The 72089-nt window shown below is 42.4% G+C and overlaps 2 protein-coding genes across 2 annotated transcripts; one reads left to right on the top strand and one right to left on the bottom strand.

Moving 5' to 3' along the window:
* Window positions 1–14368: 14368 nt before the first annotated feature.
* Window positions 14369–22622, bottom strand: LOC133425031 (PI-PLC X domain-containing protein 1-like). The gene is made up of 7 exons (XM_061715681.1): window positions 22444–22622; window positions 22054–22190; window positions 20693–20818; window positions 19693–19848; window positions 17547–17659; window positions 16169–16239; window positions 14369–15299 (listed from the first exon to the last, which is right to left on the bottom strand). Exons 1-7 carry the CDS (start codon window positions 22544–22546, stop codon window positions 14989–14991), a joined length of 1017 nt encoding a protein of 338 aa, XP_061571665.1. The 5' UTR covers window positions 22547–22622; the 3' UTR covers window positions 14369–14988.
* Window positions 22419–66350, top strand: LOC133425032 (four and a half LIM domains protein 2-like). Its single transcript, XM_061715682.1, has 7 exons — window positions 22419–22593; window positions 52585–52734; window positions 54947–55124; window positions 59041–59215; window positions 60147–60316; window positions 62843–63029; window positions 65797–66350. The coding sequence occupies exons 3-7, from the start codon at window positions 54963–54965 to the stop codon at window positions 65946–65948; spliced, it is 846 nt and encodes a 281-aa protein (XP_061571666.1). The 5' UTR covers window positions 22419–22593; window positions 52585–52734; window positions 54947–54962; the 3' UTR covers window positions 65949–66350.
* Window positions 66351–72089: the final 5739 nt, after the last annotated feature.

Genomic DNA, 72089 nt, shown 5'->3' with positions numbered 1-72089 from the left:
GCCGGTACCCATCTACTGCGTCAGGAGTCCCACCGGCCAACATAGCCCGGTAGGACTCCTTCTTCAGTCTGACGGCATCCTGTACTTCCGGTGTCCACCACCGGGTTCTAGGATTGCTGCCACGACAGGCACCGGAGACCTTGCGTCCGCAGCTTCGAGCCGCCGCGTTGACAATGGAGGCAGAGAACATGGTCCACTCGGACTCGATGTCCCCCGCCTCCCCCGGGATCCGAGAGAAGCTCTCCCGGAGGTGGGAGTTGAAGATGTCCCTGACAGAGGGCTCAGCCAGACGTTCCCAACAGACCCTCACAATCCGTTTGGGTCTGCCCGGTCTGTCCAACCTCCTCCTCCGCCAGCGCATCCAACTCACCACCAGGTGGTGATCAGTTGACAGCTCAGCCCCTCTCTTCACCCGAGTGTCCAAGACATGCGGCCGAAGGTCAGATGAAACGACAACAAAGTCGATCATTGACCTCCGGCCTAGGGTGTCCTGGTGCCACGTGCACTGATGGACACCCTTATGCCTGAACATGGTGTTCGTGATGGACAAACTGTGACTCGCACAGAAGTCCCAACAACAAAACACCACTCGGGTTCAGATCGGGGAGGCCGTTCCTCCCAATCACGCCTCTCCAGGTATCACTGTCATTGCCCACGTGAGCGTTGAAGTCCCCCAGTAGAACAATGGAGTCCCCAGTTGGAGCACTATCAAGTACTCCTCCCAGGGACTCCAAGAAGGCCGGGTACTCCCCACTGCTGTTCGGCCCGTAGGCACAAACAACAGTGAGAGACCTATCCCCGACCCGAAGGCGCAGGGAAGCGACCCTCTCGTTCACCGGGGTGAACTCCTCTAAAACAAAGTAATAAAATAAATACAAATCCCAAAAATGTTTAACAGCATGAATTAGAGGGGGGGCCTTACTACCCCTTGTGCAGTCTCACAACAAAAACAAATATCACTGTAACACAGTGACATCAAAATTAGCCTACCGACCTCGATTCAGTTTGAGGAAAGCGCTTCGCTCTAAAATTACTCTTGCTCTATTTCGGCGGCCACGACTGAGGTCACCTGTAATGCTAAACACTCTCTCAGCAAATGCTTGAGATGCTGGCATGGCCAGAAGATCCAAGGCAATAGATTTTAGGATTGGATAGACAGAATCTCCCTGTGCAGCCCAAAATTCAAAGGCAGTGTCTTGGTTTATAGGCTGTGACAGCTGCTCCTTGAGTTGAGATGGTTTTTTTTGTGTGCGTTTTCCCCTCCAACTTTATTGTAAGCGCGCCACAAACGGCAAAGGTCGTGGTCGCAGCTTTTGGCCCAGAGCGGTATATTCTGTTTTAGCCTAAAGCTAGCAGACTCTACATATGATAAAGGTGCACATATAACTCGACCAGTTTAACATATCAACGTGCTGACTGAACATAAACACACAGAGAGGACCACACTGTCACCGAATGTAAACATGGTTAAACATGCTGCTAACTTACAAAAAAAGCCAAGTGTGCTGTTCATTTAGAAACATGGGGAACAGCAACACGTCTCAACTGCTATACTTTTGTCTACGTTTCAGAAAGTCACTAAAACATGGGTCAATATGACTTATTACACTTGCAGCCCGACCAAAACCCCGTCATGTACTACACAGACTGCGAGTAAAGCCTGAATTACGGTTCTGCGTTAAATCGACGCAGACCCTACGCCGTAGGCTCTGCGTCAGTATAACGCTGAACCATAAATCAGCCTTAACACACACACAAGCTACTAAACTTAATTCAGCCTGGGTTAGCAGCGCAACCAAGCTAATTTAGACTGAAGTCAGCAATTGATCATATGAAATTGATCACAAGCCGATTGTCGAGTAACATTGTATGTATATATGTTAACAGGACTTGGTGTAACTCAGCTTCAAAAAAATATCCGCGTGGCGAGTCTTTAGGTGCCGCTTGAGGTTGGTGGTGTTCTTTCCCCCGAGTTTGTGACCACATTTATTGTCGTCTACCTCCACGATACATTCAGTCTTTCTTTCTGCTTGGTTATATTTAAAATATTTCCCTAAATCGTTGCGTCGTTTCCGACCACCGAGCCCCGTGCCGCTGCCGCCGGCATCCATCTTACCGCAGCAACACGTGCGACTGCAGCCGTGCTGCGTTCAGGTGCTAATGGCGTGATGCCAGGTGTGCGTGACCAAACAAGGAGAGGTTGCAGCGCTGATATTTTTTTATTTTTCATGTCAAAGGCAGGCAGAAATGTCATGCATTTTGAACGTCTGACCCACTAACATTTTCGTCTAGTCTCGTCTGGTCAACGAAAACTAGAACACGTCCCGTCATGTTTTAGTCATCAAAGAGCCTCGTTAAGCTCGTCACCATCTCGTCACCGTCATGAAAAAAAGGGGCGTCAATGAAATAATTTCGTCATCGTCAGTGTTGTGCATGTGAACGCGTTCATTGAACACGTTCATTTCTGTGAGAATGTTGAACTGAACGCAACATATTTACACATAAAGAACTTGAACGTGAACTTGTTCATTCTGCAGATCATGAACTGGAATTTGAACTGTTCAGATTATGTGAGTTGCAGCTTCACTATTTAGGTCCAATTATTACGGAATAATTCTTCTTATTTCACCAGCGGGCGGCGCGCACATTTAAAATACTCGACGAGCCGTACGCGGCATGCGGACCGTATGGTTCGCGTCGCCGCGTACCTTACGCCGTAGTCTTCGCCGTCGATTCAACGCGGAACCATAAATCAGCCTTGACGGGTGAAGAGAGACGTTGCAGTCGCAGCGTCAGCGAGCCGTCAGATGATGATCCGCTTATCATTATCTGTGGGAATTTTTACACATCGTCTCCCAAAGAGCCTGACGGTAGGAAACTAACCTTTCTGTGCAAATTATGTCCACCTGCGCTGAGAAAACAAGTCAGAGCGTCTGCCTCGTCAACCTCAAATTTGAAACGTCATGTGGAGTTAAAGCATCAGTCCAGTGTGAGGAAATATCTGCGAGTCCTTAACAATCAAAAAAGTTCCCAGAAAGACCAAGAGGTCTGATTTCCCAGTAACAGGTAAATTGATAATGGACTGCAATGTTGGAGATTTACAGCCTCTGAATAAAGTTGAAACGCCACTAGGACAATACATGATTGTATTCAGCAGGGTCTCCAACCCTGTCCTGCATGTTTTACATGTTTCCTTGCATCATCACACCTGATTCTGATTAACGGCCGTCATCAGCTTGTCATCCAGGTCTGCACAAGTCTGTTAATGACAGTCATTTATATCAGGGTTCTGAGGGGAAATATCTAAAACATGCAGGACAGGGTCCTGAGGACCAGGGCTGAAGACCACTGGTATACGGTGAACACTTTTAGGATGGGGGGGGGGAGCGTTTCATTCGTACTTCATCACTCACTCACTCATCTTCTCCCGCTTTATCCGTTACCGGGTCGCGGGGGCAGCAGCCTCAGCAGGGATGCCCAGACTTCCCTCACCCCAGACACTTCCTCCAGCTCTTCCGGGGGGAGTCCGAGGCGTTCCCAGGCCAGCCGAGAGACATAGTCTCTCCAGCGTGTCCTGGGTCTTCCCCGGGGTCTCCTCCCGGTGGGACATGCCTGGAACACCTCCCTAGGGAGGCGTCCAGGAGGCATCCGGTACAGATGCCCAAGCCACCTCAGCTGACTCCTCTCAATGTGGAGGAGTAGCGGCCCGACTCCGAGGTCCTCCCGGGTGACCGAACTCCTCACCCTATCTCTAAGGGAGCGTCCAGCCACCCTGCGGAGGAAACTCATCTCGGCCGCTTGTATCCGCGATCTTGTCCTTTCGGTCACTACCCAAAGTTCATGACCATAGGTGAGGGTAGGGGCGTAGATTGACCGGTAAATCGAGAGCTTCGCCTTTCGACTCAGCTCCCTCTTTACCACGACGGTCCAGTACATCGACCGCATTACTGCGGACGCTGCACCGATCCGCCCGTCAATCTCACGCTCCATTGTTCCCTCACTCGTGAACAAGATCCCGAGATACTTGAACTCCTCCACCTGAGGCAGGACTTCTCCACCCACCCGGAGAAGGCATGCCACCCTTTTCCGGTCGAGAACCATGGCCTCGGTCTTGGAGGTGCTGATTCTCATCCCTGCCGCGTCGCACTCGGCCGCAAACCGCCCCAGCACATGCTGGAGGTCCCGGTCTGATGAAGCCAACAGGACAACATCATCTGCAAAAAGCAGAGATGAAATCCTGAGGTTCCCAAACCGGATCCCCTCCGGCCCCTGGCTGCGCCTAGAAATCCTGTCCATAAAAATTATGAACAGGACCGGTGACAAAGGGCAGCCCTGCCGGAGTCCAACATGCACCGGGAACAAGTCTGACTTACTGCCGGCAATGAGAACCAGACTCCTGCTTCGATCATACAGAGACCGGACAGCCCTTAGTAGAGGACCCCGGACTCCATACTCACTCAGCACCCCCCACAGAATGGCACGAGGGACACGGTCAAATGCCTTCTCCAGATCCACAAAACACATGTAGACTGGTTGGGCAAATTCCCATGAACCCTCGAGCATTCATTCAACTCTGCGCTCAAATGGCTATTCTCATTTCGAATAGTTTTGCTATAGGCATTTATTACTGTCACTGTACTTTCATGATTAAAAAATGATTTCTCATTCGTACTTCTCACCTAAAAATATTGAAATGAACTGAATTTGAACTAGTTCATGAGAAGTATGAACTTGCACAACACTGGTCATCGTCATCGTTGACAAAAACAACACTGGTTGGGTAAAATTGAGTTCACCAGTAAAGGCACCAAAACAAAAGAAGCCATAGTGGAAATGCCAACATGCATAGCTGTCTTCAGTAGGCCTTTCACACAAGTACGCCACGTACTACTACTCTGACCTTTACAAGATAAAGTCTCAGTAGTACGAGTCTCTAGCTGATGAAGGCCCGCAGATTCACCGCCAGGTTGGGCCTTGCAGATTTCCAAAGGTTTATCAATCTGCCTTTCAGGTACATTTATGTCCTCAGATACAGCGTCCAAGAATGTGTCACATCTTTGATTAAGGTGCTTAATTTCAGCAGCAAAATCCTCATTACTTTTGGACTGATTAAGGTGCTTAATTTCAGCAGCAAAATCCTCATTACTTTCGGACTGATTAAGGTACTTAATTTCAGCAGCAAAATCCTCATCACTTTTGGACTCTAGAGCTGTCATTTCCAAGGAGCTTGCAGTTCTTTGGAATTCAGATGCAGTGAGGTCAGGTTTGTCAAGTTGGTTATTTACTTCATTCCTATCAAAATGTGCTTTCATGAAATCTCTTAGTTGTTTGTTGGTTTCTTTCCTTTTTGCTCTAGAATCTAGATATAGTTGTTTGTACTTTTCACATTTTGCTCTTTCTTTCGACAGTTTCAAGTCATTCAATTCTGCGCTCAAATGGCTATTCTCATCTCGAAGAGTTTCGCTATATGCATTTATTACTGTCACTGTACTTTCATGATTAAAAAATGATTTCTCAAGTTGGTTATTTCCTTCATTCCTATATATATGTGTTTTGATGAAATCTCTTAGTTGTTTGATGGTTTTTTTGCTTTTTGCTCTAGAATCTAGATATAGTTGTTTGTACTTTTCACATTTTGCTCTTTCTTTCGACAGATTCAATTCATTCAACTCTGCGCTCAAATGGCTATTCTCATCTGGAAGAGTTTCGCTATATGCATTTATTACTGTCAGTTCCACATTATGAAGTGATTTCTCAAGTTGGTTATTTACTTCATTCCTATCTAAATGTTCTTTCCTGAAATCTCTTAGTTGTTTGTTGGTATCTTTCCTTTTTGCTCTAGAATCTAGATATAGTTGTTTGTACTTTTCACATTTTGCTCTTTCTTTCGACAGTTTCAATTCATTCAAGTCTGCGCTCAAATGGCTATTCTCATCTCGAAGAATTTCGCTATTGGCATTTATTACTGTCAGTTCCACATTATGAAGTGATTTCTCAAGTTGGTTATTTACTTCATTCCTATCTAAATGTTCTTTCCTGAAATCTCTTAGTTGTTTGTTGGTATCTTTCCTTTTTGCTGTAGAATCTAGATATAGTTGTTTGTACTTTTCACATTTTGCTCTTTCTTTCGACAGTTTCGATTCATTCAACTCTGCGCTCAAATGGCTATTCTCATCTCGAAGAGTTTCGCTATTGGCATTTATTACTGTCAGTTCCACATTATGAAGTGATTTCTCAAGTTGGTTATTTACTTCATTCCTATTTAAATGTTCTTTCCTGAAATCTCTTAGCTGTTTGTTGGTATCTTTCCTTTTTGCTCTAGAATCTAGATATAGTTGTTTGTACTTTTCACATTTTGCTCTTTCTTTCGACGGTTTCAATTCATTCAACTCTGCGCTCAAATGGCTATTCTCATCTCGAAGAGTTTCGCTATATGCATTTATTACTGTCAGTTCCACATTATGAAGTGATTTCTCAAGTTGGTTATTTACTTCATTCCTATCTAAATGTTCTTTCCTGAAATCTCTTAGTTGTTTGTTGGTATCTTTCCTTTTTGCGCTAGAATCTAGATATAGTTGTTTGTACTTTTCACATTTTGCTCTTTCTTTCGACAGTTTCAATTCATTCAACTCTGCGCTCAAATGGCTATTCTCAGGTCGAAGAGTTTCGCTATTGGCATTTATTACTGTCAGTTCCACATTATGAAGTGATTTCTCAAGTTGGTTATTTACTTCCTTCCTATCTAAATGTGCTTTAATGAAATCTCTTAGTTGTTTGATGGTTTTTTTGCTTTTTGCGCTAGAATCTAGATATAGTTGTTTGTACTTTTCACATTTTGCTCTTTCTTTCGACAGTTTCAATTCATTCAACTCTGTGCTCAAATGGCTATTCTCATCTGGAAGAGTTTTGCTATTGGCATTTATTACTGACACTGTACTTTCCACATTATTAAGTGATTTCTCAAGTTGGTTATTTACTTCATTCCTATCTAAATGTTCTTTCCTGAAATCTCTTAGTTGTTTGTTGATGTTTTTCCTTTTTGCTCTAGAATCTAGATATAGTTGTTTGTACTTTTCACATTTTGCTTTCAGATTTTCTTTTGCCAACTCCCTCTTAAGATTCATTTGTTCCATCTCTGAGTAGCAGAAGGCTTTTTTCCTGTGTTGATTTTGTCCGTTAATAATCCCTCCTGTCTATGGAATGATTACATCGGGACAGTAAAATATTTATATAGCTGTGCTCTGTTATGACGTCATATGGTTTAAGTGCGTCATAAAAAATGGAACGCCGCGCGTGTGTGAGGCTCCATCAGCTGCCGCGTTCCATTTATCTCGGAAATCGGAACTGGGAACTCGGAATGGCAGCCATCTTGGAATGGTAACTCGGGGGTGGTGAAGCTTCTCCCACTTTCCCAGTAGGAAATCCCACTTCGAGGGGCGTTCCAGTTGAAAATTCCGACTGGGGACTGGGAAATTCCGACTTCCGAGGACAAATGGAACGCGGCATTATTACTGGCTCACATTGTAAATGTTGATGAGTGACTGAGAGATAATTGTGTGCTAGTGAGTAAACCTTGTACATTTGGATTATGTTTCAGTGTCGAACCACTGTACCAAGCAGCTGATAGTTATTTCTGTAGTTTATTTATAGTGTAACGTCTCGTACAATCTCGCCGAGACGTTCCCCGCTTAGGGGCTATCTATTAAATAAATACACAGGTTACTGTGGGCCGTAACCAACGCCAAAAAGAAAAAAAGAAAACCGTTCACATCACTCTAGCTGCTCCTCCGTTCAATCACGTCCCTCACAGCCAGAGGTGTTCTGTCTAAAAGTGATTCCTGCCAGAATCTGATTTCTGGCCGCGGGAGCGCGCACAGCAGCCCAGCCCATGAGTGGATTGAACGGTCATAATATGCAGATATGTGGCAGATGAGAGTATTTAGTATTAAAACAAATTATTTCGTTTTTTAGAAAATATAATTTAATTCCTTTTCAGAGTATTGTAAAATATAAGTTTTTTTGTTATTTCTGTTAAGTTGCTCCGGTTATAACTGTGTAGAAAATACATTTAAAGTGTAAGTGTTTGTGGTAATTGTGCGTCAATCCAGTGGTAATACCTCAGGGCTCCAGTAGGGGGAATAGCGCTCCTCTTCCTCACTGAATAGCCTACAATCGAGTGAAGGCAAGAGCTGTGTCTGTCATCTGTACATCTTCCCTCACTACTTTTCCCTTATTTAAGGTAAATACTGTACACAAAACACTATAAACCCAGCGAAATGTTCTTGATTATTTTATTCTGTCATTGTTGTTTATTTTAAGTGAAGCAAGTGAATTGAGTTATTTTATATTGTTTAAGTTACTGGTTAACTCCGTCATCGTGGGAGGCTAAGCTAAATGCTACCATTGTTTCACCACATGACGTCTGACTGTTGTACCATTTTATTTCATTTGCGAGATTGTCTGTATGGTGTTTAAATGTTTAAAAGACATTAGTTCATTACTTAAAGGAGCTTGAGGCTCCTTTTAAGAAATGAGACTCTCTAGCGCCACCCTTCACCATGACGGCCGTTGGGGGTACTGCAGCCAACAGTGAAGCCGGCACGGGAGAACGAGGAGAACGTGCATGCAGCGTCATGTGACGTCACATCCACAGGACAGCACGGGAAATTCGGGACCGAATTGCAGCACATTTTGCAGCACACAGCCTGTTCAAGGCAAAGGAGAGATACACTAGAGGGCTCATTGGTTTGGTTTGGAACGCTTCATCTGACATTATTACTAGAAAACTTAAAATGTATACGGATTTTTTTCATAAATCCTGCCACAATCCGGCCTCAAGCTCCTTTAATAAGTTAGCTAATGTGTTAATTAGGATAAGTTAAAGATACATTTATTTCATTTGGGTTGTAATCCATGTTTTATATTGTTTGAGGGTGCAATTTGCATGAATAAGAAATGGATACAGATTAATTTGATTGTTGAGGCTTTAGTCCTGAAATTGAGTGTGTTCAGGGAATACCTGTGATTTTTGTTGTACTTCTCACTGAATACAATCGAGTGAAGGCAAGAGCTGTGTCTGTCATTTATACATCTTCCCTCACTACTTTTCCCTTATTTAAGGGCACAACAGATACACACACCTGTACGTCCACAATTATAGCAAAGGTGTGTGTCTTAGAAAGTGTAACGTTTGTTGTTACATAATTATCACAACTGAGCCCAAAAGAAGTGTAGTTTGTAGCGAAATCAGGCGTGACAATGACGTGATAGACATGTCTCTACTACAGTATGTGCTTGGTATGTCTGATGCCTTTGTTTAGCCCTGTCTTTGGAAGTTAGACTATAATCAATGTGATTTATGAGTACTACTGGTACTATAACTGGCACTACTGGTACCACAACAGTCTCCTTTGTTGTTTGTTTTAGCTTCAACACACTGCTCAAAAGCTCTGATGAACGTCCTGAATTGCATTGGATCTCCATCAAAAACAGGAATTTCTCTGTGTGGCAGAAATCTAGAGTTCTGCTCCGGTACCATGAGTGCTGTTATTTCACTCTGTCTTTGTAACAGACTGTAGAGATCAACAGATACTTGAGGATTGTCTTGAAATTGTGTTGCTTGCTGACCAGCAGAATTTGCTTGATGTGGGTTTGATTGATTAGTTGCATTTTTATTTTTATGCTTGTCCATTTCCAGTGTTTTTTCCTGTGTTGCATGGCTGTTAGCAAACATTGAATATCTCTGCTGAGATGTGTCCTTTTGCTGTGGGTAGTATGTTTCAGAATGAGGATTGACTGTTCTTTTTTTTGACATAGGAATTCATTCCATCCGATATGCATCTGAAACACTGCCATGACGTGAGGTGTTTAGCACTGCTAATTTAGCTGCAGTCGCTGCTAATTCAATGTTCAGTTTCTCCCTTTCTCTCCTCAGTTGCTCCCCCCGCTTCTCCATGTTTTTCCTGTATTGCAGCAGCACGTGCTTTAAGTGCAGCCTTTTCTGCCTCCGCTTGAAGTCGTGCAGATGATGAAGATTTGCTGTTTTTTCGACCAGAACTTTTACTGAAGGTATTGGACTGTACATTTGAAATGCTGTCATGAGGCTCCACATCAGCCTCATCATCATTAGCAGCACTGTCAGCTTGGATACCACCTTCATTGTAAACCAACCATTCGTTTACATCAGTAGTAAAGTCAGTGACACTGAGCATTTTTACCTTGAACCACATGTCATGTTTGTCCACCTCATATTTCGGTAATAAAACCATCAACATTTCATGTTTTTCTTTTGCTTCATCACACAGAGCATTAAACTTTGCAAATGTACCTTTCACCTCTTTTGCAAAATGTTTATCATTCATCAAACCAACAATTGTTTCTTTGAGATACCTTGCTTTGTTTAATTTCAACTTTCTTTCTTTTTCTAGGCAAGCAATTTTCCCCAGAAGCGCTTTTCCTGTCAGTTTAACAGTCCTTTCACTTTTTACAGCAGATTCTGCCTCCATATGATCCATTTCTGATCGGATTGCGGTCATATTGTTTGCGATTTCAGACCGCATCGCTGGAAGTTCTGCTTTGAGGGCATTAAAATCCTCGGCCAGTGCGCTTTTAAGTTCCTCCCTTATAGTTTTAGAAATCTCTCCCCTCAAGGAGGACAGGATGTCCGCTTTAATTTCTTCAGCGGTCATACCTGAACTTTTGGTCGGGGTGGGCGAGGATTGATCCGAGTTACCTGGAGTCTGCGTACTCTGCCTCGTGGTTCTTGCTGGCCGTGAAGGGGTATTTATATTTTTGGAGCTTTTCCGCCATTCAGATCGATGTTACTCGCATAATTCACAGTTTGGTATCTTTATGGTGTCCTCAGTGAGCTTCAGGTCTTCATATAAAAATAGCTGTTTTAATAAGAAAATATAATCGATTCTGCAGGAGCCCTGGAAATGAGGTCTCACTCCATACCTTGCTCACTAGCGCCCCCCAAAAGTAATGTTTTAAGGCCTGATTTACCCTGCGTTCACACTGAAAGCGTCACGGGCGTCCCGACGCCAGCATCTCGCCGCTTGGTGCATTCACACCGAAAGCGTCAGTGCCTGCAGCGGGGCGGGGGTGGGCGGGGTTTCAAGCTGCGCTGCAGAACTGGAGGGAACAGTGGGAACAGCCTACACATATAGCGTAAACATCTTAATTTTCCTATTTCACCATAGATCACACTTTGGGACGCCTTCTTTATATTTTAGCGTTATTTCCGCATAGGTAAGAGTGAGTTTGATGCTCCTTAACAAGTTTGGTCCGCGGATCAACATCAACCCAGCTCCCCCAACCCCTTGCTCCCTGATTGGCTGATTTATGGTTCCGCGTCACACCAACGCAGAACCGACGGCGTAGGGTACCGCACCGCGACCCTACGCCGTCAGCTACGCCGTCGATTTAACGCTGAACCATAATTCAGGCAAAGCTGCAGTCTGTTTGCGCTGATACTGACACACCGGGTCGGAGCGGATTTGGTCATGATGTTTAAACTGTGTTTCGTGATTAATAAGCATGTTTTTTAATTATTTTTCGTTGGATCAATGTAGCAAATAAAATCGTTTGGACCATCCAGTTCGTCCATCAGATACATGTTTCACGTGATCAGTTCAGGTAAAAACGGCAGTCAAACCAGCAAAAATGTCATTTTGCTGGATGAAATATATTAATTCCTGATAAAATAAGTTTGTTAGTGCCCAGCTCTGCTCCTGTACGCATGTGAATCAGTGTTTGTGTGTACATGAAAGTACAATCAGCATTGAGGCTTCTCGCTTCGGGAATCCCGGTTGTGTGATTGGACGCTGCCTCGGCGTCGCCGTTGCTCATTTGCATAAAGTTCAGATTTTTCAACTTCAAATTGACACGACGCTCCCGCCGCCTCGGCCGCCCTCACCGCTCCCGCTGCTCCTCGACGCCCGTTTTCAAAAACAATGAATGGCAGCCAGACGCCTATGACGCCCGTGACGCTTTCAGTGTGAACGCAGGGTTAGAGGAGCTGACAGTTGGAGCAGACCTCAGGTCTACAGGAAGTTTGTTCCACCGGTGAGGAGCAGAATAACTGAACGCTGATGAACCTTGCTTGGTTCTGGTTCTGGAACCACAACAAACCAGATCCAGATGAACCTCAGGGGTCTGGGAGCTTCATAGGAACTAACAGATCCAGATGAAGCTCAGGGGTCTGGGAGCTTCATAGGAACTAACAGATCCAGATGAACCTCAGGGGTCTGGGAGCTTCATAGGAACTAACAGATCCAACATGTATTTTGGTCCAAGACCATTCAGGTCTTTGTAGAGCAGCAGGAAGATTTTAAACTCTATCCTTTGACTCACTGGAAGCCAGTGTAGTGATTTCATGACTGGATTAATGTGGTCCAGTTTTCCTGGTGTTTGTAAGGACTAGAATACAGAACGGTCTAATTGAAGCAGTCGGTGATGTGATTAGAAATGATATTAAAAGGGAGATTAATGGTGCCCCATTTGTTGCTGTGTAGAGTATGTCGGGTGTCACAAAGCACAGATCTCTGTTATTTTGCTCTGCGTAGCTAAAAGTGAAGTGGACTGTGAAGTGAAGGAGGCATTTTGCCATCAGAGCTTAATGGGGTGCAGGCCAAAATGAAAGAAAAGGTGCCTGAGGCCATGTTTACACACTGTTATGCACACAAACTGAACCTTGTTCTTTTGCATTCAGCAAAATGTATGCTTGAGAGTAGAACTTTTTTTAAAACTCTAGGGACTAGGGTCATTTTTTAGCAAATCCAAGAAGCGCACCCACTTACTGGATGATGTTGTGTAAGGGTGCTTACTACGGAAGAGTATTAGGGACATGCAGGAGAAAAAATATTTTGAGAGGCGAAGATTTTTTTTTAATTCTGCACTTCGAGAAAAAAGTCGAAAAGTTGAGAAAAAAGTCAAAATGTCGAGATTAATGTTGAAACACAATTTCGAGAAAAAAGTCGAAATTTCGTGAATAAAGTCGAAATTTCGCCTTTTTTCCTTGAAATTATACTTCAACAATATTCTTGACATTTTGATTTTTTTCTTAAAATTTCGACTTTTTTCTCAACATTTCGACTTTTTTCTCGACATCTCGACTTTTTTCTCAACATTTCAACTTTATTCACAAATTTTTTACTTTTTTCTCGACATTTCGACTTTTTTCTAGAAATTGTATTTCAACAATAATCTCGGCTTTTCGACTTTTTTCTCGACATTTCAACTTTATTCACAAAATTTTGACTTTTTTTCTCGACCTTTCGACTTTTTTCTCGACATTTTGACTTTTTTCTCAAAGTGCATAATGAAAAAAAAAATCTTCCTCCTCTAAAATATTATTTTTATTTTTCTCCTGCCTGGCCCTAATGCTCTTCCGTACGCAAGTTGGTGTTAAAGCCAATTTTGTATTGTGTTGTGCTCCCCATTTAATAAATTGAGTGGGTATGTGAATTGTTGTAGTGCCATTTCTGCACAGTAGATGGTGTATGGAGTTTGAAGGAATAGGTTTCATAAAGGTGAGGCTAATCACGGGCAGGTGTGTTGGTTGCTGGTGAGCACACAGTTTTTGTCTTATCTTGTGTCCTAATATAACACTCACTTAAAGTTGACCTGTTTCCTGCTCTGCCGTTGGTGTGGCCCGACGGGGACTAAAGTCATTTGTAAGTAATCTCAAGATCTGGCTGCAGCCTGTGGAGAAAGTGGAGCTCCAGTCTGGATCAGAATCACAAAAACCTCCACTCTGTCTGGTTTGGGTCCCATATGAGGTCTAGGTGCTTCCTAAAGTGGAGGTCATGTGTTGCTGGTTTAGGCCGGAGCCCTGGTTTTCCACAGTCAGCAGCCAGGCCATAATCTAGCTCAGTGTCTCCCAACCTGGGGTCCTCCCCCCCCGGGGGGGCCCAAGAGATCTCTGGGGGGGCGCAAATCTTTGTCTGCTTTGAAGATATGCAGTTGTAAAAATTATATTTGCGCATGTTAAATAAATAAAAAAAATCATAATAACACACCTAATGGAATACTGTAATCCAAGTCTGCATAAACCCACGTAGTATTTTATTTATTCATACTACTACTCTGACAGGTTGTTGAAGGAAAAATGTTGAAAAATTTTGCTCTCATATTAAAAGACACATTTTTCAGAAATTATTTTATGTTTTTGTTTGTATTTTATACATTGGTGACACAAAATGAAGGTGAGAAAAAAGTCATATCTGTACAGGGTAAACCAAAGAGAAATGTATCAAAAAAACATAATTCATGTTAATTTTTTTCAATTAAAGATTTTTAACGAATCACATTTTAATATTGCTGATCATGGTTTACAGCTTAAGAAAACTCAAATATCCTATCTAAAAAAATGTGAATATTCTGGGAATCTTAAACTGTAAACCATAATCAGCAATATTAAAATAATAAAAGTTTTGCAATATTTCAGTTGATTTGTAATGAATCCAGAATGTATGACATTTTTGTTTTTTTATTACAATTATTATTATTATTATTATATTACAGAAAATAAAGAACTTTATCACAATATTCTAATTTTCTGAGACAGTCCTGTATATTCAGCAGGACAGCAGATATTGATCTGTATAGAGAAATAAATTACATATAAATGTACAACGATGAAAAGTATGCAGCAGTAATACAGTAAAGTGAAACAAACAAAGTAGAAAATAAATAGAATGAAGACGCAGCTGATGTACAGGTTTACAAAAAACAAAAACGTTACTGTCACATCACCACTTGTACAGCAGTCTGGTTGTGATGGCAACAGATTTAATTACAGTTCAAAATCTGCTAAGATGGATACAAGGTGGGTTTGAAAAGGAAGAAACTGAGATCACCAGTGGGCGTGTCTCTCTGCAGGTTAGATGAGAGGAAGTACCAGGCCGTCCATCGCCAGCCCTTTCAAAATGGAAGAAAAAATTCAATACAAGTGATTCCTGGATGGAGCCAGTGTAAGAGCCAGAGTTAAGCCGTTAGCCGACTCCCAGCAGCCCCTGCTCCCAGTATCCTGGCTGCAGGACCGGCGGGGGGTGTGCAGCCTCGGCCCAGCAGCTTGTAGTTCAGACCAATCACAATGGAGCAGAGCTGGCCGACGCCCACGAAGTCTCCACACACGATGTTGACTCCGCCCCCTTCAGGCCCCGGCCGCTGCTCCCCGGCCCAGCGCAGCAGCCGCGGCAGCGCCTTCCCCGACATCCTCCTCAGGTTCTGGAGGGGGTGGAGCAGCACGTACAGGAAGTCCTCGGTGAGGTTCAGGCCGCAGGCGTAGAAACCAGCTGCAGAGTCCACGGTTAATAAGACACGTGTCTTCAGTATTCACATTCATTACTCAGGTAGAAGTATAGATACTAGAGTTTAAAAATACTCCTGTAGAAGTTGAAGTATCAACTCAAGTTTTTTACTCAAGTAAAAGTATAAAAGTACTGGTTTCAAAACTACTTAAAGTATAAAAGTAAAAGTAATGTAAGGGGGAAAAAAGCCATTAAGGACAAAAGCCATTGAAAATGAATGCATCTTAGTATAATGCAAATATATTAAAGAAGCATATATGTGTACTATTGAGCATTAACATGTGTTTCAGAGAGCAGCAGATATGATGACTAGTTGCCTATAAGTATTGTAATGGTGCAAAAAGTCAAACTTCATGTTCATGTTATCATTTATCCTAACCTTTATTGGAATGTACATCCAAGTTTAGTTGCAGGAATCTGAGGGAACGGATGTAAGAACAAAACTGGACAAGAACATCTGAAACAACCACAACCAAATAAACTCTATCCGGATGGAGCAATTTAACTGGATAGTTTTTATTAAAGGCCGAAATGAAATAGAGTAACGAGGCTGTTTTTAAAATGTAAGGAGTAAAAAGTACAGATAATTGCGTGAAAATGTAAGGAGTAAAAGTAAAAAGTCGTCTGAAAAATAATTACTCCAGTGAAGTATAGATAACCAAAATTTCTACTTGAGTAAGGTAACAAAGTATTTGTACTTTGTTACTTGACACCTCTGTTAATAAGACAGGTGTCAGTGTTCAAATCCCCTCTTTCCTTTTGCACTCAAGACCTGCGTCGTCGATCCGTTAATAACAACAATCATTTTATACCCGTAAGTCTTTAATGTGGATGGAGTTTGAACCTTTTCCCACCTGGTCTTCCTCTGCGCTTCTGTGCCTCCAGGTAAGCGATCACCTTCTTGGGGTCCGGGCTGTCGGCGTACCTGCAGACAGAGCGCCCACCAGGCCTGAGTTTGCTGTTTCAACAGTTTATGGTCGAGATGCACATTTGTATGGGCTCAAATTAAAGTCATAAATATTTTGTATCTGTAAATAAACTTTGTACTTGTAGAAATATTTTGTGCGTGTGCAAAAAATATTTGTACTTGCAAAAAATATTTGTACTTGTAGAAATATTTTGTGCGTGTGCAAAAAAATTTGTACTCGTAGAAATATTTTGTGCATGTGCAAAAAATATTTGTACTTGCAAAAAATATTTGTATTTGTAGAAATATTTTTTGCACACGCACAAAATATTTGTACTTGTAGAAATATTTTGCGCATGTGCAAAAAATATTTCTACAAGTACAAATATTTTGTGCATGTGTAAAACATTTTTGTACTTGTGGAATTAATTTGTCTGTGTGCAACATTGGATATACAAAGCTACAAACTGTTTTTATAAAAGCTACAAACTTTTTTTACAACTACGAATTAGAGCCCATACATTTGTTCCTGCGCTGCAACCACACAGTTGTTAAAAACACAATCACAATGGTATCTGTGGTTTCTTTGTGTTTGTGTAGTTTCAAGAGCAAACTCTAGATGGCGGTGCAGGTTCTTTGTGCAGCAATGAGGAGCTTCCTCTCATTTACTCCTTCCATGTAATTCAGACAAAAAATATAAAATGCAGAAGATCTTGTGTAAGTTGCAGCTGATAAATGATGAACAACACTTTACTTACATTACAGCAATCTATCTATCAGACTTAAAAAAAGAAATCAGTGGGAGGATCCCCAGCTCTGTTGTAACTTCATAGTAGACTTATAGTCAAAACCGCCTTAACCGAGACCAAGACACTACCAAGACCAGAGAAGATCAAGACCCAGTCCAAAAAGAAACCTAGTTATTTCCTATGTCCTTCCTCCTTCCTTGACCCGAAGACAGCACAAGGGTTAAATGTCCACATTTAGAGGAAATAAACAAACATATTTAAGCCTTGGAGGTCTGGTCAAAGGTAAACCCCAGAGACATGAAGCGATACATGTAGGTTAGTTATCTGAGTGCTGGGTGGTGGAGGGGTGGAGTCAGTCGCAGCGTTAGCAGGCCTCATTTCACCTCTGCAGTTTGTTTCAGTCGGGGGTGATTCTTCTTACATTCTCTGATTTCAAACATTTGGTCAAATCAGATCATTTTGAATCACATGAAAATTCCTTCAGTGTTTCCGTATCTCACAAAGGTTATGCGTGTTACATTTAACATGATACAGATGGAGTGAAATGTCTTTTGTAAAAGCTCTCTGTGGATTTACCAGTAGGGTGTTCCGGTCCAGAGCTCCACGTGCTGCACCGCCATCTGCTCGTTGTCATACGAGACGATCACCTGCTGACCTTTAGACCAACAGGAACGCAGAGTGGGAACGTCCTGGAAATACAGTAAAAAACATATGTACATAGTACCGTGTTATTAGGGATGGGTGGTATGGACTAAAAAATGTATCACGATAATTTCTGGCATTTATCCTGATAACGATAAAAATGACAATAAAAAAAATACCAATTCAACTCCATCTTTGTAACTATAAATCTATCACCACATTCAGTCTTTGGAGCCAAACCTTTCTTTCTTTCTTTCTTTCTTTCTTTCTTTCTTTCTTTCTTTCTTTCTTTCTTTCTTTCTTTCTTTCTTTCTTTCTCATTTCTTTTTTTCTTTCTTTCTTTCTTTCTTTCTTTCTTTCTTTCTTTCTTTCTTTCTTTCTTTCTTTCTTTCTTTCTTTCTTTCTTTCTTTCTTTCTCATTTCTTTCTTTCTTTCTTTCTTTCTTTCTTTCTTTCTTTCTTTCTTTCTTTCTTTCTTTCTTTCTTTCTTTCTTTCTTTCTTTCTCATTTCTTTTTTTCTTTCTTTCTTTCTGGCTCCTTTCTTTCTTTCTTTCTTTCTTTCTTTCTTTCTTTCTGGCTCATTTCTTTTTTTCCTTCTTTCTTTCTGGCTCATTTCTTTTTTTTCCTTCTTTCTGGCTCATTTCTTTTTTTTCCTTCTTTCTGGCTCATTTCTTTTTTTCCTTCTTTTTTTCTGGCTCATTTCTTTTTTTCCTTCTTTCTTTCTGGCTCATTTCTTTTTTTCCTTCTTTCTTTCTGGCTCATTTCTTTTTTTCCTTCTTTCTTTCTGGCTCATTTCTTTTTTTCCTTCTTTCTTTCTGGCTCATTTCTTTTTTTCCTTCTTTCTTTCTGGCTCATTTCTTTTTTTCCTTCTTTCTTTCTGGCTCATTTCTTTTTTTCCTTCTTTCTTTCTGGCTCATTTCTTTTTTTCTTTCTTTCTTTCTGGCTCATTTCTTTTTTTCCTTCTTTCTTTCTTTCTTTCTTTCTTTTAGGCTCAAATCTTTCTTCCTTCCTTCCTTCCTTCCTTCCTTCACGTACGTCAGCTTTACAAAAAAACGTCATCAACGGGAATTTATCGTTTTTACAGCGAGATGACAATTTCTTACCGTGGGGAATTTTATTGACGGTTTATTGTGAACGGTAAAATATCACCCATTCCTACGTGTTACTATCCCTCGGCATGACTTGCACATACAACATTTATGAACTAAATGAAAAGGTCAGAAAAGAGTTAGACAGACAAGTAAACCAAATGTTGTTTGCAACATGCTTTATCACCGCTAGATGTCACTACGTCAGGGATTAAAGCAAAAAAAATATTTTTGACTGAAATTTTTTTTTCATGCCAGTTCATATTCCCCCGCCATCTCTGCGCTGCACCACACTTTAAGAATGGCCCCTTTTCTGCTGTGCGGCCGCTTCCCAAAAGTTTCAAGTAAAAAAGTCAAATGCTGTATTAGCCCTTCTGTTTTCTAATACAGCATTTAAGGTGTAAGAAGACTTTAACCAACACTATTTAAATACTCAAGACCAATAGCATTTTATAGGAGGAAGGTGATTTTGAGTACCGGTAGTTTTATTATTGTCAGTTTGCTTTTAATTTATAGTCCACATCAATTTGTGCAGTCCTCTCATTAAAGCCTTAGGCCTGTTCTCCTAGATCTGAGTCGACCTGGTAAACTGCACTTCTTCATTCAGTTGACCAGCTGCTCTGATGTCACTGCACTTGGCAAGGCTTTGGCCAAGGTGATGAAAGCATCCTGGACTGTTTCATGCACAATCAGTGATGGTGTTAGTGCAGACAAAGAGATGATGATGTTATTGTTGAGAAGAAGGTTTTTCAAAATCGCGTCACCACCCCCCGTGGGCCTTCGAGATGCTTTGTTTTATTAAACAGTGGGATTCCCCTGGTCCGCACCAGTTCTAAGTTTAGCTGCTAGACGCCGGCCGAGGAATACGTAATTGTTACGTAATTGTGAATTAAAAGTTGCGTTCCGTATTGAACCAATACGGACACATATTATGCTCTTATTTATTGATGTCATAATCACGTCCTTCAATCAATTGGCTGATCGGGTTCTGACCTGTGAGGGACAGAGCTTCCTGCTGAAGAGCCACATGATGAAGTCCACCAGATCCAAGTGATCGTCCTCAGTCAGAGATTCAAAGTGTGAGAAGGCGATGATGACGATCTCTTTGGGATGGGCGTCCAGCCACGTAGCCAGTTCGTTCAGGGCCTCCTGCACGCAGACACCACTGTGAGAAACAAACTTTATTTCTCATTAAAGTTACTTTCGTCAATGAAAATCATGACTAAATATCGTCGCCAACGAACCTTTATTAACTGAGGAAAACGAGACGAGACGCAACGAAAATGCTGGTCATGTGACGATAACGATAATTAAATATATAATGCAATATCGTAGAGGACTAAAATGTAGATTACAAAATAAAAACTCTGCTAAAATGTGTCTTCATTTTCATTGATCAAAACGACACGACACGAAATGTGATAACAAAGATCCTTAATGTCCATGTTTTCAGTAGTTTCTCTGGTTTAATGTCCATGTTTTCAGTAGTTTCTCTGGTTTAATGTCCATGTTTTCAGTAGTTTCCCTGGTTTAAAGTCCTGTAACAGCAGCAGTAGCAGCTGTTACCATGGTAACAAGTCCTGTAACCGCAGCAGTAGCAGCACCGCTCCGCTCTTTCCCGTTTATTCTGGCCCAAACAAGATGACATTATATAATATTATAATATAAGACTATTATAATATTAATATTATATAATAATATTATTATACTTAATATTATACTTATGACATATACCTATCACTTAGCAACCAAACACCGTTGCATTGCATTGTGGGAAGTTTCTGCTCAACTAGTGTCCATCAATCCACACTCATAAATGTCTCCAGAATGAGTATGGATAGTACATACTATTGAGTACGTACTAATGTTTTGGACGCACTAAAAAATCTCACATACTGTTTTTGCTACTCATTAGGGTGGAAGTTTGGGATTTGGGATGCAGCTTAAAACTGAAATTGAAACAGACTGACAGGAACAACACTACTTCTCCTACTTTCACAGTCAACAAAGTGTAGATCCCGTGGGCGAAGAACAATCTGCTGCCCCCTGCTGGCTTCCTGGCCACCCGCAGGTCCAAGAACCGAATCCCCAGATCACACTGATCGCTGAGGACGGATTGCTGCAAAAATAACAAATAAAAATCAGTAAATTAAGTATCATGATTAGTAAAGCATGGTATTTTATTAGGACCAGGCTTCCAGCACCACGGGAGGTCCGTGCAGGTGTGCGTAAAGTGCTGCCGCCTTTCAGAAATAGAAATAAGGGACGCACGGATTTTAGCAGTGCAGATGCAAAAAAAAAAATGACATCTCCAAAACTTCTAAACTGCATAAAAATGTATTTATTTTATATGAAAAAACAAAATTCTTTGATTTAAAGTTTAAAGTGCTTTAATAGCATTGAACTTGCATGACTGTACAGACAGACAACCATACTGGTAACTGAAATATCCTCCTATGCTCTGTATGTCCACATCAGCCCAGATGTAGAATAAAGCTACAGGTGAAGAATATGGTGTAAAAGTTGATTTATTTCAATAATTCAACTAGAATATGGTGTAAAAGTTCATTTATTTCAATAATTCAACTTAAAAGGTGAAACTAATACATTACATAGTCGCATTACAGGCAAAGCAAGATATTTTAGGCCTTTATTTGTTATAATTTTGATGATTTGAATTGTTTATTGATTTCATAAAATATTAACATTTTTTGAGATTTTTTATTTGGGGTTTTGATAATTTGAGCCATAATCACCAAAATTATATCAAATAAAGGCTTGAAATATCACACTTTGCATGTAGTGGGAAATAATATATTTGTTTCACCTTTAGTTGAATTTACTGAAACGAATGAAGTTTTGCAATATATTCAAATTTTCCAACCTTCACCTGTATATTATGACATCAATAAATAACAGAGAGCGTACCAACATGTTGCAGTCTTTATTATATCCAGTCCTTTATTTTGTTCATTATTGTTAGTTCGTTGTTCATGTGTGACAGACGTGCACGGGACAATTGTAAAATACGGAATCAACTGCGTTCCGTATTAGTTCAATACGGAACGCAACTTTTAATTCCCAATTACGTATTTCTATCTGTCTGTCTGTCTGTCTGTCTGGCTATCCATCATCCATCCATCCATCCCTCCATCCATCATCCATCTTCCATCCATCCATCCATCATCCATCCATCCTTCATCCATCCATCATCCATCCTCCATCCATCCATCCATCATCCATCCATCCATCCATCATCCATCCATCATCCATCCATCCCTCCATCCATCATCCATTCATCCATCCATCCATCATCCATCCATCTATCCATCCATCCATCATCCATCCCTCTACCTGCGTGGTTCCCCACCGGAGCACGCATGCGCGGGTGCAGCGGGGGACCAGCTTGTCGGTCAGCCGGAGGAAACAGGACTCGGACCCGAGCACCGGCGAGGAAACGTCCAGGCAGAAGGACATGCTGTCGTGGCTCCCTGCATTCACACAGGAAACCGTTAATGCACTTTCACAGCAGGGTTTGGCCCGTTTGTGTTGACATTAGTGTGTTTGTTACGCCTGAATTATGGTTCCGCGTTAAAACAACGCAGAGCCTACGCCGTAGGGTACGCTGTAGCCTACGGCGTATGGTACGCGGCGACGTGCACCGTACGTGAGCTTCGCCGCGTACCCTCCGGCGTAATCTGCGTCGGTGTAACGCGGAAGCATAAATGAGCCGTAAGGACTGACCGGGCACGGCCAGGTCCCACAGCGGGACGTCCAGCAGCTCCTGCGGCAGAACAGACATCCAGTCCGGGTTCCCTTCCCCCCGCGGCCGCGCCCTGGTCGCCATGTTCCTCTGCAGGAAGATTCAGCAACTTACAACATCTTTCTTTGAAGGTCTGACTCTGAAACTTTGTTTACACACTCTTCCGCAAATAAGAAAAGAAAAGGATGCAAGCGGGCACTTCCTGATGGAAATTTCAAAATAAAATGAAATAGTTTCACCTTTTCAAGATAAAAGCTTTTTTCTTTTTTCTTTTTTTTCTTTTTTTTGACGGTCCGACCTCGCCCCTCATTGCAATATATACATTACCAATTCTAATTAGGGCCCGAGCACTGACAGTTCGGAGGCCCTATTGTATCTGTAGGAATTTGTTTCCTTTTTTTTTCGACGAAATGAGGGCCTTTTTTCCCCCTAAACGTGCCCCAAAAGTCACCAAATTTTGCACGCAGGCCTGGTGAAAAATTTGATATTTAATGGTTTGCATTAATGGGCGTGGCCTAATGGCTCAACAGCGCCCCCTAGAAAACTTTGTGCCTCAAGCCCGACAATACGGTTTGACCTACATGCACGAAAATCGGTACACACCTGTATCATGTCGCAACTTAAAGAAAAGTCTCTTGGTGCCATGGCCAAAACCCAACAGGAAGTTGGCCATTTTGAATTAATCGTGTAATTTTGGCGCAATTTATGCCATTTCTTCGGCCGTTAATGAGGCCCGAACCAAAAATGTGCACCAAGGTGTGTTATACATCAAAATGTGCGTCTCGATCCTGCGACGATGGGCATTACTTTTCTCTTTCAAAAGTGTTACCCTGCGTTCACACTGAAAGCGTCACGGGCATCATAGGCATCCGGCTGCCATTCATTGTCTATGAAAACGGGCGTCGAGAAGCGGCGGGAGCGGCGCGTCAATTTGAAGTTGAAAAATCGGAACTTTATGCAAATGAGCAGCGACGACGCCGAGGCAGCGTCCAATCACACACCGGGATTCCCAAAGCAAGAAGCCTCAATGCTGATTGTACTTTCATGTACACACAAACACCCATTCACATGCATACAGGAGCAGAGCTGTGCACTAACAAAATAATTTTATCAGGAATTAATATATTTCATCCAGTAAAATTACATTTTTGCTGATTTGACTGCCGTTTTACCTGAACTGATCACGTGAAACATGTAACTGATGGTTGAGGAGCTGGATGGTCCCAATAATTTTATTTGCCAGATTGATCCAACGAAAAAATAATTAAAAACCGTGCTTATTAATCACAAAACACAGTTTAAACATCATGACCAAATCCGCTCCGACCCGGTGTGTCAGTGTTCACTGCAGACAGCGCCTGAATTATGGTTCTGCGTCAAATCGACGGCGTAGCCGACGGCGTAGGGACGCGGTACGGTGTGCGTCGCTGCGTACCCTACGCCGTCGGTTCTGCGTTGGTGTGACGCGGAACCATAAATCAGCCACCGGGAGCAAGGGGCACTGGCGGTTGATGTTGATCCGCGGACCAAACTTGTTAAGGAGCATCAAACTCACTCTTATCTACGCGGAAATAACGCTAAAATATAAAGAAGGCGTCCCAAAGTGTGATCTATGGTGAAATAGGAAACTGAAGATGTGTACGCTATATGTGTAGACTGTTCCCACTGTTCCCTCCAGTTCTGCAGCGCAGCTTTGGCCCCGCCCACTGCAGCTTTAGCCCCGCCCACGGCAGCTTTAGCCCCGCCCACTGCAGCTTTAGCCCCGCCCACTGCAGCCGTCGACAGTACCTGCCGCTTTCAGTGTGAACGCTCCAAACAGCGAGATGCTGGCGTCGGGAGATTTTTGACGCTTTCCGTGTGAATGCAGGGTTACCGTGGCGACGATAGACGCCAAAAAGCGCGCCCCCCCTTCATCTGATTGGTCCATATTTGATAGTTCCTACTTTCTGCCATAACCTTTGAATGGTTTGACATAGAGAGTCATGGGTGGTGTCATCGGAATCGGTTTTGAGTTCTTGAACATAATTGGTGCAAATTAGCCCAGCCCCTTCTTCTGATTGGTTAATATTTGATAGTTCCTACTTTCTGCCATAACCTTTAAATGGTTTGACATAAAGAGTCATGGGTGGTGTCATTAGACTTAGTTTTGAGTCCTTGACCTTTATTGGGGAAAATTGCACGCGCGAGGGCCCGTTCACCGCTGCTTGCAGCTTTAATTCTAATAATTATTCTCAGCATTATCATGATATTGTAGGAGTTTGGGAACAAAAGAGCAGAGAAACGCTTTTTGTGGACGAAGAAAAAACTGTTGTTTAATCCAGTCTCTTGTTTTTAACAGACCGTTACCAACGGTAACAGAACACTGAAGACACATCGTCATCATTAATAACGGCTAGATTCTTGTGAATTCTAACCTACTGAAACTGAAAGGGGGGGGGGGGGGGGTGACGACATCCACTGCCAATCCAGGAAGCAGGAACACACGGAAACACACGTCAAGCACTGGAAATCTGCAACAAAAAACCACAAACAAAACACGAAACCGGCACGGAGCCAACCAAAACAACAACAGCAATCGACCTAAATCTTGAGATCTGATCACAGTCTGAGCTAAGCTACCGCTACCGCTACCTAACCCCAAAAACTAGAGAGCCAGCATGCAGGTGAACAAGCCAGTGTGTATGTCTATGTGTGTGTGATTGTGTGTGTGTGTGTGTGTGTGTGTGTGTGTGTGTGTGTGTGTGTGTGTGTGTGTGTGTGTGTGTGTGTGTGTGTGTGTGTGTGTGTGTGCATGTGACTAAGTGGCTGTGTGTGTGTGTGTGTGTGTGTGTGTGTGTGTGTGTGTGTGTGTGTGTAATAAACCAAACAAAGCTCTACCTGAAGTGTATCTATAGTGGGGGAGGGGGGGGAGCAACCCCGCCACCCGCGAGACCAGAGGCCAACACGGAAGAGCCCGGAACCCAGGCCACCGGCAACCCCACAGAGGGGAGAAGCAGGAGGGAGGCAACCCACCGCCTGCGAGGCCCCCCCCCCCCCCCCCCCCCGGCGGCGGCCGAGGGGGTCCGCGGGCGGGGCCCCCACGGCGCGGGAAGAAGCAGCGCGGGAAGAAGCAGCCAGGGATCCCGCGGCGGCGGACCGCGACCCAGGCAATCCCCGGCCACTCGGCCCGGGCCGGATACGCGGCCAGGAGGTCCCCACCCTTCAGGCCAACGACCCCCACCCGGCAGGGGCAGGGCTCCAGACTGCGACCAAATGCTCGCATTTTGCGACCAAAATTTGAGTATGTGCGACTGAATTTCATGTCCACTCGCACACGTGCGACCAGTAAATTTGCCAGTGTTTTTTTTTTTTTTCTTTTACACGTTAAACGTGGAAGGGGTGCGTCAATGAACCCGCATATTTGCAGGCCAATAAGTGTGAAAGGGAATGAGTTGGGGGATCTATTTATTTATTTATTTTTTTCGTTTAATTTCACCAGCTCAAAGCAGGTATTACGCCCGGACCACATTTAATGCGACACAACACGCTGCCGCCGCGGCGCGCACATAAAAGAAAGAGACGGCGGGTATGTTTGGTTTTAGTAACATCTTGCTCAGGCAATGAGTCTGCAATGGCCCAGACGGGAGACACATGTATCTCAGTGCTTAACTTTTATTTTTAATCCACTCTATATTCTTCTGGTTGTTCTCCGATATGCTCCTCCTAAAGCCTGAATTATGGTTCCGCCTTAAATCGACGCAGCGCCTACGCCGTAGCCCCCGGCGTAGGCGCTGCGTTGTTGTAACGCGGAACCATAAATCAGCCTTCACCCGGTAAAAAAAAAAAAAAAAAGGAAATGTGCTCCAATACAGAAGGTCTCATAATTTTATTTTGAACACTGCCAAAACTCTAACTTAAAACTTAACTAGAACTTAAAATTTTCTTGACACAAATGAAAGTTAAATTTTAACACGTGGGAAAAACACCTAACATTTTAAGTGATGTGTGTTATCAGGTGTAACGGCATTTTTAGGTTAGAAATAAGAATATTTCTTGGTAAGATCCTTAGTTATTTGAGTGAAGGCAGTGAATTTGGTCAACTGGTGTAGGTTCAGGGTTTTAAAGACACAAGTAGGGAAATGTTATTGGCCAGTACCCCCAATATTTGTACATTTGTTAAGTACTGTGTTTAACAGTTAAATTCATGGCTGAAAGGTTACTAAGCACTTTGTTACCAAGCACTTTTTTATCATGTGAATGTATGTTTTTTTATATATAATGACAGCAATGGTGCTGTCAGTTTACTTTATGTTGCGGCATCTTTAAAAGTGCACAATAAAATGTAACACTGCATTTGAAACAGCACATTGTGGTAATTCATTAATCTATTATGAAATACGTATTACTAATACACTGAAATGTAGTACAAATGTAAAAATTTGGTTAGCGTGTCGATAAACGATGTGCGCTCCTAAAATTTCTGATTGTGCCCCTAAAAATTTTCAGTTAGGGGCTACTGTGCTCCTAGTGAAAAAAGTTAGTCTGGAGCCCTGAGGGGGCTAGCCTGCCCGGAGAGACAGAGCCGCCCCGGCCGCCGACGCGTGCAGGCACACCCGCCCCCCACGAAAGTGGCCCTCCAAGACCAGAGGGGCGCCCCGCCGCAGAGGCAGCGGGGGGGACCGGAGACGGGCCCGGAGAGAGGGAAACCCCCAACAGGGCGACACCCGTGCAGGCCCGACAACGGAGGGCCCCAGACCCAGGCTAAAGTTATGCTACGGCTAAAGCAACGACCACACAAGCCTCCTCTACCGAGCCTGTTTCTCTACAAACGCCAGATCGCTGGTATATAAAACGGACGAGCTGGAATTACAACTCGCTGGAAACCGCTATGTCCGAGACTGCTGTGTGATGATCATAACTGAGACCTGGCTCCGTCCGGAGATCCCCGATGCTAGCCTGCAGCTAGCTGGCCGCACGTTGCTGCGGGGAGACAGGACTGCCGACTCTGGTAAGAGCAGGGGAGGGGGTCTCTGCATCTACGTGCACGACAACTGGTGCAACAACGGGACAATAATTAATCAACACTGCTCCACAGACGTCGAGTACATGTCTGTTAGATGTCGGCCTTTTTATTTGCCGAGAGAGCTCACTGTAGTGATCATCACGGCTGTTTACATCCCGCCTGATGCCTGCGTAAACACAACGCTCTCTCTCCTGCTGAACACCATTAATGAACATCAGCGGGCCCACCCAGATGGTGTTCACATTATTGCAGGAGACTTTAACAAGGCCAATCTAAAGACTGTGCTGCCGAATTTTTATCAACACGTTAAATGCCCCACCAGGGGATAGAACACTCTGGATCACGTTTATACAAACATTAAACGTGCTTACAGAGCCACACCCCTCCCCAATCTTGGGCAATCAGACCATCTTTCCCTCCTGCTGTCTACTGCATACACCCCCCTCAGACGCAGAGCCAGGCCCACTACAAAGACAATCACAACCTGGCCTGACCATGCACTTCCAGATCTCCAGGACTGCTTCAACCGGACTGAGTGGGACTTATTTGAACATCAGGAGCTGGATACTTTCACAGACACAGTACTGGACTACATCAAGTTCTGTATTGGGAATGTGACTGTAGAAAAAACCATCCGGGTTTTTCCGAACCAGAAACCCTGGATGACTAACCAGGTCCGCTCACTCCTCAGGGCCCGCAACGACGCCTTCAGGTCAAGTGACAGAGCTCTGTACAGAGCTACTCGAGCTGACCTGTCTAAAGGAATTAAGAAAGCCAAAGCGGACCACAGGATGAGAATAAAGTCCCACCTGTCCAGTAACAACTCCCGGGAGGTGTGGCGGGGAATACAACACATCACTAACTTCAGAGCCCCCAACTGCCCACCCCCCCAACAGGATCCTCCATCACTCCACTCACTGTACAGGAGCATGACGTCAGACGGGTGCTCCTGACAGTGAACACCAAGAAAGCTGCCGGCCCAAACGGAGTTCCAGGCAAGGTGCTCAGCGCGTGCGCCCACCAGCTCACCCCCACCTTCACCAGGATCTTCAACGCCTCCCTGGCCCAGGCAGTCGTCCCGTCCTGCCTGAAATCTGCTACCATCATCCCGGTGCCGAAAAAGTCTCCCGCCACCAGCCTTAATGATTACTGCCCAGTGGCCCTCACCCCGGTAATCACCAAGTGCCTCGAGAGACTAGTTCTTCACCACATTAAGAACCACCTCCCCCCGGACTTTGACCCATTCCAGTTCGCCTATCGAGCTAATAGATCCACTGAGGACGCCATCGCCGTAGCTCTACACTCTGCTCTGACCCACCTGGAGCAGCAACAGAGCTACGTCCGGATGCTTTTCGTGGACTATAGCTCCGCCTTCAACACGATAATCCCAGACATCCTCATTAGAAAACTGACCACCATCGGCCTGCCCCCTCTCACATGCACCTGGATAAAAAACTTTCTCACCAACCGTCCCCAGAATGTGAGACTCGGCCCCCACCTGTCCTCCACCCGCATGCTGAGCACCGGCTCTCCACAGGGCTGTGTGCTGAGCCCCCTCCTGTACAGCCTCTACACCAATGACTGCAGTCCCACCCACAACAACAACCTGATAGTGAAGTTTGCGGACGACACGACGGTGGTCGGACTCATCTCAAAGGGGGACGAGGCGCCTACAGAGAGGAGGTCCTGAAGTTGACAGCCTGGTGCTCAGAGAACAACCTCACTCTGAACACCGGGAAAACCAAGGAGATCATCGTCAACTTCAGGAAACAGAACACCGACCCAGCCCCCCTCTACATCAACGGCCAGAGAGTGGAAAGGGTCCACTCCTTCCGGTTTCTTGGCCTCCTCATCTCCGACAGCATCTCCTGGTCTGAGAACATCACCGCCATCACAAAAAAGGCTCAGCAGCGGCTGCACTTCTTGAGAGTCCTCAGGAGATACAAGCTGGACCCCAGCCTGCTGCTGACCTTCTACCTCTCATCCATCCAGAGCCTGCTGACGTACTGCATTACAGTCTGGTACGGCAGCTGCACTGCTGCGGAAAGGCTCCAGAGGGTGGTGAAAGCAGCGCAGAGGATCATCGGCTGCCCTCTCCCCCCCCTCACGGACATTTACACCTCCCGCTGCCTCAGCAGAGCCACTAAAATCATCAAAGACAGCTCCCACCCCGGCTCCGACCTGTTTGACCTGCTGCCTTCAGGAAGACGCTACAGAGTCATCAGGTCAAAAACAAAACAAAAAAACGATTCAAATGCACCTTAACCTTTTTTATATTTTTTATATTACTTATATTTCTTATATTTCTTATTGTTTGCACTACTGCTATTTGTCTTGCACTGGAGAGGTGATGCTGCCTCTAATCTCACAGTACCCAGGTACACTGATAATAAAGTATTCTGATTGTGATTCTGATTCTGAAATCTCACTAAACAAGCCATTAAAACACATCTGCAGAACTGCAAACACCTATAAACGTTTAGTTAGATTTTACAACACAATATCCTTTTTTTTTTTTCCAACTTAACTCCAGTCAATTAGGTAATGCAGTGATGAGTCTGACTTTGATAAATTATGATTTTAAAGGATTTCTGTCAGATTTGCATGTTTGTATGTGTTTTAAAAGTCCAGTTTTTAGTCAGACTGAATTAATAATAATAATTTGATGTTTCCCACATGTAATTTCCTTAAAACTGCGGTCAACAAATGACCTTCCTTTAGGGGAAACCCTTTTAACTTACTTCTAATGTGTCCCATGAACCAGTTCATATTACTTAACATTGAAATTAATTATAAAGAGCTTAAGATGTGTACAAATATTACACATATTTCTAGGTTTTAAAATTGTGGCACACTAATTTTTTGTTATTTCTTAAATAATATTTTTGTTTTTTGATTCTGATTTCAAATCAGTACATGAAGAGCTGAAAGTAGTTTTGTAATTGCAAAAAAACACCACTAGGGGGCTCCAGAGATGTTTTATCTGTGGAATCACAAGAAGCTTTTTTTTTCTTCCTCTTTTTGGCTCAAGTTGATGAAAATTATGTAATGTTTGCCGTGAAAATTGCAAAGTATGCCTGAGCGGGTACATTGACTCCGCCGGCAATACTGCTGTCCAGCTGTTGGATGATCACATTATATTTACACGCCGTGTGCTCGTGCACTGTAAGAGCAATAATAAACTTAAAAACTTAAAATCTGCAAGGATGAAAAAGAAAACATTTCAGGTTTTATATACCACAACAGCATAAAAATATTATAATGTGGTCCTGAACGGGTTGTAAAATGAAGTGAATAGAAGCTCAGATGAAAAACAACACATGATATGTTACACTGTCATTTTCTTCTATCTTATAGATTAGGGGTCGGCAACCCAAAATGTTGAAAGAGCCATATTGGACCAAAAACACAAAAAACAAATATGTCTGGAGCCACAAAAAATTAAAAATCTTGTATAAGCCTTAGAATGAAGACAACACATGCTGCATGTATCTATATTAGTTATAACGGGGTAGATTTATTTTTCATTATGCACTTCGAGAAAAAAGTCGAAATGTCGAGAAAAAAAGTCTAAATTTCGAGGAAAAAAAGTCGAAATGTAGAGATTAATGTTGAAGTACAATTTCGAGAAAAAAGTCAAAATGTCGAAAAAAAAGTCAAAATGTCGAGGAAAAAGTCGAAATGTTTTTGAAAAAGTCGAAATGTTTTTGAAAAAAGTCGAAATGTTTTTGAAAAAAGTCGAAATGTCGAGATTAAAAAGGAAAGGAAAAGGAAAGAAAAAAGCCTTAGAATGAAGGCAACACATGCTGCATGTATCTATATTAGTTATAACGGGGTAGATTTATTTTTCATTATGCACTTCGAGAAAAAAGTCGAAATGTAGAGAAAAAAAGTCTAAATTTCGAGAAAAAAAGTTGAAATGCCGAGATTAATGTTGAAGTACAATTTCGAGAAAAAAGTCAAAATGTCGAGAAAAAAGTCAAAATGTCGAAAAAAAAGTCAAAATGTTGAGGAAATAGTAAAAATTTTGTGAAAAAAGTCGAAATGTCGAGAAAAAAGTCGAAATGTCGAGATTAAAAAGGAAAGGAAAAGGGAAGAAAAAAAGAAAAAAAGGAAAAAGGGGAAAAAAAATAAAAAAAGAAGAGAGAAAAAAAAGAAGAAAAAAGGTCAAACATTTTTGAAAAAGCTCCAGGAGTCACTAGGGTGGTGTTAAAGAGCCGCATGCGGCTCTAGAGCCGTGGGTTGCCGACCCCTGCTATAGATGTAAAAGTTTGTTTAGAATAACTAAGTCCACCCAAAGACTCCCTTGTAGAACCACCTTTACTGGAAATAACCTGAAGTGTTGGTTTTGAGTCTGAGTCTAAAACCTTAGCGGTGCTGTGTTAATTTAAGACTCATCTTTGTCTAAGGAACATTGTTGCAGAAGTTTTATGGTCACAGACTTAAACATTTAACATCCTTACTGAAGCCAGTAAAGTTTGAGATGTAGTTCTATGATATTTTTTTTTCTTTGCAGTTTCTCTAAGCATTAGATAGTTAAAGTCTTTAGTGAACTCGCTGTCCACTCTTGGAAAGACTGGTAACTTGTGAAAGACCGGCGAAATTCCTCCGCGGCATGAGGTTAACATACACCACACAACAGCTGAATGATGCTTTTATGAACATTGCTTTGTATTCACAAACACACACAAAAAAATGGAAAAAATGTTTCCTTTAAGCTGCTTGTGATCCCATAAATTAAATAACCGCTCTAGATGGTTGCAATGTGCGGCGCCATGTTGAAAGTGGCCTGAATTTAGCTTGTCTGCCTTTGCTGAGGCGAGCCTTTGATATATATATAAATATCCCTGTCCAAACATCTGCGTTCCTTTTTTTTTGTAAATCTTATCATTGAAAATTTTTAAGCGAAATATAACACAGTGGTATCAACTGGTGTAAAAAAAAAAGTCATTCTTCCACAGAGATCTGATTAAACTGAGAGTGTAAATCGACCAGAGATGGTTGTTCCGCAATGAAACGCCTTTCTTTTCTTTTTACGATCCACGGCTAGTAAGGTGTCCGTCAGAGTTTCCGTGGGGCGACAAGGGAAATGGGGAAAAATGTTATTAACAAAGTCTCTAATTTGGAAGAAAGACGTGGCAGTTCGGCAGATTAATTTTTGTTGAACGTTCTCAAATGAAAAGGTATCATCTGTGTCTTTAATGCTGATGAAACCCTTACTGAGCCAAGTTTTGAATGTTGGGTCCAGAGGCGGATCTAGGGAGTGGTTACTTGGGCTCAAGCCCCGAATGTTTTTCCAAAAGCCCCGGATCTGAAAAAACAAAACAAAAAAATCGTCTGGTCTAAATGTTCAATTCGGACGCAGGCACAGCGCAAACACCGCGGCAGGTGCCGTCTCGCGCACCGCCGAGCTCGGTGGTGAAGGGGACACTCTGGGTGCAAAGCGCAGACCGAGCCAGTGTTCTGTCGATTTCTGCTGCTTCGTTGAAAAATGCTACCGCCAGATAGGGTCTGTCGATTTTTGCTACCCTACCAAAAAATGGTTTTCTGCCTTTGTACAGCTACAATTTTACTGTTTTTTTTTACACCCTAAATCACTTCCTTTCCCCCGAAGTGGTCTTTGTCTCTTGCCTGGCCGTCATTGTAAATACGAATGTTCTTAATGACCTGCCTGGTTAAATAAAGGAGAATGACTGAATGAATATCAAATAAAGCGATAGAATTGTTTTTTTTCTCTTTATCGTATAATGTTCACAAAGTGTAATGCAATTCATGTCACAGGTAGTGTATTTTGAAGGATCAAATACTCAATATCCTATATTATCCATTTTAAATCAATATTTCAGGGGTAGCATAATTTGATAGTCCAGTAACATCCTATCAAATAATGCTCCTGTAACTTAATGCATTCAGGGCACGGGAAGCATCTAGACTGATCTCTGCTGGCCTGATACTGCGCCGCAAAATATCTAAAATGATCTAAATATCTTAGGGATTTTGAGGATGTTTCTCATCGTTAACCGCAGCGTGGACTGAAGGGATGCCAAAAATGATAGGCGTGGCAATCAAACTTTGAAAATCGACTGTGCGCAGAACCAGAAAGTAGCAGACCTCGACGGGTAGCATGGATCGACAGACACCGGCTTTCCCATTCATTGTGTATCACCCCCCGGGAGCTAAGCCCCAGATCTCCTCACATCCTATATCCGCCCCTGGTTGGGTCCATGTTAGAGGGTCTGACGGGGTGGTTTTTGAAAAGTGGGGAGAAAAGAGAAGGGCCCTGGAGGCCGATGTTCTTCCTGAGTTGGCTCCATATTTTCAGGGAGGCAGACGCAATTGACCCTTTGTCAGCCTTCCTGTCAGGGGCAGAACATACGGTTGGACCAAACAGCCGTCTCTCTCGTTCACATCGATGGAAAAGCAGAGTTTTTTCTTGCTTTGTATATGAAATTTAAATCACTAGATTATTTTTTTTTACTTTGTATCAGTAAAAGGAACACTTGTAGTGTCGTGAGAGTGCAGCGTATCTTTCATCCCCAAACTGGCAGAAATCCGACTGCCAAAACAACGTCTGCTCGGCAGCAGCTAAAACCCATAGCTACAACCGCAAAAGCGTTTATTTAAAATATATTAAAGATTTGGATACTATTCCATCCAATTTGTCAAGAATGTATTTAGTAATGTATATGGGAATAAGGTAGGTGCATATGTTCTGGAAAAGGTAGAGACATTTGAAATTGAATGTTCAGATGTGGCTGACCACTTTCCAGCAGGATTTCCAACCAGGATTTCCCGTTTCAAATGTCGTAGCCTAGTAGAGCCGTTTAGCCAATGGACAGTTGGCACCAGGTACCTGGTACCTGGTGCCTAGCTGAGTTCACCCCTGGACCCTTCCAGGCCGACACATGACCACTTACATACTTACTGTTCACTCATTGTTCCATACATTACTTACTGTGTGGAGGTATGGGGAAATACTTACATAACAAACATTGATCCAATAATTAAATCACAAAAGAGAGCCATAAGAATTGTAAATAATTCAAAATACTGCGACCCAACGACCCCATTCTTCATTAAACTAAATACCTTAAAATGTGTAGATCTAGTTGAGCTAAGGACTTCTCTTCTAATGTATAAGGCACACAACAACCTACTTCCTTACTGCATTCAGGAAATGTTTTCACCCAGAGAAAGTCGCTGACGTCATGAGTTCAGAGGTCTTGTTTACAAACTGATTTATTTGTTACACACACAGCCCCGGATGTAGACAACAGGTCCTGGAAGATGCACAGAAGCAGATCTAGTGATTCATAAAAGAAATGACGAGTTTCGCGGCAATCATGTGTTATTTAGACGCTGCATCGTCTGTGTCCCGCTGTGCCCCGTTCACTACCGTTATATGGAGAAGCGGCTCGCACAAAACCCCCTAATATCTTCCGAAGGACTCCAAATGACACCAAACTTGCCTGGGTGAGTATACGACCATAAAAAATGCCAGAAATAAGGTCCAGGTTGTAAAAAAAACGAACTTTCCCTTTAAGTGCATATGCATATCGTGACAATGATAGTCTTATAAAAGCCATAACCGCTGTAAAATCTGACAATGCCGAACAATATTTATGAACACTCCTTATCTACACGGGTTCTATCCGTGGTCGTAGATTAGTTTGTGTTTTAGCTTAGCACTTGTCAACGTTGTTGTTGCTCCTTTACATTATGATTTAGTAAGGATTGATTAGGTATTCCGTGTACATGTGTTTATGATTATCCTCATGTTATGTAAAACCTAATGAATTAATGGCATTCTAGGAAACACCAGGACATAAACTCGGAGCCCCCCCCCTCGCCCCCCCGCCTTAACAGCTTCAGGTCCAGCTTTTAGTTCTAGGAACCACTTGGTAATGAAACATTATATTGATTACTTAACCAGATTTAGCGTTTATCATATGATTTCATTAGGATGGGGAGAAACCAGCAGGAAGAGGGAAAGCCAAGCCAGTAATGCAGCATAAACATTGTAGTTACATGAGGATGAAATTAAGGACATATGGCCTTAAAACTGGACACATTGGGTCACCTGATCTGTGTGAAGTGTAATTAAATCATTTGTTTGTTTTCTGGACATCAAATGTTTCACTTGTCTCCTGTCAGATTCTGAGCCACCGGAAACACGTTTATCCCAGGAAACAAACCTATCAACGATTTAAATGTGTCTCAGTGGAGTTTTAAAGGTCTAAATGGACACGAATGAGACCACCTCCATATTATTACAGCTTAGTTTAGGTTAAGAACTTAATTTAAAACCATGTTGTCTTCATCTTAATTGGATTTGTAGATTTATTGTAGAGTTAGATGATCTCAGGACAGCAATTAGATGATCAGGACATCACCTGATTATAAACAGAACGGAGCATTTAGGTTCTCGTCAGGGTAAACTCCAGTCACCGAGCACGGACGAGTGAGAGGCGTGTTGGCTCGGGTCCCACTTTGGCAAAAACATGGTTTAGGAGCCAGAATACGCTGAGGGGAAGTGGACAACTGACGTAGGTTGTTCATGGAGGAATAGAGCAGAAAATATCAAACTTTTAGAAAAGTAACCCAAGTAAAGCTGACAAACCACCGCCATGTCACCCAAAGGTTTTCAGAAGACTGAAGCTCTAGATAAAACCATCGGTGCGTCCGAAATGCCATACTAAAAAGTATATACTAAAAAGTATACTTAAATTCGGCACACTTTTGAGTAAATATCAGTAGTATGCATTAATTCGGTCGTACTATTAAGAGCCACAAGGGCACTTCCTGCCGTAGGGAGCGGGGGGTTGTTACCATGGTAACCTGTCACAGCAGCAGTAGCAGCTCCGCTCTTTCCCGTTTATCCTGGCCCAAACAAGATTACATTATATAATATTATTATATACGAATATTGATATTATATAACGATATTATTATACTTATGACATTATACGTATCACTTAGCAACCAAACACCACTGCATTGCATTGTGGGAAGTTTCTGCTCGGCTAGTGTCCATCAATCCACACTAAAAAAATTCTCCGGAATGAGTTTGGATAGAGAATAGTATTGAGTACGTACTAATGTTTCGGACGCACTAAAAAATCTCACATAGTCATTTTGCATACTCATTAGGGTGGAATTATGGGATTTCGGACGCAGCCCATGTCAGCTGGAGCTGGCTCCGCCCACCTCAAAACCAACAAGCTAAACCACCCAAGCACCTATCAGCCCCCCACCCAGCTCAGCGACCCCGTCCCAACTCACTCTAGATCATACTGACCTATCCCTAAAATCACAATATGTCTTGCAGGTTTTTAAAGTCGCTGTTAACACATTTTTACTCATAAAACTGCCCTCTGGCCTTAAACTTAGCCTTGTTATGGCTCCTATGTTCTTCCTCTGCCCAGGTGGTCTTCAGCAGGACGGCCCCCCTTATGATCCAGGTCCTGCTCACGGTTTTTCCCTCTTAAAGGGTTTTTTTTCCCACTGCTTGACTTTAAAGTTTTTCTCTCGCTAGAGTTTCTTACTTCCCATTGTTTCTTTTAATAATTGACCCTTTGTCATGCCCCGCCCCTGTTGCTAGGTCGCCCCCGTTGCTAGGTCGCCCCCGTTGCTAGGTTTACCCGTTGCTAGGTCTACCCGTTGCTAGGTCGCCCCCATTGCTAGGTTTACCCGTTGCTAGGTCTACCCGTTGCTAGGTCTACCCGTTGCTAGGCCGCCCCAGTTGCTAGGTTTACCCGTTGCTAGGTCGCCCCCGTTGCTAGGGTCGCCCCCGTTGCTAGGTCTACCCGTTGCTAGGTCGCCCCCGTTGCTAGGTCGCCCCCGTTGCTAGGTCGCCCCCGTTGCTAGGTCGGACAAAACTGTCGTCTCTCCCGTCCACTTCCGCTGTAAAAACTGGGTTTTACATCACTTTATTTCCAATTATTGTACCAAAGAAAACCAACAGCAACTAGATATAAATAAAAAGTACTTCAGGTACTGTGTAGTGAGTTTAAAAAACTGAGGGTTTCGGCAAAAACGAGAACGAGAGTTTAGCTGATACCACGGTGGAAGGTGTGGCCGTCCACATAGCTTCATCCAAAGCAGAAATGTTTCGTAATTTACCCTTGGGTTTGGGATGAAATGTATTCCTGTGATTCTCTCTGGGTAGCCGGTGTCACTTTTACAACCGCTTAACCATTTAAAGATAAATAAATAAAACACTTTTGCGGTTGTAGCTGGGTTTCCGTTGTCCGGTAATTGCCGGACTTTGTCCGGTAAAATATGCCGAAGTCCGGTATTTTATAATCTCTCCGGTCAAAATGTCCGGTGAAAATACTCACTGGTGCTGCGGGACTAGAGTCCCCGGGAGCCCCGCGGAGGGACACGCCGAGCCTTGGTGCCGGGAGCCGGGAGGAAGCGGAGCTGCGGCACCACCATCCACGTATGCGTTGATTTATGGTACGCGTCGCCGCGTACCTTACGCCGTAGGTTACGCTCAAGCTTCTGCAATATTTATTTATTTTTTGAAGTTACGCTCGCGAGTCAATTGACGGGACTTATTTTATTTTAAATACCCTGTTTTTCAATAAAAATACTATTAAATGACTTGCATTGATATCGTACTACTGCATATGATTTATTTTTAACCTCAATAAATTCATATAGCCTATGTGACCGGAATTTCAAACATTTGTCTGGTAAATTGAAACCCTGCCGGTCACATTGTCCGGTGCCAATTTTTTCTAGCGGAAACACTGGGTTGTAGCTGTGGGTTGTAGCTGCTGCCATGCCCACTTTGTTTTGGAAGTACGGATCGGATTTCTGCCAGTTTGGGGTTAAAAGATATGCTGTGTGCTCCAAAGTGTTCCTCTTTACTAATTCAAAGTTTAAACAACAATCCAGTGATTTAGATTTTGATGCAAGTCAAATAAAAACTAGGCTTTTTCCATTGATTTGAACGAGAGAGACGGCTGTTTTGTCCAAGCGGATATTCTGCCCAGGTGGAGCAACGGAGGATGATGTTTCTGATTCGTCAGTCAGGGACCAATCAGACAGCTGACAAAGGGCCAATTGATCGGGGGTCACGTTCTGGCTCTCTGGAAAGCACCTCAAGACAATTTGTATTGTAATAGATCCAATATAGATAAAATTCAATTCAATTCAATTTTATTTATATAGCATCTATTACAACAAATGTTGTCTCTAGGCGCTTTCCATAGACCCAGAACATGAACATAAACCCCCGAGCAATTATTACATAAACAATGGCAGGTAAAAAACTCCCCTAGTGGGCAAAAATAGCTGCTTCCCTGGAGCCTTCAAAGCCGACCAAGAGCCAATCACGATGGTCTGTGTGGAACCCATTAGGTTGGTTCATAGCGGGAAATCCCGGGTCGGTACATCCACCAAAGCCTGACGTGTAGCTCCTCAAAAATGTCACTACACATCAGGTCGCTGCAGACCACCACAAACTGGGATTGGGCTGCTTGGTAGCATTGGATTTCATTCTATGTATTTCCCATTACTACACCTTCTTTTGTTTTTTTTTAACCAGGTTAAAAGATCTCAGCAAACGTGCCCATGCCTTTCAACTTCTATCAACTCCAAATGTATTTATAAAATGTAAAGTGTGAGTACGTGTACTCCATCTGTTCTTGCTAACCATTTAAATGAGTAAAATGTAATTGTATCAGCGTTGTTGATGTAACTTTTGGAGCCATTAAGGCATCAAAAACATTCCTGGGGAAGTTTGATCCTGTCTCCTGGAAAACATCATGTTTCAGTGATGTCTGGGACGGGAATTAAATGAGGCAACTGACTGATAATTAGATTAATATCCTCAAATAAGCTTGATAATGTCAGCTGAGTGTCACCAGATCTGAGTCCTGTTTTCTTCATTCTGGATGATCGATAGGGGAAGGAGAAAGAAGTGCAACGCCAGCAGCTTGTGGAGACCTCCATTGTCATACTTTATCATCCTTGTCATTTCATAAAGTCTTGTTTTCAGTGGTAACAGGTCGGACCCGGAGGCCGCGCCAGTTTAGCACCTGGACTTTTTTACCACAGAACCATTTTCAAATAAGCGACAAATTAATCTGGAAGCAGCAAAGCAGCAGTGGTCTGAGGAGGAGACAACCTGTCTTTTAGCAATATGGTCCACGGAAATGCTACGTGCTACGTGGACCAAGTCCGTATTAGAGCAAATACATTGTTGTTGCTTCAATTTTCGCACCAACGCATACGCAGCGATGCAACTGACGTCTACAGCGACGTAACTGACGCTTGCAGCGATGCAACTGACGTCTACAGCGACGTAACTGACGCTTGCAGCGACGTAACTGACGTCTACAGCGACGTAACTGACGCTTGCAGCGATGTAACTGACGTCTACAGCGACGTAACTGACGTCTACAGCGACGTATCTGATGCTTGCAGCGACGTAACTGACGTCTACAGCGACGTAACTGACGCTTGCAGCGACGTAACTGACGTCTACAGCGACGTAACTGACGCTTGCAGCGACGTAACTGACGTCTACAGCGACGTAACTGACGTCTACAGCGACGTAACTGATGCTTGCAGCGACGTAACTGACGTCTACAGCGACGTAACTGACGCTTGCAGCGATGTAACTGACGCTTGTAGCGATGTAACTGACGCTTGTAGCGATGTAACTGACGCTTGTAGCGATGTAACTGACGTCTACAGCGACGTAACTGACGTCTACAGCGACATAACTGACGTCTACAGCGACGTAACTGACGCTTGCAGCGATGTAACTGACACTTGCAGCGACGTAACTGACGTCTACAGCAAAATAACTGACGCTTGCAGCGATGTAACTGACGTCTACAGCGACGTAACTGTCGCTTGCAGCGACGTAACTGACGTCTACAGCGGCGTAACTGATGTCTACAGCGATGTAACTGACGCTTGCAGCGGCGTAACTGACGTTTACAGCGACGTAACTGACGCTTGCAGCGATGTAACTGACACTTGCAGCGACGTAACTGACGTCTACAGCAAAATAACTGACGCTTGCAGCGATGTAACTGACGTCTACAGCGATGTAACTGACAATTGCAGCGACGTAACTGACGTCTACAGCGATGTAACTGACAATTGCAGAGACGTAACTGACGTTTGCTGCGACGTAACTGATGTCTACAGCGACATAACTGACGTTTGCAGCGACGTAACTTTTTATCCACATTTATGGGACTGGATGTTGAAAAGACTCCTTTACACCTTCATCAACACCCATCTGGACTGCTTTGGGCCCAAGGTTTTTGTCTCTGGGGTTAGATTTCCCATCCATGTAGATTTGTTTTGTGCCACACCAGTTGGAATTATATAAAAGCAAAAATATATCTGAAATTAGGGGCGTGGTCTTTTGATGGGATACAGATAAAGCTGGGTTGACTTGTGAGGATAGCAGGGGGCGTCCCAGTAGAACTCATCTCAGCTCTGGCAGCACTGGTTTTTCTGGTTGTTCGACTTGAAGTTAATTTGTTTGCACAGACTTTGAATAGAATCAACATTATATAAATTGGTATCATAGGTTATTATAAATGATGTCAGCCAAGATAAAACATTGAACTGAAATAACGTTGGGTACACCGACGTCTACAGCGACATAACTGACATCTACAGCGACCTAACTGATGTTTACAGTGACGTAACTGACGTCTACAGCGACGTAACTGATGTCTACAGCGACGTAACTGACGCTTGCAGTGACGTAACTGACGTCTACAGCGACGTAACTGACGCTTGCAGCAACGTAACTGACGTTTACAGCGACGTAACTGACGCTTGCAGCGACGTAACTGACGTCTACAGCGATGTAACTGACAATTGCAGAGACGTAACTGACGCTTGCAGCGACGTAACTGACGTCTACAGCGACGTAACTGACGTCTACAGCGACGTAACTGATGCTTGCAGCGACGTAACTGACGTCTACAGCGACGTAACTGACGTCTACAGCGGCGTAATTGACGCTTGTAGCGACGTAACTGACATTTACAGCGACGTAACTGACGTCTACAGCGACGTAACTGACATTTACAGCGACGTAACTGACGTCTACAGAGACGTAACTGACATTTACAGCGACGTAACTGACGTCTACAGCGACGTAACTGACGTCTACAGCGACGTAACTGACGTCTACAGCGACGTAACTGACGTCTACAGCGACGTAACTGACATTTACAGCAACGTAACTGACGTCTACAGAGACGTAACTGACATTTACAGCGACATAACTGACAATTGCAGAGACGTAACTGACGTTTGCTGCAACGTAACTGATGTCTACAGCGACGTAACTGACATTTACAGCGACGTAACTGACGTCTACAGCGACGTAACTGACATCTACAGCGACATAACTGACAATTGCAGAGACGTAACTGACGTCTACAGCGACGTAACTAACGCTTGCAGCGACGTTACTGACGTCTACAGCGACGTAACTGACAATTGCAGAGACGTAACTGACGCTTGCAGCGACGTAACTGATGTCTACAGCGACGTAACTGACAATTGCAGAGACGTAACTGACGTTTGCTGCGACGTAACTGACGTCTACAGCGACGTAACTGACGCTTGCAGCGACGTAACTGATGTCTACAGCGACGTAACTCAGGTCTACAGCGACGTAACTGACAATTGCAGAGACGTAACTGACGTTTGCTGCGACGTAACTGACGTCTACAGCGACGTAACTGACGCTTGCAGCGACGTTACTGACGTCTACAGCGACGTAACTGACGTCTACAGAGACGTAACTGACATTTACAGCGACGTAACTGACGTCTACAGAGACGTAACTGACATTTACAGCGACATAACTGACAATTGCAGAGACGTAACTGACGTTTGCTGCAACGTAACTGATGTCTACAGCGACGTAACTGACGTTTGCTGCGACGTAACTGACGTCTACAGCGACGTAACTAACGCTTGCAGCGACGTTACTGACGTCTACAGCGACGTAACTGACATCTACAGCGACGTAACTGACAATTGCAGAGACGTAACTGACGTTTGCTGCGACGTAACTGACGTCTACAGCGACGTAACTGACGCTTGCAGCGACGTAACTGACGCTTGCAGCGACGTTACTGATGTCTACAGCGACGTAACTGACATTTACAGCAACGTAACTGACGTCTACAGCGACGTAACTGATGTCTACAGCGACGTAACTGACGTCTACAGCGACGTAACTGACGTCTACAGCGACGTAAATGACGTCTACAGCGACGTAACTGACAATTGCAGAGACGTAACTGACGTTTGCTGCGACGTAACTGACGTCTACAGCGACGTAAATGACGCCTGCAGCGACGTAACTGACGTCTACAGCGACGTAACTGACAATTGCAGAGACGTAACTGACGTTTGCTGCGACGTAACTGACGTCTACAGCGACGTAACTGACGCTTGCAGCGACGTAACTGATGTCTACAGCGACGTAACTGAGGTCTACAGCGACGTAACTGACAATTGCAGAGACGTAACTGACGTTTGCTGCGACGTAACTGATGTCTACAGCGACGTAACTGACGTTTGCTGCGACGTAACTGACGTCTACAGCGACGTAACTGATGTCTACAGCAACGTAACTGACGCTTGCAGCGACGTAACTGACGTCTACAGCGACGTAACTGACGTCTACAGTGACGTAACTGACAATTGCAGAGACGTAACTGACAATTGCAGAGACGTAACTGACGTTTGCTGCGACGTAACTGATGTCTACACCGACGTAACTGACGTTTGCTGCGACGTAACTGACGTCTACAGCAACGTAACTGACGTCTACAGCAACGTAACTGACGTCTACAGCGACGTAACTGACGTCTACAGCGACGTAACTGACGTCTACAGAGACGTAACTGACATTTGCAGCGACGTAACTGACGTCTACAGAGACGTAACTGACATTTACAGCGACATAACTGACAATTGCAGAGACGTAACTGACGTTTGCTGCAACGTAACTGATGTCTACAGCGACGTAACTGACGTTTGCTGCGACGTAACTGACGTCTACAGCGACGTAACTAACGCTTGCAGCGACGTTACTGACGTCTACAGCGACGTAACTGACATCTACAGCGACGTAACTGACAATTGCAGAGACGTAACTGACGTTTGCTGCGACGTAACTGACGTCTACAGCGACGTAACTGACGCTTGCAGCGACGTAACTGACGCTTGCAGCGACGTTACTGATGTCTACAGCGACGTAACTGACATTTACAGCAACGTAACTGACGTCTACAGCGACGTAACTGATGTCTACAGCGACGTAACTGACGTCTACAGCGACGTAACTGACGTCTACAGCGACGTAAATGACGTCTACAGCGACGTAACTGACAATTGCAGAGACGTAACTGACGTTTGCTGCGACGTAACTGACGTCTACAGCGACGTAAATGACGCCTGCAGCGACGTAACTGACGTCTACAGCGACGTAACTGACAATTGCAGAGACGTAACTGACGTTTGCTGCGACGTAACTGACGTCTACAGCGACGTAACTGACGCTTGCAGCGACGTAACTGATGTCTACAGCGACGTAACTGAGGTCTACAGCGACGTAACTGACAATTGCAGAGACGTAACTGACGTTTGCTGCGACGTAACTGATGTCTACAGCGACGTAACTGACGTTTGCTGCGACGTAACTGACGTCTACAGCGACGTAACTGATGTCTACAGCAACGTAACTGACGCTTGCAGCGACGTAACTGACGTCTACAGCGACGTAACTGACGTCTACAGTGACGTAACTGACAATTGCAGAGACGTAACTGACAATTGCAGAGACGTAACTGACGTTTGCTGCGACGTAACTGATGTCTACACCGACGTAACTGACGTTTGCTGCGACGTAACTGACGTCTACAGCAACGTAACTGACGTCTACAGCAACGTAACTGACGTCTACAGCGACGTAACTGACGTCTACAGCGACGTAACTGACGTCTACAGAGACGTAACTGACATTTGCAGCGACGTAACTGACGTCTACAGAGACGTAACTGACATTTACAGCGACATAACTGACAATTGCAGAGACGTAACTGACGTTTGCTGCAACGTAACTGATGTCTACAGCGACGTAACTGACGTTTGCTGCGACGTAACTGACGTCTACAGCGACGTAACTGATGTCTACAGCGACGTAACTAACGCTTGCAGCGACGTTACTGACGTCTACAGCGACGTAACTAACATCTACAGCGACGTAACTGACAATTGCAGAGACGTAACTGACGTTTGCTGCGACGTAACTGACGTCTACAGCGACGTAACTGACGCTTGCAGCGACGTTACTGATGTCTACAGCGACGTAACTGACATTTACAGCGACGTAACTGACGTCTACAGCGACGTAACTGACGTCTACAGCGACGTAACTGACAATTGCAGAGACGTAACTGACGTTTGCTGCGACGTAACTGACGTTTGCTGCGACGTAACTGACGTTTGCTGCGACGTAACTGACGTCTACAGCGACGTAACTGACGTTTGCTGCGATGTAACTGACGTCTACAGCGACGTAACTGACGTCTACAGTGACGTAACTGACAATTGCAGAGATGTAACTGACGTTTGCTGCGACGTAACTGATGTCTACACCGACGTAACTGACGTTTGCTGCGACGTAACTGACATTTACAGCGACGTAACTGACGTCTACAGAGACGTAACTGACATTTACAGCGACATAACTGACGTCTACAGCGACGTAACTGACATTTACAGCGACGTAACTGACGTCTACAGAGACGTAACTGACATTTACAGCGACGTAACTGACGTCTACAGCGACGTAACTGACGTCTACAGCGACGTAACTGACGTCTACAGCGACGTAACTGACGTCTACAGCGACGTAACTGACATTTACAGCGACGTAACTGACGTCTACAGAGACGTAACTGACATTTACAGCGACATAACTGACAATTGCAGAGACGTAACTGACGTTTGCTGCAACGTAACTGATGTCTACAGCGACGTAACTGACATTTACAGCGACGTAACTGACGTCTACAGCGACGTAACTGACATCTACAGCGACATAACTGACAATTGCAGAGACGTAACTGACGTTTGCTGCAACGTAACTGACGTCTACAGCGACGTAACTGACGCTTGCAGCGACGTAACTGATGTCTACAGCCACGTAACTGAGGTCTACAGCGACGTAACTGACAATTGCAGAGACGTAACTGACGTTTGCTGCGACGTAACTGACGTCTACAGCGACGTAACTGACGCTTGCAGCGACGTTACTGACGTCTACAGCGACGTAACTGACGTCTACAGAGACGTAACTGACATTTACAGCGACGTAACTGACGTCTACAGAGACGTAACTGACATTTACAGCGACATAACTGACAATTGCAGAGACGTAACTGACGTTTGCTGCAACGTAACTGATGTCTACAGCGACGTAACTGACGTTTGCTGCGACGTAACTGACGTCTACAGCGACGTAACTAACGCTTGCAGCGACGTTACTGACGTCTACAGCGACGTAACTGACATCTACAGCGACGTAACTGACAATTGCAGAGACGTAACTGACGTTTGCTGCGACGTAACTGACGTCTACAGCGACGTAACTGACGCTTGCAGCGACGTAACTGACGCTTGCAGCGACGTTACTGATGTCTACAGCGACGTAACTGACATTTACAGCGACGTAACTGACGTCTACAGCGACGTAACTGATGTCTACAGCGACGTAACTGACGTCTACAGCGACGTAACTGACGTCTACAGCGACGTAACTGACAATTGCAGAGACGTAACTGACCTTTGGCTGCGACGTAACTGATGTCTACAGCGACGTAACTGACGTTTGCTGCGACGTAACTGACGTCTACAGCGACGTAACTGATGTCTACAGCAACGTAACTGACGCTTGCAGCGACGTAACTGACGTCTACAGCGACGTAACTGACATTTACAGCGACGTAACTGACGTCTACAGAGACGTAACTGACATTTACAGCGACATAACTGACAATTGCAGAGACGTAACTGACGTTTGCTGCAACGTAACTGATGTCTACAGCGACGTAACTGACATTTACAGCGACGTAACTGACGTCTACAGCGACGTAACTGACAATTGCAGAGACGTAACTGACGTTTGCTGCAACGTAACTGACGTCTACAGCGACATAACTGACAATTGCAGAGACGTAACTGACGTTTGCTGCAACGTAACTGACGTCTACAGCGACGTAACTAACGCTTGCAGCGACGTTACTGACGTCTACAGCGACGTAACTGACAATTGCAGAGATGTAACTGACGCTTGCAGCGACGTAACTGACGTCTACAGCGACGTAACTGACATCTACAGCGACATAACTGACAATTGCAGAGACGTAACTGACGTTTGCTGCAACGTAACTGACGTCTACAGCGACGTAACTAACGCTTGCAGCGACGTTACTGACGTCTACAGCGACGTAACTGACAATTGCAGAGACGTAACTGACGCTTGCAGCGACGTAACTGATGTCTACAGCGACGTAACTGACAATTGCAGAGACGTAACTGACGTTTGCTGCGACGTAACTGACGTCTACAGCGACGTAACTGACTCTTGCAGCGACGTTATTGATGTCTACAGCGACGTAACTTACGTCTATAGCGACGTAACTGACATTTACAGCGACGTAACTGACGTCTACAGCGACGTAACTGACGTCTACAGCGACGTAACTGACGCTTGCAGTGACGTTAAGACGTGGCTCCCCTTAGCACCCGAGCTATGGAAAAAAGAACCGGTTCTCAGCACTGGCCCAGAACCAGCCCTTGGTGGAAAAGGAGCATTAGAGCTGCTCTTCACATTTATGGGACTGGCTGTTTTAAAGACTCCTTTACACCTTTATCAACACCCATCTGGACTGCTTTGGGCCCACGGTTTTGGTCTCAGGGGTTAGATTTCCCGTCCATGTAGATTTGTTTTGTGCCACACCAGTTGGAATTATATAAAAGCAAAAATATATCTGAAATCAGGGGTGTGGTCTTTTGATGGGATACAGATAAAGCTGGGTTGACTTGTGAGGATAGCAGGGGGCGTCCCAGTAGAGCTCCACTCATCTCAGCTCTGGCAGCACTGGTTTTTCTGGTTGGTTGACTTGAAGTTAATTTGTTTGCACAGACTTTGAATAGAATCAACATTATATAAATTGGTATCATAGGTTATTATAAATGATGTCAGCCAAGATAAAACATTGAACTGAAATAACGTGGGGTAGCCTACACCGCACATGTTCAAATATGTCAACGCACATTTTGTAATGTCAGAAATCATCCTAAAGGAATGACTGGCCCTCCAAGTGTATCTCATGAGCACCATCTTACTTCCAAGTGGAGGCTCATTTACAGTCGGATTCAAAGAAACGTTTTGGTCTCAGGCGTGTGATTTGGCACCCATGTCAGCTGGCAGCTCTGAAAACCAGTCTTCAGAAACCAGCGGATCATGTGTACGGAAGAGTGTGAGGGCCAGGCAGGAGAAAAATAAAAATAATATTTTAGAGGAGGAAGATTTTTTTTTCATTATGCACTTCGAGAAAAAAGTCGAAATGTCGAGAAAAAAGTCGAAATGTCGAGATTAATGTTGAAGTACAATTTTGAGAAAAAAGTCGAAATGTTGATAAAAAAGTCAAAATTTTGTGAATAAAGTTGAAATGTTGAGAAAAAAGGCGAAATGTCGAGAAAAAAGTCGAAATATTGAGAAAAAAGTCAAAATGCCGAGAAAAAAGTCAAAATGTCGAGATTAATGTTGAAGTACAATTTTGAGAAAAAAGTTGAAATGTTGAAAAAAAAGTCAACATTTTGTGAATAAAGTTGAAATGTTGAGAAAAAAGTCAACATTTTGTGAATAAAGTTGAAATGTTGAGAAAAAAGTCGAAATGTTGAGAAAAAAGTCAAAATTTTGTGAATAAAGTTGAAATGTGGAGAAAAAAGTCGAAATGTGGAGAAAAAAGTCGAAATGTTGAGAAAAAAGTCGAAATATTGAGAAAAAAGTCAAAATGCAGAGAAAAAAGTCGAAATGTCGAGATTAATGTTGAAGTACAATTTCGAGAAAAAAGGTGAAATGTCGAGAAAAAAGTCGAAATGTTAAGAAAAAAGTCCAAATGTCGTGAATAAATGTCGGAGAAAAAAGGCGAAATTTCGACTTTATTCTCGAAATTGTACTTCAACATTAATCTCAACATTTCGACTTTTTTCTCGACATTACGACTTTTTTCTCGAAGTGCACAATAAAAAAAAAAAAATCTTCCAGTCTCAAATTTGTTTTCTCTTGCATGGCCCTAATACTCTTCCGTGCATGTGACCTGATGCTTCATCCATTGTTTTATATTCTATGGAGCACGCAGAAGCCTTTTTTTTTTTTTTTTTTGAGGTTTTTGTGGCACTAGTGGCCTTTATTGAGAAAGTAGGTAGATGGGAAATGGGTAGCGGGGTGGGGGGCATTGCAGTATAGAGCGACAGGCTGGGAATCAAACCTGCGCTGCCTGCACGAGGACTATAGCCTGTACAAATGGCGCCAGCTCAACCCACTGAATTATCCCGGGCCCCACACAGAAGCACGTTTGAATGAGTGGCTCTAAGAGCCGCCCCCAGCGGGCTCTGCAGGGCCTGCACGTGTTGCTGCTTTCACGGTGGGAACAGTTTAAAAGCCGGATGTGTCGCTCCTTCAATGGGATGTTGCAATCCTACTTCTTGGCGCCACAGACTGTGATGTCTTTTATAATCACGGATGAATGTACCCGACTTTGGCACTTCCTTGTTTTCCAATAAATTACATTAAAATTGATTTAAAGGCATTCAAACACATTCTTAACATTTTTTAAGTATTTTCATGTTAGTGAGTTGGTGAATTGGTTTATTTGAACAAGACAAAGGTAATCGGTTTATGGTTCTGTTACACTTGCACAACGAGGATCGTCGGCATATTTGAGTTAATTGGAGCCGATAAACCAGTGATCTGAGCTAAAAGACCCTCATTCATGTTACAATCTTTACATTTCAGACTCACATACAATGTGACCTGTAGCTCCCCAGAGCCCAACCTTCCCATCGTACCAGAGAACCTCTGAAACGTGTCTGACCCCGGTTAACCTGCTCAGTTATGCAGCAGCGGCGCTCCAGGACACTGGGCCCATTCACTCCCACAGTTGTTCTCACTTCCAGCTCTTTTATCTTGTGTATCTGCTGTTCTCCTTCTCCTGGGTGGTAATAGGATTACATGTTCTTATCAAGAATTATTTAATTGTTCGATGTGTTTTTTGCTGTGTTATTTGGGTTATATGGAAATATTCGTCACGTGGAACAAACTGGATAATAAAATTGCGCCCCAGACGACACACCCCATATTTCTGTAAATTGGTTTTTGTTTTGTTTTTATCTAATGAAAGATCATTCTTTGAGGCGTAAAATTCCCAGGGTGGTTTTTCTGTCCTGATTTGATGAGACCCTTTTCCGTCTGGGAATTTTGGAGTCTTGCCACGAGCGTATCCGAGGCCTCAGCTCCCGTTGCTATGGGAACAAAAGGACAGCTAAATTACAGTTGGCATCAAATAGATGCTTTATATTGATTGCATTAGGAGAAGTGTAAAAACCGAGGCCTATACATACATCTATACCCTGGAAGTCCAAGGATCAGAGTGTTATGTCTTACAGAAGACCTGCTACGGTGTCATCTGATCCCATTAAATTCTCCACCTTATTAGATTTGGAAAATTTCAACATTTTGACCACAAACTGTTTTCCTGCACAAAGACACAAAGAGCCAATTTGGGTGAACAATCCCCCCTTTGAGTTTGGAATAATCTTGTAATGCAAAAAGAAAGACATTTCATCAGGAGTAGATGGCAGTGTGACCTTTGGGAGCGAGACCGAGTCCGTAGCCGGAGTCGTCACTCACATGTGTTTAAGCGTAGCATTCTATTACACCTGAGACTTCTCTTTTATAGCCATTTAATTGTGATCTTCCGGCTCATGTGGTGCATTGTTGAAGTCTGTTTGGGATCACGCGACACCCACGTTTACCACAAAATGAATAGAAACTGCTAAATTTAGATTTCTCCCGGCGAACACAAACAGATTTCACGGCGTGGCAAGGCACTTTCCTCCACATATGATCCAGTTGTTGGAACCCTGTTCAGATTTGAGGCTTTCCTGCATTAATCTGGTCTTTGAGGGGTTTCAGGTCTATAAAAAAATGTAAATTACAACATTTTTCGCGCTTCTGGACTCTGGGCGTCCACTGCTTAGATGGCTGCTGCAGAAGATAGTCCAGATACCAGAAGATAGTCTCTAAAATGAAAATGATTATTCTCTCTGAGGTCTCAAGCAGAGGTGTCAAGTAACAAAGTACAAATACTTCGTTACCAAAATGTCAAAATGTCGAGAGAAAAAAGTCAAGTGTTGATAAAAAAGTCAAAATGTCGAGAAAAAAGTCAAAAATTCGAGAAAAAAGTCGAAATGTCAAGAAAAAAGTCAAAATGTCAAAATGTTGAGAAAGGGAAAAAAAGAAGAAAAAAAAGAGGAAAAAAAGGAGAAAAAAATAAGAAAAAAAGGGAAAAAAAAAGGTTACTCACTTAAGTAGAAATTTTGGTTATCTATACTTCACTGGAGTAATTATTTTTCAGACGACTTTTTACTTTTACTCCTTACATTTTCACGCAATTATCTGTACTTTTTACTCCTTAAATTTTAAAAACAGCCTCGTTACTCTATTTCATTTGGGCCTTTAAATAAAAACTATCCAGTTAAATTGCTCCATCCGGATAGAGTGAATTTGGTTGTGGTTGTTTCAGATGTTCTTGTCCAGTTTTGTTCTTACATCCGTTCCCTCAGATTCCTGCAACTAAACTTGGATGTACATTCCAATAAAGGTTAGGATAAATGATAACATGCCTCTGAAGTTTGACTTTTTGCACCATTACAATACTTATAGGCAACTAGTCATCATATCCTCTGCTCTCTGAAACACATGTTAATGCTCAATAGTACACATATATGCTTCTTTAATATATTTGCATTATACTAAGATACATTCATTTTCAATGGCTTTTGTCCTTAATGGCTTTTTTCCCCCTTACATTACTTTTACTTTGATACTTTAAGTAGTTTTGAAACCAGTACTTTTATACTTTTACTTGAGTAAAAAACTTGAGTTGATACTTCAACTTGTACAGGAGTATTTTTAAACTCTAGTATCTATACTTCTACCTGAGTAATCAATGTGAATACTGAAGACACCTCTGGTCTCAATTGACAAGATCAAGTGTTTGGACATCTAGATGTTCCACACAACAGCCGTCACTCATGAGGATACATAAAAAATCAGCCCCTATCTACAGTATCTAGCGATCAAGGATGTAAAATCTCTCTATGGAGAACAAAAATGTTTGTTTTTGCACCAGGCTGTGAGTATTCTGTTGTAAAGTGGACGTTTAAAACCTTTTTGACACCAGCTCTGCGTTGTGTTGCCACAGCAGCCGCCTGGAAACATTTCTCCCAGAATGACTTGCATGGATGAGGATGGTCTTTCTGCATTAAATAGTACCTTAAAGCAATTCATTTAAACTCCTGCAATCTTCAGAGGACAAGAATCCTAATCTAAAAGATATGAATAAATTGCACTTTAATCATTTTTGTCATCATCAAATTCGAGTATAAAGCCTTCCCACCTCAAAAACCTGATGAAAACTGCTCCAAGATCTCAGGGTTCTGAATGTTGTGGAAGCCGAAATAAAGAGTTGAGGAAGCTGTGACTGAATTAAAATTGGGATATTTTAGCCAAAATACAAACACTTGCTTGTCTTATCATTTAGAACCTAATTGTTCAAAAATATTGGTCAAATTAGATGAAATCTTCATGTTTTTACAGTTAAGCAGAAGTTTTAATGGCCTTAATTGTTGATAAATGTTTGAGTTGGACTCGGAAAACAGAAAACAGCTGAGCAAAGTAGTTGCCAGTTATTTTTCCACCAGCTTCTTTCTTTTTCCACTGGGTTTGATTGGATTTTATAATTTCTGCTTGAATTTATAGCAGTCTGAAGATAAACGGACCGGCCCACCACGGTCACACCACTGTCCCCACCCTCCCGGCCCAGCCTGCGTCACATACAGCTCTAAATGAATAAAGCAGATGGACTGCAGCGTTCAGAGGACTCTGCACTCAGACTACGAGCAGGCTCAGGTAGGACGGAGGTCTTCAGTCAGACGCTCCTAACCGTCTTCATGTCTTGTTTTTCTGCAGCCTGTGCATGCAAAACTTACTTTCACTGTTTTCTTCTGACTGCAATGCCTTTAGTTCCTCCCTCCCCCCAAGGTTTATCATTCAAATAATGATACAATTTGATCAATATGATACACACTGAAAGCAGAAGTGTGCAGGAGGGAAAGTGGATGTTGAAGAAGAGGAATCTGGCCAGGTAGAGGGTTCAGAGACTAGATTTGGTTTCCAGAAGAAGCTCTTTGAGATATTTGTTGGTTTACTATTTGTTGGGCTCATATTGCAACAAAGAGACCGAGGAGTGAATTCTAGAAAGGAGTGGTGTTTGAGGAAATCAAAGTTTTCACAATGAATGAAGAGATGAGGTGTTGTTGGGAGTTTTTTTTGAGTATTTTGAGGGTGTTTTCTGTGTCCTGTTGTTGGAGACGGTTTATGAAGCTGGATGGAGGATGCTTGTTCAGAAAGAATGGAAGGTAAACAGGGTTTAAATTCTAAAAACCCTGAAAAAATGAGTTTCCAGTAGGTCTTAAATGATAGAAAAGGTATGACAGAAGGGCATGGATGGTTAAAGGAGGGGAAACATGAGCTCAGAAGGTTTAGAGACGGTACGGCGGTTAAAGAGATGTTTGGGGAGGAACTTCAAGACTAAAGGGTGCAGATGGATTGGAGAGACGGGAGGACTGAACGTTGAACATCCACCAAGGGTTTATCTGAAGAGCTGGAGGGAGAAAAAGAAGAAAGAGAGGCATGAAATCAGCAGTTTAAAAGATTGCAGAGGGATATTTTCCGGTGCGAGTCAGAGATCTACAGGACTGTCCCAGAAAATTAGAATATTGTGATTTTCTGTAATGCAATTACAAAAACAAAAATGTCATACATTCTGGATTCATTACAAATCAACTGAAATATTGCAAGCCTTTTATTATTTTAATATTGCTGATCATGGTTTACAGTTTAAGAAAACTCAAATATCCTATCTCAAAAATTAGAATATTCTGGGAATTTTAATCTTAAACTGTAAACCATAATCAGCAATATTAAAATAATAAAAGGCTTGCAATATTTCAGTTGATTTGTAATGAATCCAGAATGTATGACATTTTTGTTTTTGTAATTGCATTACAGAAAATAAAGAACTTTATCACAATATTCTAATTTTCGGAGACAGTCCTGTATGTCCAGCGGTGTATAAAGGTTAGGTTATATACGAGTGGTTGGACATTTGGGTGATAAAAGGTGTTCGTCCCAAAACCCAGGCTCAAACAGGGTTTAAACAACTAACACTTAAGACCTAAATTTGATAAGTCACACCTGATATCCAGATGTTTCCTTTCAAGGGTTTAGGCCCCAGTTAGTTTATTTCTTACGTCTGGTAAAGAGCGTAAATGGAGGTTCGTGATGCTCGACTCGGCCGTGTTCTTGAGGAAATGTCGGACTGTAAAGATGATCCAACTTGATCAATATGGTACACAGTGAAAGCAGAAGTGTGCAGGAGGGAAAGTGGACGTTGAAGAAGAGGAATCTGGCCAGGTAGAGGGTTCAGAGACTAGATTTGGTTTCCAGAAGAAGCTCTTTGAGATATTTGTTGGTTTACTCGAGACTCCTGACTCGTTGCACAACCCTTTCTGCACCAGTTCACAACATTTTCCACTCCTTGAAACTTCAGTACCGACCAAAAGTTTGGACACACCTTCTCATTCAAATAAATGTGGAATTGTGTCCAAACTTTTGGTCTTACCGTCCTCAGCTGGATTCTCCGTACTTTTTCTTTCCTAGGTGAATTTATTTTCTTGTGGAAAATCGGAGGAAGTTGACCTGATTTAGCCCTCTTTGTTCCTTTTTCTGTCTTTTTTTTTTACGGTTGATGAAGCAGATTAAAAGTCACGTCCTGCTGATTAGAAACGTGGAATTTACTCCACAGTAACATGAGGCCATGCTGAAGGCTTTTTTAAAACGCCCCTCTGCCTAATCTGTTGTACGGAACATCCAATTACAGATCTGGTGCAGGTTTCTGCCAACTTCTGTATTCATCCTCTCATTCTGAGTGGCTACTGTGCTGCTCTGAAATACCTGAAATTCCCTCCAATTTTTACATTTCAGGTGTCCGATCTGGTATGGTTGGGAAGTTATTGCCGTGCTGTTAATTTTAAAACATTCCCGTGCTTTCCTTTTGCAGAGGAGAGGAGATCTGGATGAAGATGTCGCAGCGCTACGACTGCAAAGAGTGCAATGAGTCCTTGTACGGACAGAAGTACATCTTGAGGGAGGACAACCCGTTCTGCATAAAGTGCTACGAGGGTCTTTACTCCAACAACTGTGAAACATGCCTGAAGCTCATCAGCTGCATCAGCAAGGTGATTCGCTCGTGTTTGTACCGGTATTTACCGTCCACGTATGCCACAACTGAACCTATGAATACACGCCCGCCGATAGGGGGGGACAAACGGGTCTGTTGTCCCGGGCCCAGGGTAGGGTAGGGGGGGGGCAGAACTGAAAAAAAAAAAAAAATAAATACATATTTTTTTTTTTTATTCTCATTAAATTATGGAATCATTTTTCAAAATGTTTCAAAATATGCCTATTTGTGGAAAAAAATATGTAGTATTTGAGTTACATAAAAGCTTGTTATTTGTTTTCTTCCTAATTGTAAAAACGTAGAAACGTGCGCCTTAAGCGAGAATCGATTGGTATGACTTTTATTAGCGATTGGCGTGCACGTTTTTGCGCAACGTGCACAAACGTGCGCTTTTTGCCCCATCCGGAACGCATTGCGAGAACTTTGGGGCCTCACCACTCGCACACCGTTACTCAAAAAATTCTGAACCGATTTAGAAAGTTGTAGGCCGTGAATTTAACTACAGTCCTGTGGATTTTCAGAGCGATGGCACAAATAGTTTTTGCACGAAGTGCAAAAACATTTCCAAATTTCCAAACTAATGGGGAGATTTTCCCATGTATTTCTATGGGGCAGAATTTCACACTGTGGGTGGGAGGAGGTTAAAAAAAATAAAAAATTCACCTTTTTTCTGAGTCACGTATCTTTCTCATACTTGCACGTAGAAATGTCATTCAAACTTCAAAAAGGAGGAAAACTTCTCTTCTCTCTCCAAACCCCGGTCAAAATGTCCGGTCAGCACAAGTCTGGTGCTCAGAAAAGAAGAGAAAAGAGAAGAAGAGAAGAAGAAAATAGATTCCTCATAGATTCTCTACACAAATATTTTAAAAAGGTGGTGACGGTGAAGCTGGAATTAATAAAGTCAGCGTAGAGCAAGGTAAGAAACAGCAGCCAACGTTTACCAACCTTCTAACTTAACCTAACTGGCTATCTCTAATGTTAACGTCCATTAGCTTGTATAAAAACCTGAAGAGCAGAGGGAGAGGAGAGGAAGAGGAGAAGGAGAGATCCAGGTGCAGGGGGGCCCATCTTAGATTATTTTGTCCCGGGCCCCAGCAGGACTGTCAGCTGGCCTGCATGAATATACTGGCAGAAATGTGTCTTCAGAGCTCAGACCTCGGCTCTAAAAGAAACCCTTTATCTTTCTAAATTCACGAAGCAGTTCAGATCTCCAGGAGACGCTAATGTCATAAACTCAGATCAAAGCAGAATTGATATGAACCCAGATTAGATAAAGGCTGTTGAGCAGCAGCTGCGCAGGAAGCAGAACTGGGACATCTGCAGTAGCTCATCTCCTCTACTTTATGGAGTTTAGGCCAAATAATCTCAACATTCTCTCTATCTGGGGTACAACTTGCAAAAGTTTATTTTATTCCAGTTTGATAGATTTGTTTTAAAAGGGGCTTGGGCTAAATGTCTACTTTGGATCAAGCTGGGGAAGTCAGCCTCCGAAACATCCACCAGGATGTCTACAGGACTGTCTCAGAAAATTAGAATATTGTGATAAAGTTCTTTATTTTCTGTAATGCAATTAAAAAAACAAAAATGTCATACATTCTGGATTCATAACAAATCAACTGAAATATTGCAAGCCTTTTATTATTTTAATATTGCTGATTATGGCTTACAGTTTAAGATTAAGATTCCCAGAATATTCTAATTTTTTGAGATAGGAGATTTGAGTTTTCTTAAACTGTAAGCCATGATTAGCAATATTAAAATAATAAAAGGCTTGCAATATTTCAGTTGATTTGTAATGAATCCAGGATGTATGACATTTTTGTTTTTTTAATTGTGTAACAGAAAATAAAGAACTTTATCACAATATTCTAATTTTCTGAGACAGTCCTGTATTTAAAGTACTAAAAACCTTCTCAATCCACACCCCCTAATCATGCATTTTCAACTTATTTCTGCTAAACTTCAGTTAAACCTTTTAAAAATAATTGTCAGTAGAGACGGGCTCTTGGGAGCCTGCTCCTAGTGGTCAGTGCAGGGACTGCAGGCATCGCTGCTTAAGTGGTGGAGACAGTTTAACGAGCTGCATGTGGCTCATTAGTGGGAAAGATGCAAAACAACAGAATTCCACAATCTGCAAGTCATTGTGAATTACTCCTCTATATTATTCATTATCATTTATCTGTATTATCATATTACGGTTTATTTATTTGCGGTCCGGAGGGAATTATTTAAAATGGTATGTTATTGTATGTTTTAATGATATAAAGACAGTCTAATTTTAAAATGTTTAATGATTTGACAGTATTATGATGCAGCAGTAACAATTAAAAAGCTGCAGTGGCGGCAAGAAAACCATCACACGTCACTGGCTGCATCCTGACCCCCCCACAATGGAGGAATGGACTGATATTGTTAATGAAATATATAAAATGGAAAGGATTACTTTCTCACTTCGGCTACAAATGGATAAATTCACAAGGTCATGGTCAAAATGGCTCTCCTATATACAAAAGTCACAATTACCTAGAAACTAAATGACTTGTCTCCACTCACTTACTTTCTCGGTCATTTCTCTGTTGGTTTGAAGGACTGACAGGTTTTATGCGTTTTATACGTACATCATTTTATGTGTGTGTATATCCAAACCCTTATAATATTGTAGTTTGGTCTCCCTACAACTGAATGTAGTCGCTGTTACAAGCCCATACATCCCGTTTTGATTCATATTTTTTTTTTTTGGTCTTTAGTTAGTTCAGTTTGTTGGAACCAGGTGACGAATAGTTAAATTCAGTTTTAAAATATGAGAGACTGGTCCTTGGATAGCTCATTTAAAACAGTTTAATAATATTATAGTATTATAATTCCAGTAGTCACGTTAGCTATATTTAAAGAGTGTCTAATTTTGTTAAATGTTTTTCTCAGTAATACTATTTAATGAATATTTCGCCTCATGAATGTGGTATAACACATTTAATAACAATCAAAATTGACATTTAAAGGATAACAAGCACAGTATGATATAAACTAGTAAGTCTAGCTTAGTTTTAGTCTCATTATGCAATTTAATTATCTTTTGCCTAATTTGTTTTGTGTAGCAAACACATTTAAAGTCAGAACTATGTTTTACAGGATGACTAGCCGTATAAAGCAGATACTTTAATTATTAAACGTTAGCTTTTAGCTGTCAGCTGCATGTTTTCCTACTTTTCTGCTGCTTTGCCTTTTCTAACAAGAAACCTGCAATTCAAGGGCAACTTAACGGATTAAAATCAACGTCATTTTATTTTTGTTGCCAATTAAAGATAATTGGCTTTTTTGTTGTTGAACTTTTTCATTTATGCCCAAAAATACACAAACAACTTTTTTTTTGTGGCTTTTATGTGAGTTGAAAAATCTTGTTTTGTGGATGCAAGTGCAGATTCTCTAAATAAAAGACCATTTTCCACCATTTGCGCCTACAAGCTAAATGAATTATGAGCTAAAGCTTCAGGAAGACGAGCCACATGCTAATTTAGCCATTTTAGCTTTTAGAACTTCAGTTTTCTTCGTTTTCTTTCAAAAAGTGCAACAAAAGGCAACTTAACCAAATAAAGCACTTTAACTTCTTTTTTTGGTCTTTAGTTAGTTCAGTTTGTTCATTTTTCCTTAAAAAATGTACGCAGGTTTTGTTTCTTTCAACATTACACAACTATAGGGCAACAGCTATGTTTTGACAGGCTGATGTTTTTCTTTCTCCCTGACAATAATTGTAAACCAATTGTACACCAGCTGTGTAATGTAAGATGTGAGGATAATAATAATAAATTAAATTAAATTAAAAAAAGAAAAAAAAAAAAATCTGCAGTGGCAGGGCGATATCATGAAGACGCGGTTTCCCGCCGACCACCGCCAGCTAAAGGTCTGTCTCTCTGCAGGATCTGTCGTACAAGGAGCGCCACTGGCACAGCGAATGCTTCCTGTGCAACAAGTGCAGCCGGTCCCTGGTCGACCGGCCCTTCGCCACCAAGGACACCATGCTGATGTGCACCGACTGCTACTGCCACGAGTACTCCGCCAAGTGCTACGCCTGTCTGAAGACCATCATGCCAGGTGAGCAGTGGGGGAGCGTGGGTCTCAGTACAGAGGGGGCAGAGCATTCTCCATGGGCCCTTATGATAGTCATTTTAACATTCAACAACATCATCCTATCCATCAAACAACATTTATTCTCACTTTTATTGAGCCAAGCCTATAGGTCTATGCTGCAGAAAGCAGAGTAAAGTCACAAACTTGTTCAGAAGAACTACACAACATTCTGATAAAGACATTTATGAAGGTTACACTGACTCATCAATGGTAGTCGACTCTTCCATAACCCAAAATAATCCAGGTAACGTGGAAAACAGGGTAACATTCAAAACTTTGTACATGCTTAGTCCTCTTTTAAAGTTTAGCGCTCATCTCCTTCATGGCAGCAAACTTGCCGAGTCGGCAAATTGACTTTAACTGTAAAGCCTGATTTATGGATCCGCGTTACACCAACGCAGAGCCTACGGCGTAGGGTACGGCGCAGTCTACGGCGTAGTGTATGCGGCGATGCGCACGTACAGGGCGCGTCGCCGCGTAACCTACGCCGTAGGCTCTGCGTTGGTGTAACGCGGAACCATAAATCAAGCTTTACAGCCAATCAGCGTTGGCTCACAGCCCTGATGCGTTCAGGACAGTTGTAAAGTAAGAATTAGCCTACATTGGCTGCACAATGCACATTTTATCGTTATTATAGCCTACAATTTACGATTATATATGAACGTATCACACAAAACGGGGCCCTGTCATTGGGCCCTATGAGCTTGTGGCCCCGGTGGCCACCGCCCCCTAACCCCCCTCTGGCTCCACTACAGCAGGTGAGGCTCCTGCTTCACATGTAGGAAACGCAATGCCACCAAACTCAAAGATGCTGTGTGTTTTGTGGGATTACAAAAAGCCGCATTAGCTCTCCGTCACACTGTCTCCATCTGTCTCTGGTCTCCTCGCCCACCAGGCACCAAGAAGATGGAGCATAAGAACAACAGTTGGCATGAAAAGTGCTTCGTCTGCAACTACTGCCAGCAGCCCATCGGCACCAAGAGCTTCGTCAAGAAGGACAACAACAACTACTGCCTGGCCTGCTACGAGAAGCAGTTTGCTCAGCAGTGTGTTCACTGCAAGAAGGTAAGAAAATAAAAACACATTCTCTCTCTTAACATTCCCAACAGAAAAAGGTTTATTCTTTCCAATTGAAGCAGATTTGAGTTCCCCGTCTGAGGTTGTTGCAGCAATGCGATCAGTGTTAGTGTGCAGCTTTGGTCCTGAGGAGGTGAAGCGGTGATGCTGAGGTTTTCCTTCAGCCTCCCGCCTTTAACGTTCTGTTTTATATGTGATTTTAAAACAAATATGGTCAAGTAATCTCTGCGTGTTTGAGCGTGCTGCTATGAAAGACGCTCGCACGTACAGTATGACATAACAGATCCGAGCAGGAGACAGATGGCCAGGCAGGAATCTGAGGCGTCTCGGTCTGCTGGAGGCTGGTACGGATGGTACTGATGGTACTGATGGTACTGGCTGGTACCGGCTGGTAGGAATGGGTGATATTTTACCGTTCACGATATACCGTCAAAAAAATTCCCCACGGTAAGAATTTGTCATCTCGCGGTAAAAACGATAAATTCCCGTTGATTTTCCCGTTGATTTATGATTTATGGTGATTTATGGTTCTGCGTTAAATCGACGCACAACGTACGTGAAGGAAGGAAGGAAGGAAGGAAGGAAGGAAGGAAGGAAGGAAGGAAGGAAGGAAATGAGCCAGAAAGAAAGAAAGAAAGAAAGAAAGAAAGAAAGAAAGAAAGAAAGAAAGAAGGATAAATCCCCGTTGATACGTGTTTGTGTAACAAACATGGAGGATCTGAGTCATTCCAGTTTTGCAGTACAGGTGGAACTCATTTAATTGGTTTTTATTAATTCAATGTAATTGTTGTAGTTTAGTATTTAGTATCTTTTAGAGCAGTGATTTGGGTCCAAAGACTGAATGTGGTGATAGATTTATAGTTACAAAGGTGGAGTAGAATTGGTATTGGTCATTTTTATCGTTATCGGGATAAATGCCAGAAATTATCGTGATACATTTTTTAGTCCATACCGCCCATCCCTACCGGCTGGTACTGTCTAGTACCGGTTGGTACTGGCTGGTACCGGCTGGTAGGCAGCTGTCTTCTAAATGCAGGAAGCAGGTGACGAATAATTAAATTCAGTTCTAAAATGGGAGAGACTGGTCCTTGGATAGCTCATTTAAAACAGTTTAACCTCATATTATAATTCCAGTAGTCAGGTTAGCTATATTTAAAGACTGTCTAATTCTGTTAACTTGTTTCCGCACTTGTAAAAGTCGCCCAAAACTCCTATCCGAGTTATACCCAAAGTAAATTGAAAGTTGTTCTTGAACCGTTTGTACATGGATGGTTCTGGTCTCTTTTGAAAGGTAACACTGTGAGGTTTTTCCCCCGACTGTCAGAATCACTGTAACTGCTACTATAATTCAGTAATCTCAGTTTGAACACACTGAAATAGAAGGTTTTTATTTCAGCCGGAAATGTGTTTTGAAATCAGATGTCTGCAGATGAATCTGTGAATTATTGGTTTTAAAACACACTGACACCACCGCCTAAACCCTTATCTAGTGCAAGTTCAAATTTGATAACAATACCACAAAAAATGAGTATTTTACACATGTTTTTGTAAGACTGTGTCTTACAAAGAGTTTTATTATAACAATTATGTCCCATGGGCATAACTTTTGCCTAATTTGTTTTGTGTAGCAAACACATTTAAAGTCAGAACTATGTTTTACAGGATGACTAGCCGTATAAAGCAGATATTATTATTATTAAACGTTTAACTCTTTAGCTTTTAGTTGTTTAGTTGCTGCATGTTTTCCTACTTTTCTGCTGCTTTGCCTTTTCTAACAAGAAACCTGCAATTCAAGGGCAATTTAACGGATTAAAATCAACGTCATTTTATTTTTGTTGCCAATTAAAGCTAATTGGCTTTTTTTTTGTTGAACTTTTTCATTTATGCCCACAACACAAACAACTTTTTTTTGTGGCTTTTTTGTGAATTGAAAAACCTTGTTTTGTGGATGCAAGTGCAGATTCTCTAAATAAAAGAACTTATGACCATTTTCCACCATTTGCGCCTACAAGCTAAATGAATTATGAGCTAAAGCTTCAGGAAGACGAGCCACATGCTAATTTAGCCATTTTAGCTTTTAGAACTCCAGTTTTCTTAGTTTTCTTTCAAAAAGTGCAACAAAAGGCAACTTAACCAAATAAAGCAGTTTAACTTCTTTACTAACTTTTTTGAATAGTTTTTTTTTTATCTTTTTCTTTTTGTCATGCTTTATTTTCTAACTTGTTATAAAGATAAACTCAGTTTTTAACAAGATGATAGTTTGAAAAAAGTAAGTGATATACACTATGTTTAGTTGAATTCCGTCATCTAACTGTAGCTGAGTTCTTGCCTCTGTTCTCTCATCCTTTTTTTCCAAGTTAAAATGTTGCATTTGAAATTAATTTAAAAATAAAACTGGTAATAATACTGTGCTTGAGAATGTACGTGGTAAATGTGTTAGTTTAGTGGGAGCAGTGATGACGCAGATTCTAAAACTCGGGTTCAGATTTGATCAGTGATCCTTCCCCCTGCCAGGGCATCACGAGCGGCGGCGTGAGCTACCGCGACCAGCCCTGGCACAAGGAGTGCTTTCTCTGCACCGGGTGCAAGCAGCAGCTGGCCGGCCAGCGGTTCACCTCTCGGGACGACTCCGCCTACTGCCTCGACTGCTTCTGCAACATGTTTGCCAAGAAATGTGCCTGCTGCACCACCCCCATCAGTGGTAAGCTGCACCTGCCATCGCATCCAAGTACTGTATTTTCCGCATTATAAGGCGCACCTTCAATTAATGACGTATTTTAAAACATTTCCCATATATAAGGCGCACCGCATTATAAGGCGCACTAAATATATGGTAAAATCCCGTACTATAGTGGCTGGGGTTGACTTACGTATCTACCTGATGGAGCTGCGCTACAGGAAATGCTACAAAATCCTACAGCAAATGCAAACAAAAAAAACAAGAAGAAAAGTACTGTATGTCAAACTTTATTAACAAAATAAAAACCAGCTTTGCTCCGTCTCGTCAAAGTCTCCATTATGCGAGTCAGCGTCGCTGCTGTTGTCTTGAACGTCTGTGACGATTCCTGACGTTTTTAGCGCCATTACTTCGGCGACACCAACTACATTACCCACAATCCCCCTGACTACAGTAACAGAAATTACCGTAATAATCATATATAAGGCGCACTGCCGGTTTTTGAGAAAATTAAAGGCTTTTAGGTGCACCTTATAGTGCAGAAAATACAGTATTGTTATTTAGCTTTGAGTGGTTTTTGCATTGTGGTGAAACAGATTAGGATGGTTTCTAAAACATAGGTGGAAGTGGCTCTACGCAGGTTTATACACAGCCAGTTCTCCAGAGAAGAGGTCGACTTCTCTAGGGCCCCCGTAGAATTCCTGTAGGGCCCCTGTAGAACAATTCAATTTTTTCAATTCAATTTAATTTATATAGTATCTATTACAACAGAAGTTGTCTCTAGGATCTTTCCAGAGACCAGAACATGAACATAAACCCCCAAGCAATTATTACATAAACATTACATAAACAATGGCAGGTAAAAAAACTCCCCTAGTGGGAGAAAAACCTTAAAGGAGACCTATTATGGCATCTAATTCCTATTTTAAACAGGCCTTGAATGTCTTAAAAACAAGCTTTTGATTGTTTTTGCTAAATAAATTAGAAATTCAGCCTCTAAACCATGTCTTTATCTTCCCATTCTCTAACCTCATTATCTATGCAGGATTCTGAGTGGGCGGGGCTATGATAATGAGGCTCTGTGCTGATTGGCTGCCTGAATGATGCGATACACCGCTACGGAAAAATGGCGGAAGCTCCGGCCGGCAGAGTTAGTTGTTGTTGTTCTGGGCTAGAGTTAGTTGTGGGCGTGGTTTCACGAATCGGGGGCCAAACGATGCAAATTGCATTTTGGTTACGTAACGAAAGGGAGCAGAACACTGCAAAAACTCAAAATCTTAACAAGAATATTTGTCTTATTTCTAGTTAAAATTTCTCATTTTTAGTAAAAAAAAAAAAAATCTCATTACACTTAAAACAAGACTCATCACTGGAAAAAACAACAATTTTCACCTGTTTCAAGTAGATTTTCACTTGAAATAAGTAGAAAAATCTGCCAGTGGAACAAGATTTTTTTTGCTTGTAATGAGAAGATAAATCTTGTCACACTGGCAGATTTTTCTACTTATTTCAAGCGAAAATTTACTTGAAACAGGTGAAAATTGTCAAATAAGTTATTTTTCTGGTAATGACTCTTGTTTTTAGTGTAATGAGATTTTTTTTGACTAAAAATGAGACATTTTAACTAGAAATAAGACAAATATTCCTGGTAAGACTTTGAGTTTTTGCAGTGAATCTGAACAGACACTGCAGAATTTAATTGCTTTCCTCTAATATGACTGATTGACAGCCGGCTCAGCCAATGGCTAGCCGTTAATACCTCGTCATCCCTTTAATAAGAGCCACCCGTTTGTAGGAGCCCACTGTCGGCTAAACGCTTTTCGATTTGGCTGTCGAGTCGACGAGTTTGACGGTTTATCCCGCTGGAAACGTCTGGCGGCAGAAGGAGCAGCATGGCTCCGCCCCCTACGGGTCACATGACCTGATGCGTCACCTGTTGGTTTATAAACTTTATAAACTCTCATCGTACTCTCGAGCTTATAAAACTGGAATTTCTGAGTGTTTCCTCCCAATTTATTTTTATCATCCTTTAAATCTTTTCACATAAACTTTTTACAGATAGTCAAGATACATTTTTAGAAGAGTTTGCCGATTTAATCTCATCAAAAACAAGAGCATCACAGGAAGTCGTAAAGCCTCGCCAGCATCTCAGTAAATGGATGCAGTCATTGGTTCCACGAGCTGCTTATTCAGCTTTAATTCACTTTCTAAATTTGTGAGTTTAATCATCTTTAATTTGAACTCTAAATTTACACCCTGTAACCTGTTGTCTTGTGTTTGGGCCACGAGAAAGCTAAAAACGACGATTGTCACCTGCAAACACATTTAACCCACATCAACACTGCATCCTGATACATTTTTAGGTTTTATGAAGCAGATACAGTTTTCACAGGTGTAGTTGAGCTGAAGTTGATGTTATTTTACATAACTTAGGTGCTAAAGTCTGAGAGAAGAGAAGGATTTGAACGTGTCACATGGAGGGAGGGAAAGTCAGCTGCAGAAAGGAGTGCCACAAACTTTAGATCACAGGACCTGCATGATCCGATTAGGACTGAAATGTTTTTCCAAGATATATTCTCTCATTAAATGCTGAACAAAACGTCACGTGCAACACTCGGACGTAGGGAGGATCCGGCAGGAGAAGCTGTAGTATATAAACAACACCTATAATGCGGACCCGAGGATCCCTGGATCATATGCTCGGCTCGGCGTCCCGTCGGCCCACTCCCCGTCAATTACAGGGTTATTGCGTTACAGAGATCATGAGACTCCTCTGCTGCTTTCACCTCAGGTCTCGGTGGCAGCAAGTACATCTCCTTCGAGGATCGCCAGTGGCACAACGACTGCTTCAACTGCAAAAAGTGCTCGGCTTCACTGGTGGGTCAGGGTTTCCTGACATGCGACGATGACATCTTCTGCCCCGACTGCGGGAAGGAGCTCTGAGCCAGAAGACGGTCCGTCCAGTCCGGCAGCGTCCTCCCAATGTGACCTTTGTGCCATTCAGTTTCTTGCAAACTAACCTGCATGCGCCGGTGATTTAGTGCTTGTATGGCTCAGGTGAAGCATTCATTGCAAATGGTGCTTCCAATGTTTTACTAAAGAAAGATTTCTGGCTCCCTTACAGAAGAAAAAACTGTGTGCTTCGTTTTGAATTGAAAGACTCTTTCATACCAGTGTAACTTCTTCTGAAATGTTAAAGGATATAACAACGTGCAAAAGGTTTTAACGGATAGCAGAGTATTGCTAATGTCTTACTAACTCTGTGTGCTCTAATCCCCATTTCTTTTTAACCAAATCTGAATCTGTTGTGAAAATAAAGACCTTTTTCACTCTGTGGATGCAGAATTGACTCGGAGACTGTTGGGAAAAGTTTTAAATCCAAAGCTGCGTCAACTGTCGGTTATAAGTTTTGACCATCAAGACTACGTGGGTAACTGTTAATAAGTCGTTTTGGTGAGAATCATTTGTAATCTTTACCCTTAAATTAGATAGGAATAAGTTGTAAAAAAAAATGTAAAAGTGCAAGTGCCTCACTGTTAAAGGTGTTATATTGCAAATATATATCATGTTGTACATAACACACTAGTACTGCAAGTATTTTTGACTTTTTTAGCTCATCAAACGATTATTTGGCTTCTAAATCTTTTAAGATTTATCAGAAAAGTCTGCTGGAAGCCAACTAACACTTTCACAAGCTTGGCTCAAGCTTGGCTCTAGGTTTCCTTGTGAAAGGTTTCATGCAGTTCCGTGAATGACCACTAGAGGGATTTCAGCCTGTATTGATGTTAAAATGTCCAACTTTGCAGCAGAAAATGTTTTTTTCTTGTTATTAATTACTTTATTTATGTATGTGAAATTTAATAATTGAAAACCGATAACATAATATTCTTTTTCCATACATAATATTTTGTATGACACACAAAAACAAAATAAAATACAAATCAATCATCACCACCACCCTCCCTCCCTCCTCCCCTCGGACCAACCAAATTACGTAATGCATAATTATTTTGCACATATGCCTTGTGTCAGTATATACGCAGACAAAGTACCTATATATTTACGCAAATATACCACATCTAAATACACATCAATACACCAAGCCGAAGAAGAGCACCTTATAAAGGTCAAGTACAATTTTAAAACATGTTTTGGAGCACCTCTGCGAATTGAGACCATATATTAATATTCTTCATTTCAAATGCAACTGGGATATATGTATCATTTAATAAAAATATGGTTGGGGATGGTGTAATGTTAATAGTAAAAAGTAATGAGAGTTTAGAAGCAACCATCCTCCAAACCTCCAAAACTCCTTGGCATTCGCAAATCATATGAAAAACGTACCAATTTCATTGGAGCTACACAGAATACAGTATGGAGTATTTAACAATTTCATCGCACATAACCTTCGAGGAGTTAGATAAGTTCTATGTACATAATTGAAATGAATGAATTGATGGTCTGGGTTCCTAGAGGTGAGTAAGATATTTGACCAGATGTTATTCCAATTAAAATCTAAATCCAAGTCTGGAATATCACTCCTCCACTGAGCATCCACAGTTAGGGGCATATAGCTGGACTTTAACAAAAATTCATATAACAAAGAAACCAGACCTTAAGATCTACTTGCTTTGCAGATGCTCTCATGTATAGGGTGTATTGTAAGCGTGTACGGGACCTGTAGGCTTTCATAGATGATCTCAGTTGTAGCAGAAAATGTTAAAAGCCAGATGCGAGGGCCGTTTTGGCCTCCACGGCTAGATTTCACATCCATGCCGGCTGTACAGGGTGAGTTTTTATGCATCTCAACAGATACGCTGATATAAAGACACAAGTTTAAAGGCGTGGTCTTGTGATTGACAGCCCGGTATGAAACGGCTTGCTTTATCTTTAGCTATTTAGCACCTTTGGGAAAATTCTGAACTCTGGATGAAAGTCTCACTGAACATCGTCCCTATTTTAAAGCTTTTATGACGGATGCAGTTAACTGAACTACGAGAGGACTGTGGAGGTTTAGGAAGGACCCATGTATGTCCGCCCCTCGGTACAGGACCAGAGGATGCCCTGCTGGACGGCTTCTAATATGGCTCAGAATATATAAAATATAAGAATAATATATATATATATATATATATATATATATATATATATATATATATATATATATATATATATATATATATATATATATATATATATATATATATATATATATATATATATATATATATTATAAAATATATTTAATATATATATATATTTTTTTTTTACAGAACATACATACAAACATACCAATATAACCCCCCAGCCACGCTACAACATCCGGTGCATCCCAGTCTAGGAAAAAAAAATAAGTAAAGAAATTAATGGATAAAAGTTATGATATTGGTACTTAAAGATATCTCGCAACAGGTATGAATAATAAAACAAAGAGAAAAATGAAAAGAAAGTGGAGGTAGCTAATTTAAAATAAAAAACTTAAGAATAAGTAAATGAATGATGAGGCCGCATTTGCATCAATTCAATTCAATTCAATTTTATTTATATAGCGTCTAATACAACAGAGTTGTCTCTAGACGCTTTCCAGAGACCCATACCCAGAACATAAACCCCCGAGCAGTTATTACATAAACAATGGCAGGTAAAAACTCCCCTAGTGGGAGAAAAACCTTAAGCCAAACAGTGGCAAGAAAAACTCCCCTTTAGGAGGGAAGAAACCTGGACCAGGACCTGGATCATAAGGGGGGACCCTCCTGCCGAGGGCCAGACTGGGGGTCAGGGACGGCAGCAGCACAGCAGGCAGGTGGAAGCAGCAACGGGATGACCAGGGGTGGGGACCGCAGGCCAGCATGCAGCTCCCGAAGCTCCGGCCCAATCAGCAAGTCCCAGGTTGGGTGCAGGGTCGGGGAAAGGTTTGAGAAGGGGCAGGGCCAGGGAGAGGAGTCTTGACGGACAAACCTCTCCCCCGCCTGCCCGGGCCGTTACCCTGCCCCTCTCACTCCCACGCTGCAGGTTCCGGTGTCCGGCAAAGGATGCTGCAACATGGACAAAAGAGAGAAAAGGGAGGAGAAGGGGGGGCCAGCACAAGAAACTACAGGAACGACTCACTAGAGTTTACACTACCTAGAGATTTACCAACACCAGCTAGAGGTTTACTAAACACTAACTATAGGCTTTACTAAACAGAAATGTTTTAAGTTTAGTTTTAAAGGTGGAGGTGGTGTCAGCCTCCTTAACCCAGATTGGAAGTTGGTTCCATAGTAATGGTGCCTGATAGCAGAACGCACGCCCTCCAAATCTACATTTGGATACTCTAGGAACTACGAGTAAACCTGCACTCTGAGAGCGGAGAGCTCTGCCAGGAACATAAGGCACTATCAGGTCTTGCAAATAATGCGGAGCTAAGCCGTTTTGGGCTTTATACGCAAGTAATACAATTTTAAATTGGATTCTGAATTTTACGGGTAACCAATGGAGCGACGCTAACACTGGAGAGACGTGGTCTCTCCTGCTAATTCCTGTCAGTACTCGTGCTGCTGCATTCTGGATCAGCTGGAGCCTATTCAGCAAATTACTTGGACATCCTGCTAACAACACATTACAGTAATCCAGTCTAGAAGATACAAACGCATGAACTAGTTTTTCTGCATCACTCTGCGAGAGGATTTTCCTAATTTTTGCAATATTACGGAGATGGAAAAACGCTATTTTACAAACCTGATTAACATATGGTTTAAATGACAAATCCTGATCGAAAACAACACCAAGGTTTCTCACAGTTGCACTGGAAGCCATCGCAACACCATCTAGTCCCTTCCTAAGATGCTCTGGACCAAGAATGATAACCTCTGTTTTATCTGAATTTAGAAGCAAGAAATTTCTGGACATCCATTCCTTGATGTCCCTAAGACATGCCTGAAGTTTAATTAACGGTTCTGTCTCATCCGGCCTCATAGACAAATAGAGCTGCGTATCATCAGCATAGCAATGAAAGTGTATGCCGTGATTCTGGATTATACTTCCCAACGGCTGCATGTATAAACTGAACAAGATTGGCCCTAGCACTGAACCCTGCGGAACACCATAACAGACCCTTGACTGTTCTGAAGAAACCTCATGTACATGAACAAACTGGAACCTGTCAGATAGATATGATTTAAACCAACGTAGAGCCGTCCCTTTAATCCCAACATCATGCATCATCCCTCAGGACCTAGTAAACATGGATTAATGTATTGTCAGGGAGGGTTTTAAGTTTGTTAATGAAAGATATTACTGGGTTCCAGGTGGAATAGAAAAGGTATTTCGACCCTCTAAGTGTGTACTTGACCTTTTCAAGACTTAGATGAAGTTGGTTACAGGCGCATTTCTAAACTTCTGAAAGTTCCAGTGAGTACCATTGGGGCCATCATCCAGAAGTGGAAAGAACACGTCACTACCATAAACCAGCCACGGCCAGGTGCTGCTCGCAAGATTTCAGACAGAGGAGTCAAAACAATCATCAGAAGGTTCTCCAACAGCCCAGGACCACTCGTGGAGAGATTCAGAAACACCTGGAATCAGCAGGTACCGTTGTTTCAAAGAAAACAATAAGTAATGCACTCAACCGCCATGGCCTCCATGCACGCACACCACGCAAGACTCCATTTTGGAAGAAGAAGCATGTTGAAGCTCGTTTGGAGTTTGTGACACAACATTTGGATAAACCCATGACATTCTGGGAGAACATACTCTGGTCAGATGAGACCAAAATTGAACTCTTCGGATGTCATAAGACACAACATGTTTGGAGGAAAAATGGCAGCGCACATCACCCCCAAAACACCGTACCAACAGTCCAGTTTGGAGGTGGGAGCATCATGGCGTGGGGCTGTTTTTCAGCATGTGGTACTGGTAGACTTCATATCATTGAAGGAATAATGACTGGAGAAAAGTATGGAGACATTCTTGATCAGAATCTGCTGTCATCTGCCCGGCTGCTGAAGATGAAAAGAGGGTGGATCTTTCGGCTTAACAATGATCCCAAGCACAAAGCCAAGCTAACACTCAACTGGTTGAAGAAAAAGAAAATAAAGCTGCTAGAATGACCCAGCCAATCACCAGACTTGAATCCAATTGAAAATCTTTGGAAAGAACTGAAGATTCGGGTTCACAGAAGAGACCCCCGGAACCTTGAAGATTTGAAGGCAGTTTGTGTGGATGAATGGACCAAAATCACACCTGAGCAATGTATTCCACTGGTTTCTCCATACAGGAGGCGTCTTGAGGCTGTAATCACCAACAAAGGTTTTTGCACCAAGTATTAAATAAATTTCAGTAAGCGTGTTCAATACTTATTCTCTGTGCCATGTCACTTTATTACACATAACGTAATTTATGGACATAAATGTTTGGATTTCTTTGTATGTGTGCATTACTTGGGTTGATTTCGACATCTGGTGAACATTTCATGTCAATAGCTCGATTAGAAATATGTTTTTTGAGAGAAATGTTGACGTGTTCAATACTTATTTTCCCTGCTGTAGATAAAATAAGATTATATATAGAATAATTATAGATCAAATAAGATGCATTTATATATTTATAATGTGTGGCTTGTCAATCGATGCCCTGCATTTGGGGGCGGTCTCCACCAGATGTCGCTATGGAGCAATATGCTGTCTTGAAAAAAGTGTAAGTGTATTTATATTCTCTCACAAAGACAATTCTGTTTACTTTAATATGATAAGTAACCCAGCACATATCACACCAGATGTCCATTTACCCATGAATGAGCCTAACTCGTACTTTGTGAATCAAATGTTTCTTTCAGAAACAGTGGTGGAAAGTGGGTCAGTGAATACATCGTCCTCTACTGCAGTTCTGAGTGGAGATGAAACTACACAGTTAAAATTGAAATAAAATGTATTTGGAGTAATCTAGAGTGTACTTTATTTTGATGTTAGACTATATGAGGCTAATATCCCTCTGTGTGCCAGACAAACTGCAACTGACCATAAGGTTCATGTCCTACTGTACATGCATCTAGTAAATGGAGAATCCATCTAAACACTGGTAAATCAGTGAATTTCACTGACTGGG

This window comes from Cololabis saira, chromosome 24, assembly GCF_033807715.1.
Source record: "Cololabis saira isolate AMF1-May2022 chromosome 24, fColSai1.1, whole genome shotgun sequence".
Lineage (NCBI taxonomy): Eukaryota > Metazoa > Chordata > Actinopteri > Beloniformes > Belonidae > Cololabis > Cololabis saira.
The sequence above is the reverse complement of the archived record's forward strand: the minus strand, read 5'-3'. Positions and strand labels throughout refer to the sequence as shown.

Bases quoted from the DNA above. Each gene is read 5' to 3' on its own strand.
- LOC133425031 (XM_061715681.1), bottom strand. From the start codon at position 22,546: ATGGCGACCAGGGCGCGGCCGCGGGGGGAAGGGAACCCGGACTGGATG. The intron at 20,819-22,053 runs GTAGAGGGATGG...TTATTTTTGCAG, and splicing joins TCCGGTGGGGAACCACGCAG to CAATCCGTCCTCAGCGATCA. The intron at 17,660-19,692 runs GTCAGAACCCGA...CTGTATTTCCAG, and splicing joins GGAAGCTCTGTCCCTCACAG to GACGTTCCCACTCTGCGTTC.
- LOC133425032 (XM_061715682.1), top strand. From the start codon at position 54,963: ATGAAGATGTCGCAGCGCTACGACTGCAAAGAGTGCAATGAGTCCTTG. The intron at 60,317-62,842 runs GTAAGAAAATAA...TCCCCCTGCCAG, and splicing joins AGTGTGTTCACTGCAAGAAG to GGCATCACGAGCGGCGGCGT. The intron at 63,030-65,796 runs GTAAGCTGCACC...CTTTCACCTCAG, and splicing joins CTGCACCACCCCCATCAGTG to GTCTCGGTGGCAGCAAGTAC.